We start from the raw sequence: 72,089 nt of genomic DNA, 5'->3' as shown, positions 1-72,089 counted from the left end.
GTGAGTGAAGATTCTCCACTCATCTAAATCAACCTCAATTGTGTATTGAAGGTTAAATACTCAAAATTCATATGCTTGTGCAAAAAAATATAAATCAACTCTCATCCTTCATCAAGTTGTGCATGAATCATCATTGTACAAATAAATCTAGGGTGTACATTATAGCATTCCCATCGAGAATTTGTTCATTCTGTATTTTAATTTTGTATATTTTTCATACCTTATTTTGGTAGCGTTTCATATAGGATTCATGTCAAATTGTGTTAGTCACTTGCATTTGAAGGAATTTTCACATACATCACACCTCACGGTATGATCTAGAAGGTTTCAAAACATATAAATCCATATAAAGTATGTTTTATTTTAATAAATTATAGGTAGAGGTGAAAAAAATTCCTAGCAAGATAATACAACCATTGTATAAGCATGATACAAGATGTATAGAAAATTCCATTTGTTTCTAAAAAACACTTTCATTTTTAAAAAAATAAAAAATAAAATAAAGAAAATTAAAAATAAAAATCAAGGCTTATAGGCTAAGGCAAATATGGTACTCCATATAATATTCCTAGTAGGGGTGGTTCTCATGCCAATCACTTGCTAATGGTTTTAAAACCCTAACGAAAAGATTAACAATCATTGACCCCACAAAAACTAAAATTTGCCAAAAAAATTACTATTGTTATTGGAAAAATTACCTTGCTTCCACTCCATAACCCACTCCCTCATTACCCATCCACCACCTCGTCACTTGAGTAGTGCCACCCTTTAATTAGAATCACTCAACACTTTGGAACCACCCAAATGATACCTTCCTATTGAATTCTCACCCTAGAAGGGCCTAGGGCACGTTTTAACCTTTAAAGATGATTTTTTCTTCAAATTAACATATATTTGGTAGAGAATCAAATTTTTACTTTTGTAGGCTTGAAAAACCACTCCTCATCTACTTGCGATTATATTCTCTACTTAATGGTTGTCTTGAAAAATCAAGTTTCACACACCATTGGTCTAAGGTAGACCAAGTACAACCTCTAGTAGATGACTCAACTTTGAAAAAAGTTCTAGTTTATATGATTGAATTTCCACATAGAAGTCTTTACATATCTTATACTCACTCAAAATTGCAACAAATCACTCTACTTCCTTGATGCTCAAATTTGAGGTATCCCATTCTTCATGAATCCTCCAATTTTCTTACAACTCACAACCTACAACACCATACCAAGATTAGTCACAAAATATTGAACATCAAAATGACATCCATTTTGCTTACCTTCATCTAGCATCAAACATTTTATTGTTACTATCTCCATTTGGTCTTTAGGTGCAATGAAGTGATGGATTGATGAATGCATCCATTATCTTTTAGTGTCCATATTGACCTCTCCTAGATATGTCATGTCCAAACTAGAAATATCCTTTCCATGACTATAAAATAACCTATCAACGAGCTCATTAAGATTGGACCAAAAGAGTTTGATTTTTTCTTAGCCAGCCTTCAAGTAGCTAATGTGTATCATCATGGAGCTTCCTTCCCTCATGTCAACAATTATCAAAAAGGAAAAGGGTTTGGAAATTGTGTGGCTCATTTTGGGTGACTCTCTATAATTTTACGTATCTCCATCAAGCCTCCAATCAACCTGTGAGATATCATCAAGAGGATGCATCAATATTTTAGTCCTAGAATATAACTTACTGCATAGCTCACTCTTACTCAATATCAAGTTTAACTACTATTTTTTCAATGTGTAAGGGATGAAAAATATATAATTGACAATAAGAGAGCTATATCAAAGAAATAGTCTCCTTCGTCTCACACAATTACATGTAAATGTCCTTGATCCTAAAGATTTAGGTTCCTCATGCCCCAACATAATTAGGGTTTTTATTATTAACTTGTTATTCCTCTTCACAAGGGTCAATCAAAGCCAAATAATTCTTTGCAACAACATAGAAACCACCATCACATTGTCTAATCATTTTCATAAATTAAAAATCATCACTAATTGGTATAATTATTTCCATACCTAAAAATTGGGTGGATGTTTCTTAAACATGTTGATAGTGGTGTTAGAACAAGTAATGGTACGTGAGTCAGGGATAAACCACCTCTCTTGAAAAGTAAATAAGTCACTTGAGGGTTCCTTCGTAGTTAGGTCTTGACCATTTGAACTATACCAATTAGTATATGTGGTTGTTATTTGAGGGCCATTTGTTGGTAGTAACAAGTATTTACCTAAAAAGAAAATAAATAAGTATTTACCTGAAGAAAAAGTGATGCATGAGCATTTAGGGTGTAAAAGAAATTTTACATCACCCAAATATATTGTTTAAAGGGTTATTTTTTGTAAAGTTACTATTCTTGGCAAGGTTACGATTTTTAGTAATTTTTCATTTATGCATGTATGGACCTGAAAATTGACCCCAAGAAGAAGAATGGGAAAATATAATTACTGGAGAAAGAATCATCTCAATATCGTGTATCATTTGAGAGATATTAATGTTTCAATGTTAAAAAATCATATAAAAAATATTCAACTTGGATTTTGTAGTCTTAAATGATCTAATTGGACCTTGATAAAAGTTTGATCAATTTTCAATTTGGGGAAAGCATGGTGTGGATCTTTTAAATATCTCTAGTTTTTTTTAAAAAGGGCCCCAATTGAGTTTCTGGATCAAAAGATATGGCCTCTGAAAGTTGTGCTACTTTACGAGAAAAAAATAATAATTCTCAAAACATGTCAATGAATGCCAAAATCCATTTTGGGCATATTCTTGGCATATTATAATATAAAGAAATGGGTTACAAAAGTGGTTGATCTCAAAAGGAGAAGTTACTATGTGCTGGAAATGTGGGATCAACCTGCTCTGCAAGGGAAACAACTCAAACACGCACATGGAACATTGCATTAGAGATTAGAAATAAACCAAACAAGTTAGTGAATTTAAACTCTTTAAAATTGTCCGATGCTTATCTATCTCTAAAGAGCCTCAAGATTCAAGGTGGCCCTCACTTGGAAGAGAACTTGATCTCTTAGATGACAACCTAGAGAACGGGATTTAAATGTATGATTCTAGGATCAAAATGGATGCAACTAAGATCCCACTGAATGCTTTTGATATGAAACTAGATAATGATATGGTGCAAGATATTGATATGAAACTAAACTAACATGAAAATGATATTATGATGATATTAAGTTAGCATGGAAATGAAACTAACATGATATGCAAAACATGATAAATCTAAGATATGGTGCTACTAAATGATCTAATTACTATTATCAAAGAGAGACTAAAAATGCTTGATGAAATGAGACTATAAATTAGATGCATGAAGAATTGGATGAATTGAAGAAGGAATAGGCCCTATTTATAGGGAAAATAGAGAAATGGATGGCTGAGATTGAGTACTCTCAACAAGGGCTAGGATTGAAAGCTATCAATCCATGTGAGAGATTCAATCCAATCCCAAGTTGACAAATGTCACCTTGAGAGGGATTGAGAGGAGATGTAAGAGGCATTAAATGCCTGAGGAGACATGGTGGTTACCTTAGGAGGTAAGGTTATGGTTAGGTTAGCAGATAACCAATGGATAAAGCCTTTACCCAAAGGGTAAACTCTTGTGCAGGGGTTAATAGGATAACTAGGGTCAAAGCCATGAGTGCTTGATGAGACCCTTGGGTTAGATGAGGGTTAAGTTAGAGAGAAAGTCACCAACCACTAGGGGAGGTTGAATTAACCATTAATGGTTAATAGGACTTTGGAGGACAAATTTGTAAGTCCTTCCAAATTTGGGGAACTCAACAAGTTAACTTGTTGAAGAAATGAAGCGTTTAATGCATTTAGAAGACTTTCTTCCAAACTTGAGAAGTGACCTCCTCAAATTTAGGGAAAGGACATGATCAGGATGGGATTAGGAGGTTTCTAGAAGGATAATTAGGAGGCAAGTGGGAGATGTAGGATTTTGCAAGTGGACGAAGGAAAATAGGATTTAATTAAAATAAAATTGATTTATTTCAATTGTTGGTTGCAACTTGCATTTGATAGATTTAAATAAATATTGATTTATTCAAATGCAAATTTTGAATTTTTGTAAGTGGGGGGATTTATAAATAAATTTTGATTTATTTATTTGCAAAGGGGGTTTTAATTAAATGTGGATTTAATTAAAAGGGGAAAGGGGATAAATGTAGATTTTTAATTAAATGTGAATTTAATTAAAATGGCTAAGGGGGGTATTTAATTAAATGTGAGTTTAATTAAATGGCTTAGATAGAAGAAGGGAAATATTAATCAAATCTTTAATTTGATTAATAGGCTAATTAGAAGAATAGGGATATTAATTAATTTAATTAATTGGAAGAATTAGGGATAATTAAATGAATACAATTCACTTAATTTATTGTGCAACTTTTAGGTTTCTATAGTTACACTTTCCAAAATATTCTAGGGTGGTTGAACTTACCAAAATCAAGAAGACAAACATGGGTTACAAGGGACGGTTTTAGTGGTGTGGATTTTGGCCCTAGCTTGCAAATTATTGTAATGAGAATGCCTATGTGGTTGTAGCATGTTATTTTTTGAATGTTGTAATTTCATTTCATTGAGATAATATAAATCAAGTGTTTCCTCTTTCGCATTTTATATTTATTTCTCTATTGTTGTTGTGTGTTTCTATTTGTAAGGGGAGTACCCTTCATCAAAAAGTTATTCAAACTCACACAATATCCAAATATGCAAGATTCATTGTATTGAAATTTAATTACAAGCACATATAAATATAAATCTAAAATTTAAATTCCTTCTTTTAACTCTAATTTTATTCTAACAGGAATTCAAAAAATATCTAAAGAGAATAGGGTAACAAGAAATGAAATGAGAATCTACTCTAATGGACAGTAATAACAATAAATTCACCTCGATACACTATATTATATTAGATATTTCAAACCAATCTTGTATCAACTAGAATTATCACAATTAATACAAACATTGATGCAATCATCCAAGGAAAAACTATTAATTTAAAAATATTTTAAGATTTCATCACTTGGAATGTCTTACTTGTTGGAAACTTGGAGAATCTTTGAAGAATGTTGTTTTGTCATTGACGTCAAACTTCTTGTTTCAAATGGAGTCTGGTCTGAACATGGTCTTATACTAAGGCTAGTTCTCTGTTTGATGTTAATGTTGAGTTTGATGCAGGAATTGGTGTTCAGTAGTGTTTACATTCAGATGTTTATATAGTGCTTGGTTAATATGTATGAAGTGTCTCCAAAAAGTTACAATTGTGGCAGGTTACTATACATGAAAGAGTATTTATTGTTCAAATAGAAGAATGTTTTATATTCCTTTGATTGTGAAGAGTATGGTGTGAGGATTTGGACATAATGTTAATGTTTAGTGAGTGGTCTACTATCAAGTTTACAAGTCCTCTGATTGCTCATGTGATGATATTTGTTGTTGCTACTTTCTGAAAGTAAGCGTGTTTGTCAAACTGGTCTAAAATATGCTTGATGGCTTTTGGATATGTGAATTCAAGTGTTATAATTTTGAGGACATGTCCATTTGGTTTGTACAATTACAATTTTAAAAAATCAAGAGAAAATGGCTAAAATAGACTCATATTTGTGTCTATAAATCATCACCAGTATTGCCCATTGTTCAGAGTTGGAATAGGGATGTCTACAAGCATTAACATGCATGTATTTTTCACAAAATATCCAAAACAAATCAACTATGATCAAGGCAAGTATTCTAGTAGGGATCTATCAATTTGTCAAGGCAATCTCTATGAAATATATGACTATAATTGCACAACTTTTAAATTTCATCTTCTTCTCATTAAATTTGAAAAAATAGGTCTTATACTATGGTGCACTTATAAAAAATAGACCCATTTTCCAAATGATAATCATGTAGTTTGATTGCCAACTATATACAAATTATAATGATGCAATGACTGAAAATTTGGATTATTAAGAAGTACTAACAACTCAGTGTCAAATAATACCCAACCTTAAATGGCTAGTTGAATGAGTTAACACTTGCACAAATAGTAACATGAATATCATTGAACATATTTTTAAGGAGTTGCCTTTCCATGAGATGCATGTTGCACAATATAAAAGATGAGAGAATTTTGGGTATTTTTTTATTGTTAAAACCAATACAAAATATGATACAAGAAGTTGCATGTAGTGTGCAGTAATGGCTACAAAAAACCTTCTTTCCTGCAGACTTATTAAGCCAACCAAAATGGCAACAAATTCTATAGATTGAGACTTTACACACATAATTTTCAAATTGGAAACATATCTTATTAGATCACTAATAAGAAGTGAAAATAGCAACTTTAAGTATATATGAGGATCAAAATTGATTGCAAATAGAGAAAAGCATTTGAAATGCACTCTACAACAAAAATTTGCAATCAACCCATTGCTGTCATGAAGAGGACATTATGATATTAGCTTGTCAAAAGGAGAAATTGACTTCACAGTCCAGTATGCTATCATATCTATCCATTGCCTTCAACCACCTTAGTTTCTACAACATAAAATAGAACACAAACAATGTAATCACTTAGATGTGTAATGTAAAGATGTTGATTCAATAAAAGAAAAACCTAGAAAAAAATTAGGGGCAAGCCCACTGTAGGTACTGCTGGTTGGTCAAACATTGACAAGTTTATTCAACATTTTTTTTTTCTTTGTTTGGAATGCTAAAGATAATATCGATGATGCTAATCTTAATAAGATAATGATGGGTGGGACCCTTATATTGTCATTTTTTATCTTGTTGATGACCGAGGTAAATCAAATGATTGAGATCCACCTCTTTTTCTAGTGATCTTGTACTGGGTATATAGAAGCTTTATGTAATTGTCTTTAATTCAGACTATCCCATTTGAATTTTTGAGGTGTAACTCTTTTTAGTTAAGATTGTTTTATTCATTGACAATATAGAAACTTTTCATTAAAAAAAATAAAGAAACTACCTTTTAAAGCAACAATATAGTAAGATGCCTAGAAAACTTAAGATCCAACAACTCTTGATTTTCAAATTAAATTTTTTCTCTTCCTAGAGACCTACAAATTCCATATCAAATAAAGAGTTCAAAAAGATATATGAAATTCCTAAATATTATCAAATCAAATTTCTTTTCAACATATCAACACACATGAACACATCCAAACAACACAATCACATACAATAAAATCATTTTTGAAGAGATGAATGCATGAATGCACAAATATCCTCCATGACAGGAAACTAACTACATCCAACTTGCAACGTTATATCGATGCAAAGGAGCTTATTTTGGGCATGATGCATGAATATTTTCTGAAGGAAGAATTTTCGAGAAGCTTCTCTGAGGATGCAACCCCTGAGAGAAGACGTGGGTTGGACATAGCCCCAATCCACTATGTGTGTGGGAGCAGTTATTTGTGTATTTTTCTATCAAAATTGAAAAGGACTCCCTAGCGGACTTTCATTTGCTATCAAGCATTGTAGACATTGGGTGCGATATGGGCCAGATTTTGACTAGAATGGAAAGTAACATTTAAAGTAACAAATACTTATAAAAAGACAAACTATGAGAGGTTTTTAGAAGGTGGAGATCTAAAATGTAATCTGCCCAGGTTCCATAATTTTGCACAACACCTTTAGACATTTAAGATTGAGGGTTGTTGTTGGAGCATTTGAAGGCACTCGTAGTGTTGGATGACTGCCATTGTTGTTGTGTAGAAGGGTCATGTGAGGATCTATTGCCAGTTCTAACAATATGAAACATTTTGAAAGGTGCTTTGGACAACTCTATTGTTGCATGTGCAGGGGAGTGAGGTCATCAATGCTAAGACACATAAGCTTATCTGCTTGCACTGCACTAGAAATGATCAGTTTTTGTTGTTCGATGGATCTTTTTTTCTAATCCTAATTTAAAAAATTGAAAACACATCAATGTCCTCTAACCCTACTATAAAATATGGTTTAAAATATTTTATTAGAAAACCCTAAATCCTTTTCTATATGATTTTTAGGGTGAACAAGAATGCTTTATTTTTTGAAAGTGTCGGATTTTAAATTTTATGGTTGAAATGTAGCAAAATCTATGACATAGTTTGAGATTGTGGGATCTAGGTTTGAAGCCTTTGGATCAATTGTTGTTAATGCTATGACACAGATTGAGAGTATGGGTTCTAGCCTCTAGGTTTGAAGCCTTTGGATCAATAGTTATACCCCATGTCATCTGAAAAGGACAATTAAAGAATGTTCAAGTGAATATGATAACTCAATGATGTTAAAAAGGTACACTATTAAGGAGGCTAATATGGAGATGGATTAAATTTGTGGGCGACAGCTTGATCCAACCTAAATCAACTAATTGCAGTGCCTATAAATATTGCACAGGCCATGACAGTAGGCATCAACATAGTGATGGAAAAGGCTTTGCTAATTCTATGGTTACATATGGTATGGGGAAGAATGATTGTTTTTTCAATTGCAGTCAAATGATTGTGAATATGAATAGTTCATACTATGAATTTGGTTGACCATTACTAGCTCAAATGAAATTCAATAATATGCTTGAAAAACGTGTGAAGAATATACAAGAGATATTAAATGGTTAGCTTGGTCGTGCTAAAATCTTTTACAAGCTCTTTGTTAGAATCTGCAAGGTGACATTCAAATGAATTATCAAATGTACTTTGTTGTTAATAAGTGACTACTGATCTATGTTAAATGTAAAAATTGGCTTATGTAGTAGCTTGTTTTGCTACTTACGACTCATTTAGTGTATGCGTCAGATTTGACGTAATTTATTTTAAAGGTAAAATATAAAGGTATAATTTAGGTCACTGCCAAGTGAGATATCAATTTGATTTAGGTGACCCTCCTAATGCAATCTTTTCACAAGGGGATTGTTTTACCGCTGACCTTATATATGTTCAAATGGGTGTTCAACCCTACCCTACTATGAATTTAAATTTGTCGAAAATATAGATTGGATGGGATACCATTGGGGATTTAACCCATACTAAGCAAGGGGTAAGCTGGTCAACCCCTTGGTCATTACTAAGACAACATTATTAATTTTTATTATTGAGACTATTAATTGGTTTTATTATCGAGACAACAATATTAATTGCTTTCCATTACTGATATTAACTAGTATTAAGACACATCAAAATATTATGTTATCTTGTGTGTCACCTTAATATTATTTGAAAAGAGTAATGAACATATGTGTATTGCTTATATTGTTATTTTTACTTGAAGTTTTAACTATTTATTAGTTTTCTATCATGCATTGATTATAGTTTTAAATTGATATGAAAATAAAAGTAGTTGTTGTAAAGATGTACTTATACTTTAAAAATCATTCTATATAAACATGTATTGTTTGTTAGTTAAAAAATGTGTTTAATAAGATAGATTTCTACTAAAAGAGGGGTACAAATTTATTCAACACAAAAATAATATAGAGTCATAAAAGTGCTCCGCCCAACAAAAAATCAAAAGTACTACACAATTTAAATTTATATAGAAGAAACTATTTTAACTAATTTGTTAAATTTAATGAATCGAAATGAAAAATTTAAATCGATTGTAAAATATAAAATGTAAATGTCAAGCAATTTGAAGACATCATCTTTGAAAGCATTTGCACTTACCACATATTTCCATGTCCTCATTATTAGGTTTTTAAATTAAAGGCACAATTGAACATGGAAGCATAATGACTTATTAAAAAGTCATCACAATCAAATAGAACATCTTATAATACGTTCTTCTATCTAGATTTAGAGCTTTAAAATACTAGAAGTGTAGCCTTTTAGATATGTTATCAATATTTTTAGGCTTAGAACTAATGTCAGTCTTCTTAAAAGAAGAAGATATTGACCATGTTTCTCAAAATTAATCCTACTTCACTATACTAAACATGCAATTGAATTGCATTTGATATCCCTATTTTTTTTTTTTTGATCGGTAATTGGCCGAAGCCTGAATAGCTTTTGACTAGAGCTATGAACCAGTGGGGACACAGTAGGGGGCCCCATCCCCATTACATATCTTTGAATTATTATTATTATTATGTTTGATTAGATTGACCCCAAGACCTTCCCCATCCTATGGAAGGCCAAGAGTCACAACTTATAATTCCACTTCAAATGTCCCTATTGGGAATTGAACCCGGGTCTCCATAGTGAGAACCCAGTGTTTTAACCAATTAAGCTCAACCCCTTGGACACATTTGACATCCCTGTTATTTCATGATAGAAGTATAAAATAGTGCAACATAGTTTTAACTATTTATTAAAAAAAATGAAAAGAGATAAATGCCTTCTCTCATGAGGGATCATTAGGGTTCTCAAGAAACCAAACTACATTAAGATACTAATCTTGTAAAATTGAGTTGGAGTCATTACCATAGTTAGTCTAGCTCAGTGACAGTAGGGATCTTTTTTCTTTTTTGAGCTCTAGCGAATAATAGACCTATGATGTAAAGAGCTTGTTAGCCCAACTCAATGATAGTAGGGTTCTTTTATCTTTTTTAGGCCCTAGTGAACACCAGCCTTACAAAAACCAAATTTTATTTAAACCATACCAGTTACAATTCTGAAAATTTAAGAGAAAATGGCTAAAATAGACTCATATTTGTGTTTGTAAATCATCACTAGTTACAATACTGCCCAATAATCACTGGTTACAATATTGCCCATTGTTCAGAGCTGGAATAAGGATGTCTACAAGCATTAACATGCCTGCATTTTTCACAAAATATCCTAAACAAAGCAACTATGGATAACAAATAACAATCCATGCATAAAGCCAAAAGGATTAATCTATCACTAAATTTATATTTATATATATATCAAACTGTTAGAGATGATGTCTTACAAGTTTGTCAAGGCAAGTATTTTGGTAGGGATCTGTCAATTTGTCAAGGCAGTCTCTATGAAATATATGACTGCAATTGCACAACCTTTAAATTTTATCTTCTTCTTATTAAAAGATAAAATAGGTTTTATACTATGGTGTACTTATAAAATATAAACCCACTTTCCAAATGATAATCATGAAGTTTGATTATCAACTATATACAAATTATAATGATGCAATAACTTTAAATTTGGATTACTAAGAAGTACTAACAACTTAGTGTCAAATAATACCCAACCTTAAATGGCTAGTTGAATGAGTTAACACTTGCGCAAACTGTCTAGAATGTTTTACATTGTAACATTAATATCATTGAACATATTTTTAAGGAGTTGCCTTTCCATGAGATGCCTGTTGCACAATACAAAAGATGAGAGAATTGGGTATTTTTTATTGTCAAAACCCCTACAAAACATGATACAAGAAAAACTAGCCAAAATGACAACAAATTATATAGATTGAGACTTTACACACATGATTTTCAAATTGGAAACATATCTTATTAGATCACTAATAAGAAGTGAAAATAGAAACTTTAAGTATATCTGAGGATCAAAATTGATTGCAAACACAAAGAAACTTTCCAAATGCACTCTACAACAAAAAAACTCAATCAACCCATCGCTATGATGAAGAGGCCAATATGATATTAGCTTGTTAGAAGGAGAAATTGACTTCACAATCCAATATGCTATTAGATCTTTCTATTGCCTTCAACGACCTTAGTTTTTGCAACATAAAATAGAACACAAACAATGTAATCACTTAGATGTGTAATGTAAAGATGCTGATTCAATAAAAACAAAACCTAGAAAATAATTAGGGGCAAGCCCACTGTAGGTACTGCTGGTTGGTCAGACATTGACAAGTTTATTTAGCTAGATTTTTTTCTCTGTTTGGAATTCTAAAGATAACATAGATGATGCTAATCTTAATAAGATAATGATGAGTGAGACCTTTATATTGCCATTTATTAATCTTGCTAACGATAGAGGTAAATTAGATGACCGAAATCCACCTCTTTTTCCCAGGTATGTAGAAGCTTTATGTAATTGTCTTTAATTCAAACTATCCCATTTCAAATCTTGAGGTGTAGCTCTTTTTATTTAAGATTGTTTTATAAATTGTTATTATAGAATCTTTTCATTAAAAAAAAAGAAACTACCTTTTAAAGCAACAATATAGTAAGATGCTCAGAAAACCTAAGATCCCAGGACTTGCAAATTCCATATCAAATAAAGAGTTCATAAAGCTATATGAAATTCGTAAATATTTTCAAATCAAATTTGTTTTCAACATATCAACATACATGAACACATCCAAACAACACAATCACATACAATAAAACAATAAAACCATCTTCACAAAAAGGGGAAAAAACCAAAAAGCTGAGAAATAATATTTACCATGGATAAAGGAAGCTTGAAGAGATGAAGCATGAAGGGATGTAGGCTACAAACTTGCGTTCACTGTGAGGAACAAATTAGGTAACATAAATCTTGTTTTCATTAATTATACTTCCATGAAATACTTGTATGGCCATATGAGCATCCTTTGCAAACACGAATCTAACATATCCATAGCCTTTAGAAATGCCATTGTCCAATGTAGCCACTCTAGCTAATATCAATGCTCCATAGATAGAGAACATCATGTGGAGTTGCTCACTAGTGATGGATGGACCAGATGATTTATAAATTGATTTCCCTCCAATGTGTTGATCTTTGGCCCTTTGGGCTGGATGGCGACTCAAAGAGGTTGGCCCTTCATAGTACAACCATCCCTGACTTGCAAAGCCAAGGCAACATGCTGAGCTTTTATATAATTTACATAAGCATAGCCCAAAGATTTCTGAGAAATTTTGTTTCAAATCACATGACATAAAGCTAGAGGACCATATAACTGGAATCTTTTTACCAATTCTTCTTCTGTTATAGTCTCTTCTAGATTTCCTACAATTAGAGAGGTTGCAGTTGAATCCACTGTAAGAAGTCTTTCTCGTTCCTGCTGCTCAGCTACTTTCATACCTAAATGCTTGACAATCAATGCAACTGATTAGAAATCGTACAAACAAAATCCCATAAATAATTTATTTTTGTTCAAGATGGGAAATAGAGATCTTCTTCATTGGCAACTAAGATCGCATACCAACCTTTCTGAATAAATAAGTCAATATCACTGTGTGCATGATATTATTTTTAGCAACCTCAGAATGTTTTTTATTTTAAAGAAAGCAAAAATAAAAAATCGGAACACAATAACTCTAGAATGTTGTTTAAACTTACTTGAATATAGGTTGAAGTCTCGAAACTAGATTCTGTGAATGACCCTCGTAAATGATCAAAATAACTTTAGAGACATAAAAAAGCATTCATGGAAAAAAAAGAAATTGTAGCCGATATAAATAGCTTTCTTTTTAGGATGTTGAGGTACTTATATTATATATAACAAGATATAATTACAAAAACAATATTATTAATTGATTTTATTATAAAAGAAGAATATTAATTTCTTATTAGTCTCTCCCTTTAGGCGGAGACTAATGTTTTTCACTATGCTTGTGCTAATTAATTCAGACCCCACACAACGTTTAACCTATGGTTTTAAAATTTTTTGCTATTAAAATGCATTATTCAATAATTGTTTCTAAATTATGATTGGCTACTTAGATTTTTCCCGGCATTTTTTTCTTTTTCATTAAGTAAAAATCTTTCACGATTCGAAGGCAGCTATTTTACCATTTCACTTGCGGTAGACGTGTCTCCTCCCTAGGGTTTCTTGCGGCATTTTGTAGAATAATAAACGTGTCTGCTTATCAGGCTCATTGATTTTTATTTTCCTTGTAGTCCATTAAGAATTCTTTATTTTCTCCCTTTCGAAACAAAACTATTATGCGCAGTCTCTCCACGCTGAGCAAAAGAGGGGCAATCATTTTTCGAGGCGATTTCCAAGACAGTAGAAGAGAGTGACAGAAACCCGGGTATGATTTACCTACCGTTCAAACACTATCTGCATCTGGCTCTAGCTAGATATCCCAATTTAGTTATTTTATTGTTGTTTCTGAAAAACCTATTTAGCTTTTTCGTCCCTTCTGATGAAGATGCCTCCTCCTAAGACCCTTGTTGTGACCCTTGTTGTTCTTTTGTCACTTCTCCCAGTGAAGACGTCTGTTGTTGCTTTTTTGTTCCTCTTTATACATGCTTAATAGCCCCTGCAACCAGAAAAAGAATAGCAAAGCCATTATCACTAACTGCTCTAAATCCTTGGGTATAGCCGATTAACCCATGCTTTGTAGAGGAGCGCATTCCTCCTCGCTTCCCAATTACTCAGCTGCTCTCATTGCAACTGGTATACAATTTTCTAGGAAATGTCAATTTTTTTTTCTATGCTTTTATTTTTTTTGCTATCTGCAAATAGCTTGTTTTCTAGAAAATCTTGTGATCACTTGCCTAATCTGTGAATACTTTGAGAATGTTAGGACTATTATTTGAAAGTGTCTTTGTCCATTAAGATTATCAACAGAGTTCCTGCTATCCTATGCTACACAACGAGTTACATAAAAAATCCCAAGTGCTCTTTAGCTGAGGCTCTTCTACTAAATTAGGTTGTTCTCTTTCTGATGAATGACAAAAGAAACTCTCTCCCGCCTTCAACACTTAAATACAAAACACAAAACAAACTTACAAAAACAGAGTCTTTGTTTTTAACTCAACAGAAGAACAGTGAAATATAGTTCCATTCTTTTAAATCTGCAACACATTAATTACAAATATGACCTTCAATGGCCTCTCTCACACTAAGCAATACCCTTCGGCTGATGCTTCCTCAATCGAGACCCTCTCTGCAACTTACACTTCGCAGCCTCCCCACACATGAATTTTTCCCCTTCTCTTATATTGCTCTGCATACGATTCACATTCTGGACATCCATTCGAATTCTTCTTGCTAATTAATAAAACTGTCTTATTTTCATTTATGCGCACTATCCTTACCTGTCCATGCATCTCATTAATTCCCTTATTTCATATTTGGCCAACGTCTTCTTGTCTTCCTATGCACAATTTGAAAATTCTCTTGAAATTAAAATAATTTTTTATGTCTCTACTTTGTTTCCTGTTTCTTTGCCTGCGCGACCTCTGCTTCTATGAAGTTGATCAGTCGTTTTGGTAAGGCTTGGTTGAAATTGAAGACCCTTGGTTGCATCTTGTCATTGGATATGAGACAACAGTTTAGGGGCTTTGTCTAAACTTCCACATTCTGCATATATGTAAACGAACCTTCTTTGAAGCACTATAAATCATTCTGGGAGAGCGGTAGAAAGGGTAAAGTAGTTGGCCATATGTCCTTCTCATTTTTTTAAAAAGTACTAAGGAATCACCAACGTGTTCATAAATTCTTTATGGGTTCTGATCATGACAGCCCATGAAATTTCTTGACCATTTAGTTTAGAACTTTGTGACCTTTCACCAAACTCACACTCTTGGCATGCTAAACGAACAGATTGTTCATTGAATTCCAGACTGAATGTAATGGGCATGAATTCCTTGTTCCAAAGCTCCCACTTCACAAACAAACTACCAGAGAGAGCAAAGGTTGTATTTTAACTTTCTTATCATAGACAGATGAACAGAGAGATGCCAAATGAAAACCAAAGCAAGTCAACATTGAGGAAACTAAGTGTTGCAACTCCAATGGAACTCTTTGAGTCCCTATAATCCAATCTCAATCATATAGCAGTAACATTAATTTCACCACTTTCTTCTGAATTTGGAAACTTTATAAACTCAAAACTTCTGAACATGTAAAATTAGGGTAATTGAATTTGGAGAAAATTTTGAGCTGTAGGTACTGTGCATGATTTTGACCCATTGAAACTTTTAAGCTAGCCAAATAAATCAATTTTGTATTTTGTGGATTGGAGTTGCTTTTGCTAGATATGCATGTTTTGCATGTCCTTAAGCTCTAATTTGGATTTTAAGGACAATTTCTTAGTTGATAATTCTTTCAGTATGTTTTTGTACTGGATATATATGAGAGGAGGACAGTCAACAGGCTGCCAAGGAAAGAAGAAGATACTGAAAGTTACATTGATGCACAGATGGAAAAAAGTAAAACCAGATCGTATGCCAAATTTTATCTAGTACTTGGTCTTCTTTTCATGGTTTTTTCTTTGAAAAAAATGTATATAAAGTTGGAACACTACCACCTATGCCCTTTTTCTTCGCCCCTGTGCCGCCGCATATGTTGTACTCCACCTCTTCACTGCCATCATTAATGGGCCCATTAATTGCAGTCACCTTCGGTCACATTGTTTACGAATTTTTTTGTGACATAGTCTGCATCGATTTTCATTGATTTTGGAATCGAACATCGGTTGTTCTTAATCTCTGGGTAAGCAATATTATATTATCTCTGATTATTGGTTTCTAAGGTTGTAATAGGATTTTAGTTTTGTCAAGTGTATTTTGTTCTTCCATTTTGGGTGAACAATGCTACGTAACCAGTTTTTGTTTGCCAAAAATTTGAAGCAATGGAATAATATTACTATTATCCACATGCATGACAATGACTTTTTATTGAAGTCCTCTCTGCAATCCATATTTAAATGTCTTTGGAGATTAAATTTTAAATACAAAATTATATTATGAAAAATTTGAAACAATCTATAATCATAGAAATTGTTGTACTTATAGGATAACATACTTTATAAGGGCTATTGATTTAAAAAAGATTAACGGTGTCTCTCTAACTTCTCAAGCCCTTTTTTTCTTCCTATTCCTGCGTTAACATTCCCATATTCTTTGGTGCAGTGTTTTCTCTTCTTATCTTGTGCCCTTCCAGCTTCTAATTCCCCTTCAACGCATTCAGTCATCATTTCAATTTTTTTTTAATTTGGTGCCTTCCAAAGAATTTTTGTGCAACCCTTCCTTCATTATTTTTTTGACTTGTATTAAACTCTTCATATAGTTATTATAGTTCCTGTCATTTTCTCATAAATATATTTAAAGTAATTTTATAGGTGATATACAAGTAATTTGTAACTAAAATTAATTTTGAAAACAAATTTAAATGTCAGTACCAAGTAGCTATCAATAACAACAAAACATAGTAATTATAATCACATGAAAAACTATAAACTATTAGGATTCTCTTAAATTTTTACTGCTCTAATCTTAAATGTTTAAATTTGATAGAACTTCATAGGGTAGCTTTACATGGTAATAGAGTTAATAAGTTGTAATCCAATTTTCAAATATTATTAATAGAGTTAAATAACATGAAATCTATTTTTCAAAGATTAAATTTGTTAGCAACTTTGACATTGACACAAATAAGTTAACCACAATTTTATTAAAAAAAAATAAAAAAAATGGTTGAATTAAATTAATTTTGCTCAAGATGCTATGAAAATTTGTTCCATTTCGTAGCATATATAATTCAAAACCAATGTTAGGTTTTAGCAAATGCATATCGATTAATATAGATTTTAGCAAATGCATATGGATTTATTAATCAATGCTTAGTTATTTGTTTTCAAAATGGTGTTCTCTGTTTTTGCATGACATCTTTCTTCAATAGCATGAAATAGTTACAAAAACAAAAGTGTAGGATTACTAGCATGTTCTTCCAACTTATTAGACAGTTCACTGCAAAATCCTTTTTGGCTCATCTTTTTATCTAAAATATATTGCAAACTTTCTTTTGATTAGTCCTTTAAATTTATAAATTATTGTTTTGTGCTTTTCATGTTTATGGTTGATCTCTGGTGATTGTATTTTGAAATTAATATTGAAAAAACTTCAATATTCTGTATCACCCTCCCAACAACACCTGCCATTACCAGCCGTAACTTGCAATTACAACAATTACAACTTACAAATCTCAATTTTTTTTCCAAATGGCAGGGACTCCAGCTGCATTGCAGCTCTTGTTATTAATTGGTTTAAGATGTCACAGACATTATTATGGAGACAAGTTACCAGCTGTAACTTGCAATTACAACAATTACAACTTACAAATCTCAGTTTTTTGGTAACTTCATTTTATAAGTTACTTTATTTAGACCAAACCTTATACAGTAAGATTATATTTTATAAGTGGAAAAGGGGCACGATGAAAAAGTTAGATTATTATGTTTTGTATGGGTTTTGATAAAAAACTCTTGCAACGTTATATTCACGGGAAGGAGCTTATTTTCTGAAGGAAGAATTTTCGAGAAGCTTCTGTGAGGAGAAAGGCCCTGAGAGAAGACGTGGGTTGGACGTAGCCCCAGTCCACTGTGTGCGTGTGGGAGCAGTTTGGAGCACCTTCCGTGCTTGATTGAATTGACTAGAATGGACAGTCTTCAGCTATGAATTCAGGTTTGTTAATATGCTTTTGTACAGCTAGAAATCTCTAATAAAGATATCGATTGAAACTTTTGGAATGCTAAAACGTTTTTACTTGCATTTAGCAAAGTCCTTGCCCAAAATCACAAATGAGTAGGGTTTTGAATATGTGGTTGAAAAGAGAACTCTAGTCCTCCAACTGGAAACATTTCCAGAATTGTACATATCTCTTGTACTGTACGAATTAAAATCATAATAAGATATAGAATGTTTGGGCCTGTAAATATTTGGAAAATTATATATATATATATATATATATATATTATGGTGAAAATTCTCAGCAACAATGCATATTGTTTCAGTTTAGTGTAATTATTTGTGTTTTGGCAAGAGCGAACATTTATCAAACAAATTCAGAATCTGTAATCAGAGCTCCCAACAGTAATCAGAATCTGAACAAAACACTAGCCAAGTGTTTGACGCCATGTCTTTCAATAATCAGTTGTCGGAGATCAAAATCAGTAAGATCATTAAACAGAAAATTTTGGACAGATTAGAAGGGTCCTTACAAGCTCTCATCAATTGGATGGGATTGTATACTGAGATTGAAGAATTAAAGTGTATGCATGGTATTAGTCCACATTTTGTGCTTTGGTGTATATGGAGGGAATGAAATGCCCAGATTTCAATCACAGAAGCAGCTTGTTAAAATCAATATTAGAACTATCAAAGCCCAGATCATAATAGGAGGAATCATCAAGGACGCTCAAGGAATGACATTTATTGGATGTTATAAAGGAATAGGATATCAGAATATTAAGTTTGTCAAATTTCTTACTCCACACAGATGTTAAGATAGCATGTATCAACCAACCCATCTGACTTTCCCCATTCCTTTATTCATTAACTCTCCATTTGACTTTTACTCTCACTCTTCATTATATTCACCTACCCATCCTCTTTTTTCACCAGCATTGTGCACTTTTACACTCTAGACAACTTACAGTCTTTTGTCTAAAAGTAAAGCCATGTGCTTTGAGGGCAAAATTCAGAATTAGCCTCTTTCAATGCTTAATCACTCCACCTGCTTATCACACACAACCGTAAATAGAAAAAATGATTTTACTCTGATGTACATGACTGACTGTCATAAACTGCTACCCATTTCTCCAGGATACATCGGTGGCCATCAAACATGCCATGAATCGATGTATTGTCTGCTCTAAGTAAACCTTTGCAGCAATTCAAAACACATTTAGGGAAAAGCAAGAGTAGAAGCGGCAATCCTTTTACAAAAGAAACAGGCTGTAATTTCATCAACAATTATTAACATCTTGTGATCAGCAACCAACACCATGTAGCTGGAATCTAGCAACCAGGAATCAGAACCAGCAAAAACTAATTGAGATCCATGCTACAAAGTTCATGTTCATTTTTGAGTTTAGCAAGGTGAAAATTCAGAATAAGTTCATCAACTAATAAAATTTGGGAAAAAAACATTATTGAATTTGAATAATATATATACAATTTTATAAATATAAAATATTAAAATTATTAAAAAACATTAACAGTTAAGTAAATTAATTTTTTTTTTTCTTTAATATTAAATATATTAAGAATAACATATAAAGTAATAAATACTTATAAAAAGACAAACTATGAAAGTTTTTCAGAAGGTGGAGATCTAAAATGTAACCTGGCCAGGTTTCATAATTTTGCACAGCACCTTTAGACATTTAAGATTGAGGGCTGCTGTTGGAGCATTTAGAGGCACTCGTAGTGTTGGATGGCTGCCATTGTTGTTGTGTAGAAGGGCCATGTGAGGATCTATTGCCAGTTCTAACAATGTGGAACATTTTGAAAGGTGCTTTGGACAGCTCTATTGTTGCATGTGCAGGGGAGTGAGGTCATCTGTGCTGAGACACAAAAGCTTATCTGCTTGCACTGCACTAGAAATGATCAGTTTTTGTTGTTCGATGGATTTTTTCTATTCCTAATTTGAAAAATTGAAAAACACATCAATGCCCTCTGACCCTACTATAAAATATGCTTTTAAAATAAATTATCAGAAAACCCTAAATCCTTTTCTTTATGAATTTTAGGGTGAAAAAGAATGCTTTTTTTTTTCGAAAGTTTGGCGGATTTTGAATTTTATGGTTGAAATGTAGCAAAATCTGTGACATAGATCGAGATTGTGGGATCTAGGTTTGAAGCCTTTGGATCAATTGTTTTTAATCCTATGACACAGATTGAGATTATGGGTTCTAGCCTCAGGTTTGAAGCCTTTGGATTAATAGTTATATCCCATGTCATTTGAAAAGGACAATTAGAGAATGTTCAAGTGAATATGATAACTCAATCGTGTCCAAAAGGTACACTATTAAGGAGGCTAATATGGAGATGGATTGAATTTGTGGGTGGCAGCTTGATCCACCCCAAACTAACTGATTGCATGCTTATAAATATTGTATAATCCATGACAGTAGGCATAGTGATGGAAAAGGCTTTGCTAACTCTATGGTTACTTATGGTGTGGGGAAGAATGGTTGTTTTTTAATTCCAGTCAGATGATTGTGAATATGAATAGTTCATACTATGAATTTGGCCGGCTATTAGTAGCTCAAATTAAATTTTGATAATATGCTTGAAAAATGTGTGAAGAATATGCAGCAGATATTAAATGGGTAGCCTGGTTATGCTAAAATCTTTTACAAGATCTTTGTTAGAATCTGCAAGGTGACATTCAAATGAATTATCAAATGTACATTGTTGTTAATTAGTGATTACTGATTTAGGTAAAATGTAAACTCTGGCTTATGTAGTAGCTTTTTCTGCTACTTACAATTCATTTAGTGTATGAGTCAGATTTGACGTAATTTATTCTAAAGGTAAAATACAAAGGTATAATTTAGGTCACTGCCAAGTGAGATATCAATTTGATTTATGTGACCCTCCTAATGCAAGCTTTTTTTACCATTGACCTTATATATGTTCAAATGGGTGTACAACCTTACCCTACTATGAATTTAAATTTGTCGAAAATAGATTGGATGGGATATCATTGGGGATTTAACCCATACTAAGCAGGGGGGTAAGCTGGTCAGCCACCTGAAGATAAAAGTCCCCTTCAATCACAGATTCCAAAACACACAACAGCTTCCCTAGTTGGGGTTACCCAAGCCTCAAGGTTCCAAAGCCATTGTGGGGGATAGGGTACTCCACTAAAACCACCCAATAATGGTGCTTCTTCCCTTTCCAGATTCCATCATGAAGCAGCCACCGTATCCAAGGGCTGTATGTGCAAGTGGTCCAACGCAAGATGCCTATAAGAGAAACACAATTTGCATCAAAATGCAATCCACTCATAGTTGAGGGGTTTAGTGATAGTCCACATATGTTCACCGACGAATAATTGGACTACCTTTGGTTGGGAGTCCATATTGGGATGAGAAGTTAGTTATATATAAATACCTATTGGGATATTTAGCTGAAAATAACATAATAGTTTCTTTCTTAACCTTTTTCCTTGAAAGTAGTTTACATTTGTTTGAACTTTCCTTTGTTTCTTTTCTTTACAAACATGGCTACTGGTTTGTATGCAAAGAATTGCCAGTCATGTTTTGTTGCCTTTGAATTGGCAAGTATTAGTAGAAAAGCACTATGCTAACCTTGTATAGATCATTTATTTCTTTGGGTACAGGGAGTAGAAAGGAGTAAACATGGGTGATGTTAAGTTTCCTGTCCCTTGCAAGCAAGTAACTACAGATATCAAGGTGAGGTTGATCATTGAACTTCCTCCCAGCTAAGTCAATGGATACTATTGCCTTTTATATATCTCCTTTTTCAATAGATGTGTTATTCTGAGGTTGAAGAGTTCAGAAAAAATATTCAGTTGAATCCACAAATGTCAATTTGTTGTTGCAATGGATGTCATCTGTTGGAGGCAGAAAATACTACAGCAGGATATGCAATATGTGCACCACAAGAATCTAGAAATTTAAAAAGTAGGCCTCCAATATTAAATTTCTTTCATTTTACAAAATAGGTGTCATGAAGCATGCATATCATAGATGTATTAGAAAGATAATTGATGCATGAAGACTCAAATATGAGATAATATGCAAAATGAAAGGGCTTGTCTTCATACTTGCACAGTAAAACAAAGCTCAGCTTTTAGAGGAACTTATTTGCATTACCCATTCATCCTGTAAAATGTCTATGATGTTCTAAAATCTACCCATGATCAAGTTTATCTTCATTGGAAGCTTCTTGTTTTATAGGAATGACATCTAATATATCATACATTGTTTTTTTGTTGCAATGTGCAAAAACCCTATCTAGTATCTAAAAACATTCTTTACTTGATCGTGCTTCATACAGGATTGCCTAATTACATGATGATCCTGGTTTGTTTTTCTTCACCTTTTAGTCCTTTGCCAATACTGTCAATTCAATTACCATCTGCAATCAAGTTTATACTTTGAATAATATGATAGGAGATGAACTTTGAGGTTTTAATCTCAAATGAAATTCTACATTAGCTTTCAAAGATAGTATCTAGTCCGAGGAAACTTTTTTGTCAAAGATATTAGTTGTAGTTGAGGCAGATGTGTGTTCGAGTCTTAGAAATGCTATGATAGTTGGACCAGATCAGCTGGGATTGATCCAACAAGGCATTAAGTTTTTCTGCAGTGAAAGTAGGGATAAATATTCCAGCAGTGATCTGATTTTTACAGAAAAACAGGGTTACAATAGGAGGTTGGGGAAGCTTGAAGTGGATTGAAGAATGACAAAGGGCCTTTCAGTTCTCTGCCTAGGTTAGCTGCTTCATTCCATTTCAAATTCCTCATTTGATGCATAGTTATTAATTGTTTTTATATTTAAGTCATTTGTGTATTGGAAATGGAGAACATTAGGCCATTCTTGGGGTAGATGGAGTTGTCTAAACCTTTTCAGTCCTTCTTTATATGTCAATTAGATTTCTTTAGGTCCTCATCTAGTTTGGATTCTTGCTATTGCACTTCCAAATCGAAGTTTAAATGTTAAATTTATGAATCAATTGCACATTTTTGTCCTTTAACAAATATACAATGGGGTTGGAAGCCAAAGAAAACAATGCATGTAAATGCTAACTTTGAAATTCATTCTGTTGGCTTTCTACAGTTCAGAATTTAAAGTGAAATCATACCAGCAAAATTTGCCTATTACTGTTCTCTTTGTATCCTTATAATACAAAATTTAGAAGTTCCTTAAGGAACACATTGAAAATTTGAGATTGAAGTTATGAAATATTTTTCTCTAGTGACCAATATCATTCAGACGGAAGTGGACTGACATGCAAAGGTGCCTGGTATGGCTGGTGGCAGAGTATATCTAAATTATCTTATTGAGTTGGACAACTAAATTTTAGTTTAGAAAAAATATATTTATGCTTTGTAAATAGAACTAAAAAATCTGCTGGCCTTATTTTGTGCTGTACTTAACAGAGAAAGTATAAGTTTGTACGTTCTCTACTTGCATTACAGATGGTAACTGAATGTGAACAATTACTATCTTTAGTGGAGCAATATACAACTATTTGCATGTAGTCCTTGAGAAAAAATTTCAGTTTGAAAAATTGTCTGATTCTTCTCCTTGAAAGTATAATGGTAGAAGAAGATTTAATATACATTCAATGATTCTTAGGGTTTAAATGATCTTTGTTCAAGATTTAAAGCAAAAAAAATGAGATTTTCTCTTAGTTGGTTCACATTTTTCAGAGAAGCCAGAAACTCCCGTGTCCCTCCTTGGGCACGCGTATCCCCGTATCTGAAACGAATACGTATCTGATACAACCTAGATACACTTCGGATACTGTACCCACACATGCCCAAAAAACCTTGATTTCCAACCATGCCAAATGTTAAAGTTATGCTGCGATAGAGATTCAAGATGCATATCTATTCTCCTCTCCATCGTCTCTTATTTATTTCGTGGCTTCAGTTACCTTTATGTATCTTGCATCGTTTCGTTGGCTTCCATTTTCCTTTCGATATTCTTCTTTGTTTATATGATTGCTTTGGTGGCTGTCGGTGACTCTTCTGTTGAACACAAGATGCCACTAAGAGGGGTGGGTGAATTAGTGGTTTCCAAACTTTACCCTTTTAAACCTCAGGTGAATGTACCGGTTAGCAAATCTAACATAAAGCAAACATACCGGTGATATAAGAGGATAACACACATGCATCCGCACACAAAAGGAGCATCACATAACATCGGATGTACAAGGAAAACCCAACATGGGGAAAACCTCGGTGAGAAATGCTGTTGGAGTCTACTGCTCCAATCCAGCCTCACAATGAAACATTCGGTTACAACATTTAGGGCACCAACCCAAGGAGCACCACCCCTGCTTTAGGGCACCAACCCAAGGAGAACCAACCCCTGATTTTAGGGCACTGACCCAAGGAGCACCAACCCCTGCACTGAGCTCCAACTCAGTGATTACAATATCATATATGAAAACAAAAGTAATATCCTTGTTACAAAACAACTTTGTAACTCTCACATATATCTCTCCACCGGTTCACCTCTATCCAATTCTCTACCGGTTCTCTGCTCACCTTCTCTCTGCTGCAACCTTACCGGTCCAACCTCTGCTGCTTCTTTGTCGGTACTTTGCTCTCTGATCACTACCGGTTCTCCACAGATTCTCACTTTGCTCTTCTCTTCTGTGTTGGTTCAATCACCACCGGTGCACTCCTCTGTCAGGCTCAATTATAGTCTACCGATTACCTTACCCTTGCCGGTTGAACTCTTCTAACCGGTTATCACTCAAGCACACAGTCTCCTCTGTGATTTGTCTATAGACTCTTTGACTGGTTAACACTTGGATTCTTCTCACTTTATTGATGTCACTCTCTCATGCAGCAACAACAGATCTGGTCTTTGATCTGCATATTTATACTATGTCTTCCCGCCAAAACGACATTCAAACTTCTGGCACGCTAGGGTTCCTTCATTGACCTTGAGGCAAACCAAATCCAATAAGAGCTCCTTCTAGAGATCGACCACCTGCAATGGATCAATCAAACTCCGCGAATCTCGCTGTGTCTAGAACACATTTGCCATATTTGGCAAACACAACACCTTTTTCGGTTTGCTCTTGTCAATCACCATGAAGCGATCACGCAGATAGCTTCACCTATCCCGATCAACACCTGGACAGTTTGCCTCGATCATGAAGCTATTAGAATATTAAAATAATGTTAATTTTAGTATTAATGCTCAATAGTGTATATTCTTTTTTAGTAAGATCTTCTACGATCTTTTCAGCAGTTTCTTATTAGAAACTTGCTATTCTTGTACTCTTGTATTATTTATGAGCGTCTTGCTCATTCTGTTATCAATCAATTCTTTGAAATCCATTGCGTGTCTTGCACTGTTTTATGGTATCAGAGCCTGGTTCCTTAAAAATTCGAAATTTTTTCAAAGCAAAAAAATTCACAGCTGAATTTTTTTTGTTCTATTGTTTTGAAAAACAAAATCGAATGTTCGAATTTTTTTGGGAATTTTCTTCCACAAAATCGCAGATTTGTTTCAGCCTGTTCGGATTTTTTTTTGAAACCACAGATTTTCGGTTCGCGCGTTTTCCAGGCACAAGCATTTGCTGTGTAAAAAGAAAAAATCGCGATTTTCATCCTTGGCTGCGCAAATTCATTTCTTGTGCCTGTGCGTGCGGGTTTATTTGTGATCGCGTTTTTTCCCGCTGCAGATTTTTTTCTGCCATTTTTGGACGGAAATCTGCATTTTCGGCTAGGGTTTTGACCCTCCAGATTCAGTCGAATTTTTTTTCTGATTGCAGATTCTTGGTGGGTTTTTCGAGATCTCATCTGGGTCGTTGTTAGAATTTTCTGGGTGCCTCGATTTTCGTGACTCGATTTTCGAGCCAGCGGATCCAGATTCTGACAGCAGATTCCTTCTGGGTTTTTTGCAAGGATTTCTGGGTTGTCTTCGGATTTTTTTGGGTTAGCCGAATTTTTTTTCTTGAAATTCGTGCCAGCCGTACTTCATTTTTTGAAGTCCGTCCCTGCATCTGCCTCTGTTTTTGCAGTGGGATTCAAAATTTTTGAATTCTGTGCCAGCGCCTCTTCTCAGTTTTTTTTTTGTTTCCAGTGCATTGGGAAACGTGCAAATAGCTTCTCTAACCAACCTGATGTTAGAAGGCAGTCAATGCTTTAATGACAACAATTACAACATCTGGAAACAGCGTATGTTGACCATTTTTGAATATAGGCGTCTTGACCAGCTTGTTTTGGGAAAAGAGCTCAGTCCTGGTACACCTGGTGCAGATCAAGATAAGTTTGATGAACGCAATCGGGAGGCAGTTATGCTTCTCAAACTCTTCGTGACTGATGATCAGTTACCACAGATTCCTTCCGGCAAGACAGCTTTCGACATCTGGAAGCATCTGAAGGAATGGCATGAGACATCCGACGAGAGCTGAGCATTCTTTCTGAAGAATCAACTGTTCTCTATTATGATGGACGAACGCATGTCCTTATAGGAACACCTCACGAGGATTAAGGACATTCAAGATCAGCTTGAAGCTATTGGTCGGACTATGGAGGAAGAAGACATGGTAGTAATCACTCTGAAAAGTTTTCCGAAATCGTATGAACACTTCATTGAGACCCTCAATATTACTTCAACTAATGTTGACTTGAAGTTTTCAGAATTGTGCACCAAACTTCTACAGCAGGATCGTTGGAAACAACAGTTTGGTAGTGGTACTACGTCAGCCTCCTCGGAAAATGCCTTCACAGCCCAATCCTTTCACAAGGATAAAGGCAAATTTTAGTCCTCTCAGTCTTTTCAGCAGAAAGGCTCTTCTCAGACACAGGATGGTGCTAAGAAGAAGAATGTGCAGTGCAATTACTGTCACAAATACGGCCATATGAAGAAAGATTGCCATCAGAGGCTCGCTTCTGAACAAAAGAAGCAGGGAGGGTCACACCAAAAGGCGCATGTTGCTGAACATTCCGAGCAGAAGGAGTCTGCCTTTTATGCCTTTATGGCTAAGAGGTCTTCAGATCTTGCCAGGTCTTCTGCTTGGTACATCGACTCTAGTGCGTCACGTCACTTTTCTCATCGGCGTGACTGGTTTATAGACTTCTCATCTTTCAGTGATTCCGTTGTATTTGGCGGAGGTGAGGAGTATACAGTTGTTGGCAGAGGCACTGTTCAGATACAGTCTGGTGGCAGGACTCTCATCTTTCTGAATGTGTACTATGTTCCTGGTATGGAACTTAATCTGCTCTCTGTTAGTCAGATTATGAGGAATTCTCCTCAGCTAGATGTGGTGTTTAGTTCTCACAAGTGTTCCATCATTGATCGAGAGACTCGTCTTACTGTTGCTGTTGGTCTAGAGGATCATGGCCTATACAGGCTTCTTGACACTGGTGATTCTCCTGAAGTGGCTCTGGCAGCTTGTGTTTCTCCTCTCAGCACTTTGTGGCATCAGAGATATGGACATCTCAACATTCAGTATCTCTCTCAGCTATCTCGGGAGGGACTTGTTTCAGGGTTACCTGATATTCAGACTCAGCATCTTGGAGTATGTGGCGCCTGTCAAGCTAGCAAACAGCATTGGACTTCATTCACACATGGAAAGTCTTGGCGCGCATCTAAGGTACTTCAATTATTTCATGTTGATATTTGTGGTCCTATGAATACATCTTCTGTTACTGGTTGCAAATACTTTTTGCTTACTGTAGATGATTTTAGTAGAAAGATGTGGGTGTACTTTCTTAAACACAAATCAGATGTATTTAGTATCTTTCAGAAGTTTAAGTCCTTCGTTGAAAAAGAGTCTGGATGTAGCATCATTACTCTTAGGACAGATAACGGGGGGGAATTTTGTTCTTCTGTATTCTCCAACTTTTGTGATACCCATGGCATCAAACGCCAGTTGACTACACCCTACACTCCTCAGCAAAACAGTGTTGTTGAGCGTCGCAATTGTATGGTTGTTGAGATGGCTCGTTCAATGTTACAACACAAGAGTGTTCCGACTAAGTATTGGGCTGAAGCAGTGTTTACTGTTGTCTACCTCCTTAACCGTTCACCTACTCAGGCCGTTAAGGGGAAGACTCTAGAAGAGGTTTGGTTTGGTCGGAAGCCTAAGATCAGCCACCTGAAGGTTTTTGGCTCTGTTGCCTATGTTTGGATTCCAGATGCTCAGCGTTCCAAGTTGGATTCCAAAAGTCAGAAACTCATGATGACAGGATACAATGATCACCATAAGGCCTACAGACTGATAGATATAGACACTGAACGTCTTATCTTCAGTCGTGATGTTGTATTTGATGAAGACAGAGGTTTCTTTCAGTCCCCTTCTTCTGAGCAGTGTTCTGAGGATCAGCCTCACAGTGTTCTTCTTCCATTAGGCTCGCCTGATGGGCGAGATGATGCAGAATCCATTTTCGATGATGCACTACCTGAGTTCCCTCCGGAGAATAATCCTCCTCCTGCTGCTCTTGTCCTTGATCCTGAGCCTCTTCTAGCTCCTCCAGATGTTAGCACTTCTACTCTTCGGCCTAAATGGTGGGCCAAGACCATTGGTGATCTCAGGGATACTGAGCTCATTGAGGGTAGAACCTCCGGTAATAAGAGCAAACAGCAACATACAGTCAATTTTGCTCTCATGGCTAACATACACAATGTTTTTGAGCCTCAGACATATACAAAGGCTAAAGGTATACCTGAGTGGGAACAGGCTATGGAAGCTGAGTTCCAGAGTCTTCAGAAGAATCACACTTGGGCCCTTTCTGATCTTCCTTCAGGGAAGAAGCCCATTAGCTGCAAATGGGTGTACAAAGTAAAATACAAAGCTGATGGAACCCTAGACAAGTATAAGGCTCGTCTTGTTGCTCGTGGATTCTCACAGAAAGAAGGCATTGACTACGAGGAGACTTTTGCTCCTACAGCCAAAATGAGTACCATACGGCTCGTTCTTGCCTTGACAACCCAGTTCAGTTGGAAAGTCCATCAGATGGACGTCAAGAGTGCCCTTTTGAATGGTGACTTACAGGAAGAAGTCTACATGATGCAACCCCCAGGATTCAAGGTTGCTGGTCAAGAACAGAAGGTCTGTAGACTAGTCAAATCACTCTATGGTCTGAAACAAGCTCCTCGGGCTTGGTACATGAAAATTGATAAGTACCTGACAGATCATGGTTTTCAACAGAGTCCATCTGATGCAAACCTGTATATCAAGCATACTATTAATGATGTTCTGTTTGTGGTTGTCTATGTGGATGACTTAATCATTACTGGTAGTTCAACACATTTGATCACTGGGATCAAACAGGATTTGTGCCACACCTTTGATATGACAGATTTGGGACTTCTACATTACTGCTTAGGAGTTGAAGTTTGGCAGACTGAGAACAGTATCTTTCTCTCTCAGTCCAAGTATGCCAGAAGTCTTGTGGACAGGTTCAGAATGCAGGATTGCAAACCCGCCTCTACTCCTATGGAACCCGGGCTCAAACTTTTAGCTCAGTCATCTTCACCAGTTGTGGATGAATCTTTGTTCAGGCAACTAGTGGGCAGCCTCATCTATCTTACTGCAACTAGACCTGACATCAGTTTTGCAGTGAGCTACATTTCACGCTTCATGACAGCTCCCAAGGCTGATCATTGGATAGCAGCGAAGCGTGTGTTGCGTTATGTGAGTGGCACTCCTGATTATGGACTTCTGTACACTCGGAGTTCTAATCCTACACTCAGTGGTTACACAGATTCTGACTGGGCAGGTTCGGTTGATGACCGTAAATCTACAGTAGGGTATGTGTTTAGTTTGGGATCTGGTGCTGTCACATGGACTAGTAAGAAGCAACAGGCAGTGGCTCTCTCCTTGACAGAAGCAGAGTATCGGGGAGCAGTTAAGGCATCTTGTGAGGCGGTTTGGCTTCGATGAATGCTTGCGGATATGCATGTCTCCCAGGCAGGTCCAACTCCCTTGTTTTGTGATAATCAGGGAGTGCTCAAACTCGCCAAGAATCCAGTCTTCCATGAAAGAACCAAGCATGTGGAAACTCATTGTCACTATATTCGACAGCTGGTTGAAGACGGATCTATCCAGTTGCTGTATGTTCCTACCTTGGAGCAGCTAGCAGACATCTTCACCAAGCCCCTTGGTCCTGATAAATTTGTAAAATTCAGGGGGTCTATAGGTGTAGTTAATAGATTGAGCATTAAGGGAGGGTATTAGAATATTAAAATAATGTTAATTTTAGTATTAATGCTCAATAGTGTATATTCTTTTTTAGTAAGATCTTCTACGATCTTCTCAGCAGTTTCTTATTAGAAACTTGCTATTCTTGTAAATACTCTTGTATTATTTATGAGCGTCTTGCTCATTCTGTTATCAATCAATTCTTTGAAATCCATTGCGTGTCTCGCACTGTTTTAGAAGCCACCAAATCAAATCTTTGTCCTCTGATCAGTCTCGAGCCACACCCTTCTGCTCAGCACCTGGACAGTTTGCCTTTGATTAATGTCGACCGGTCACTACCTACCTCACCGACAATGCACGGTCCATTGGTTTGACACTTGGACTCCACATGGCGTCTCTGTTGGCATCCGTTTCTGCTAAGCCATCTAAGTCGGTTCAGACAAGATCACCGACCAACCACACAACTGGGTTCATCTACCGGTTCACTAACCCTATCGGTTATACCCTAACCGGTCTGCTTTCATACTTGCACTTTGCTGCTCTTCCAGTGGAACACCTAAACTGGTCACTTCACATGCCAAACCACAACATACTCAACTTCATCAGACAAGAGCTCTTCACTTGTCACTTTGGCAGCTTTACCGGTGGAAATCTATTCCGGTAGAATCTTCTGCATCTATACTGGTAACATACCATGCACACCAGTGGCACCAAAACCCATCTTCATTCCGACAACATCCTCTGTCTGCAGCTATTCACCATTTCCTTTATCTTCATCAGCCTGGACATCATCTCAACCGGTTTGTCAAAGTGACAAACCTATCCTTCCTTCTCTATGCCGGCAACTCATCATGTCTACCCGGCTGATCCGGTGCATATCTTCGATTTCATACACTTGAGGCAACTTAGTGTTTCACTGGTTCATTTGGTGTGAGCCTTCAATCACCTGCCTTGTACTCTTCTGTCTTATCTCAGAGGACTATGATGCATTCCATGCATAATGTGAGATAAGCTCCACTTACCGATGGAAGTGGATCCTTGTCATCTGCATCCGGCATTGCACCAATAGGACTTCCTTGTTTGAGCAGGCATATCTTCAAACATGCACATATGATCCGGTTGGGCACACTCACTGAGAGTCTTCTCATCAACTGGTGACTGCATCTTTATCCGGTGGGAGTCCTGCTGTTTCACATCCAAACATCCAACAACATACCGGTTGGCAATTATGCATTAGGTCACCCTGCTTGCTCACTTGCCGGTTGGCAACAATGCACTGCCAACATATCACTTACCGGTTGTTATCCAATACCGGTCTCCAATACATGTCTTCAACACAAGTCAACACTAACCCATGTACCAGTGACTCCAATGATCATTATGCTAGATGACATTCTCTTCCTTACTGGTGACCTGCTATGCTAGTTGACATCAATGACACCATTTCCGGTATGCATCAATGACAACACTGCTCTTAATCTCCCATACCGGTTGCCATCCTATACCGGTTGACATCAATGACAACACAATGCCAACATCTTCCTCTCCCATCGTGGAGTCTCTTCACTTGCTATTCGATTCTTTATATACATCGCTCTTCTATTTTCGCGAGTCTTCTTCTTTAGCAGATGGATAGTCATATTGCTGGCTTCTCATTTTGTCTTGTAGCAAGTTGAGACTATTGTGTATGAAGTCTGTCAGATTAGTAATATTATATGCTTTCTGTGTTCAGAGTTTTCAGACATGAAGTTTTACAGAATGTATATCCTCTACAATGCCAACATCTTCCTCTACCATCGTGGAGTCTCTTCACTTGCTATTCGATTCTTTATATACATTGCTCTTCTATTTTCGCGAGTCGTCTTCTTTAGCAGATGGATAGTCATATTGCTGGCTTCTCATTTTGTCTTGTAGCAAGTTGAGACTATTGTGTATGAAGTCTGTCAGATCAGTAATATTATATGTTTTCTGTGTTCAGAGTTTTCAGATATGAAGTTTTACAGAATGTGAGATGTGTCATTTGGCTTCATTGTCGTGATTGAGTTGTAGAGAATCAAACTTATCTTAGTGTGATTGATAGTAACCTGAAACTATCAATAGTTGTATTCATTTTCAGAGATATAATAAAATTCATTTTTGAGTGGGCTGGGTTTTTCACCCTCAGGTGGAGGGTTTTCCCAAGATAAAGTTCTTGTGTTTGTGTTGTTCGTAAGTTTAGTTTTCTGCTATCTATTTATTCTGGTTCAAATTTAACACCAAATACTATGTGATTTGAATTTTCTAAAATTTGACTTAATCCTCTTAAATTTAATTTATAATAACTTCATTTATGCAATTTGTTTTAAAAAATTGGTATAAACAAAACCTACATTAAATGAGAAAGACAAATGAAATGTTTTTCTATTTCAGCAACCCATTTTTTTTGGTTACTTTCCAATGCAACTCTACTATTTTTGCAGATTATAAATTGTTAAATCAACTTATAGTTATCTATGTAGCAATTATGTGTCTATATTGCTTTTGAAGTATTCAAAATCTCCTCTAATAACTTAGAAAATCGTGTTCAATATATGTGTATGTGTTTTTTATGAATGTCATATTTAGCCGTATCCATATTGAGGGTCTTAAAAATGGCCGTATCCGTGTCTTAAAAATGGCCGTATCTGTATCCATGCAACTTTGCATTTCTTTTAGTGCTGCCTTGTCTAAAAGAGTTATATTTGTTGAGCCTATCCAGGAAGAAGGTGAGACTTCCCACTTTCAACAGCCACCCTTGGCTACCCAGGAGTTACCCATGGTTGTTTCTACCGACTCACATGTTTAGGAACAAGATTCTAGCCATTCAAAGGGTATCATCATTGAGATTTCTAAACCTGACAAAGAGGATCACTTGGGCACGATTCAAAAGTACATCCAGGACTTGGAGCCTGTGGCAGCTGTGATACAAGAGGTAGCAGACATTTCCCGACGGTTGGACAAAGCTCATTCTCCTCGGGTGAGGCAAGAGGTCCAACACATCTTAGCATTCATACAAGGGGAATGTGAGGTAGAGTTTACCTGTAACAACTACTCAATAATCACTCATTAATTATAGAAATAAATGAGTGAAATAACAAAATCCAGTTAAATGAGTCAAATAATAGGGTAATTTTGTTATATTTCTTATCATATATAAAATGATTCTATAATCATTATAATTAGTACAAGTCCTTTTTACTAAACTTTTGCGTAACTAAAAAGAAAATAAAATTACATTACAGGTTAGGTGCACACATCATGAAGCCATGCTCGGTTTGAACTAAAGGCAGCGATATATAAGAGCCATTTAATTTTTCAATTAGATGGACACTAATAGGTAATTACATTATCACTTGCATTACAAGTTACAACCCTCCTTTGTTTCCTTCCTTCATAACCTAGAGAAAAAGAGAGAGAGCATCTTTGAGGTGATATCCACTCTACCACGAAGCATTAGCTTCCCCATGCTACTCCCCTGAAGAAGCCCGACCCATCACAAAGATCTAGCAGTATGAGGCAACTTGCATGATGGAATCTAGTTCACTATGCCAATCACTGCCAAGCTGGCATACCGATATGCTCATGCAACCCATATCTAATGCATTCTCCATTAAACACATTTATATGGAGTAGAAAGTAAATAAATATAAATAATGTACTCATGGGTGTGAGTAAATGATAATCAATGCTTATAACATAAAATGACCCAATCACCTCACTATGATAATTTGTCATTTAATGGGATAGATAAACAATACCAAAGACGAGTTGTAATTGGCATTCAGTTCTTATGATATTTACTTAGATGATGTGTTTTCAAGTCATAATATTTATCAATTAGTCCATTAGAGAGGAATAGTTAGTAGGTGATTAGTCATAAAGGGAGCTAATCCACAACACCACACACTTCCATAACTCTGTTCATAAACCAGTGATACTAAGGATCTTACATTTTATTCATGACTTGATTGGTTGAGGGTTATCACCAAATAATGTAGAAAGAAACTCATTAGAGTATTGTAACCTATTTATAGTTTATTTCTCATGTATAACCATTAACAATAACTATTATTTGAACTCATACTATTGCAATCCTTAAATCATCCAACAATTTTCAAATTACAGAATTGTAGCAGGGCAGTGTTCTACCAGTCATAACTTTATGCCCCTTTGCCAAATTTGAAAACTTCAATATGTTCTGGAAAGGGGAAAGAATGAAGATAATAACGCAGAAAAGGTTTTGCAAGAATCCCAAACACACGGGAGTATATTTTTCTGCAACTCAGCTCACTAATATTTACCAAAACAACGATTGACAGTAGGACAGTCTTAATTCTAGATGATGCATGTATTTAAATTTTGTTGGGCTCCCTTTTAATAAATTGAATCTCCCAACAATACAAAGATAAATAAGTTCCTTTTATTTGGAATTAAGTGTTCTCAATTTGCCTCAAGGCACAAAGATCACAATATGTTATGGCAGCTTACTTAATAGCCCATGCAGCGAGGTTTGAACCTGTATTCAAGATAACATGATGATTTGCCCAAATAAACTACCCATGGTTACTTGGATTAAAAGGTGGATTAATTCAAAGGATAGGAAGAAGTCCATTATAAAGGATCATATGGTGCTCTGTGCATCTAGGAATATAAGTCCAATTTTACTACTAAGCTTGGTCATGTCAAAAAAACTATTCTAAAGAACTTAGTCAAATTCAATAATATAGCTGGGTATACATTTTAAAGGAAGTATTGCAATTATATTGTTAACGAAGATAGATCATTTATCACAGTCCAAAACTTGATGCCTTCTTGAAGCTAGTTTCATAGAAGGTTATGATCTAAGGGATTTCTTTTATCCCTCTATACAGTTGGACCAATATACTAAGCAGTTGCTCTTTGGGCTAATACCCAACTAAGGTATTAATTAACATGATCACTCTTTTATTACGGTTTCAGCTTCATCAATGTATCTACATGCTTATTATTTCCTACTACTTTTTTGGTGTGTATCACTTCATTTTGTCACATAACAGTTCTATGCAGCCATGGCTTATTGGACAAATATGAGCAACGCATGGGACTCCTTTCAGCTCATGGCCACAAACATCTAATCTACCTTGGGTGGATTGTATTTTTTTTCATGCAATCAAAACATTCATGGGTTAATACTTGGGATTTGCTGTTCATCAGATAAAGGTTCACAATATTGGAAAGGATTGTGCTCACTAACGCAGAGGAAGAAATCAGCTCTTGAGGGCAAAGACACAACACTCTTACAGTAAATAAATGTCATTGTTGAGAGTAGAGAAGACAATAAGCATCAACATATTTGGCACCATTGTCCATATACATCCAGGAAGGGTTGACAGGGAATGCTCAATTTATGAAGAGCTTATCAAATCGACTGTTTGTCAGCATTATGAATTTTTCAAAATCTCCAACTTCAAACCAATGCATAGTTAATATTTATCAAACGTTTGGATGATACTACTCCTTTTAATTAATATTTTATTTCTATAATAGATCATTAAAAAAAAACCCTTGGACTTTGCTGTATCCAAAATTTTGTAAATAAGTAAATATCTGACTGAATACTTGTACCCACTATCACTTACCTTGTTGTTTGTGTTGAGAATGCAATTCCATAGAGTAACTGATGAGGCTTGACTTTCCAGTTGGGGCCATTATGAGGCAATAGAGCCAAAAGATTATATACAAAAGAAATGACGCTAGACTGCTGCAAAATACCTTTCTGAATCGACAGCAACTAAACCCCAACACCTTGCCTTTGAACACATCTGCTCATAAATTAGCACATAATTCCTTCATTTTGGTGACATAGCATTTTGAAGGAAAAGAACTTTCAAAGAATATACATTGCGGAAAGATTTAAAACTTCAAATTTTCATCAAAGCCAACTATTATTGCAGTGGTAGCCATTAGAAGTGTACTGGGCATGGTCTGTACCAAAGAAGGATTACTTCAGAAGTTCCTTCCAGAGCTGGTGGAAAAGTCGTGGATAAAGCCCACCCCATTTTCCCCAGAAATTCCCTAATAATCCTTTTATTTTTTTTTCTTTTTTCCCAAGGAAAGAGAAGCTTTTGATAGGTGTAAGGCCAAGGTTTGCATCCCTTCCCATCAGGCTGCCATGATTTGAATGCATGCAAAATGTGATGACATTGGCCTGATAAGTGGGGAACTATTATCTATTTTTTTTTAGGATACTTTCATTTATTTTTATTTGATTTTCTATCTTCTGAAATTTTTTTAATGCTTGTTTTCCCTTGAAGAAGATAGAGTATCGTATTATCATACTAATGTTAAAATATAATTTATTTAGATATAGTATAAAATTTTATTATTATTAGTATTAAAATACAATTTTATTTAGATATAGTATAAAATTTTATTATTATTAGTATTAAAATACAATTTTATTTAGATATAGTATAAAATTTTATTATTATTAGTATTAAAATACAATTTTATTTATTTAATATTAAATTTGTTTCCTTGAAATTAATTCCCATTTAATTTGGATCTGTTTTAGTAGAATTCTTAATTATAATTAAATATCACAAGCAAGACACTCTTTTGTTAAGTTTGGCTTCTAACCCAATGTCTGCATCAACTCTCTATATTATTTAATTATCCTAGATTTATATAAGATATTTCATTATCATATGCAGGCAACCTAACTACGCAAGTCTAAGTGCATGGGTGCCTAGATTCCATCATGACAATTTAGCTTCATCGGCTAGAACCTTATCCTCTATGATTCTCTCTCTCCAACCTAAGAGAGTGTCAACGGTTCTTGCACTTATGGAACAAGCATATAATCAACATCATAATAATCATTATTATTTACCTTCAAATTGATACTTATCATAATCAAATTGCTGTTAAACAGTTGAAAAAAATAATTATTCATTAATCAAACTAGGCTAATTAAATGGGATGTGACATTACGAGCCTGTTCACATCTAGAGGATGGCCTGGGATTGAGACCCTTGAGATGTTGGCAGCTTGGCACCCTGCTAGGCCTACTATTGGAGGGAGAGATTGTTAGGTGATAGCAGCTTTAATTGGCATGGAGGCTACTTTTCAAGACTTGTTCTATAAGCTGAAGCACCCAATAATCTCCAATGATCAGCTTACATGCCAACGAGATGAAGCTGTACATATGATGTTGAAAGTGTGTGCTGAGACATATGAGCTTACACACAAATCCTAGGAGCAAGTTGCCCAACAATCATAACTTATGGAAGCCGAATGGACCAAAGTGACATCTATAGAGCAAGAGCACCGCCTAGCATTTGAGGCCACCTTGGCCGAGAGGGAGGCTCTGTTGGTTGAGTGTGAGAGTAGATTGGCACAACAGACGACAAACTTGGCAGAGAGGGATACCAGATGGTTAGCATTGGAGGAGCAATGAAAGACTACAACTCAAGAGTTGGAACTGGAGGCTGTTCACATGGTGAAGGTGTCTCGAGAACGTGATCTTGTGGCAATACGGGACCTAAAGCTCTGCATGGAGCAGGTGCAGCACCTTCGTCAACAACTCTCCACTTCTGGGGCAACATCCATTCCGACATCCTCTTCTTGCCTAGGGATGTCCTCTCACTCTCCTCCTCAATTGTTCTTGTACATAGCTCCGTTTTTGGTTTACGTTGTCTAGAAGACTTCTTTTTGGGGGGACTGATGTAGTTGGCAGTTTATCCAATTGTTAATAAATAAATGTTTTGTTAGCCGAAGTGTTAGTTGAGTAAGTATTAGTCGGCTAGTTATGTAATGTTGTCATTTGTTCTCAACAGGTCATTGGGTTTGGTAGTTCTTGGTGGTTGGAAGTCTTAACCAACCATCAAATAGTATTTATGGGACCCATTTTGTTTGTGTTGAGAACCAGTTGATCATTGTACACATTGCATACAGTAATTAAGGATACATCTTTCTGAAACTCTATCGTTCTGGCATTGTCATATAGTGTTACTCATTGTTTTGCAAATGATATCTATGTTTACTTTGCATATTAAATAGTAAGTTCTCTATGGGAGTAAATAATGGAGAAAAGTAAACGACAGATAGTTGAGGCTGCACAAATGGTCAAGGCGTTGAGGGAACGAGAATTGTTAGTAGCTCATTGTCTCAAGTTGTGCATGAAGGAGGTTTACAGGTTACAACAACTCGGCTCTCCGATGTCCACTACCTCATCTTCGGTGTATACAGCTCTAGGGACATCTCGGCATCCATCTTCTCAGTAATTTAGTAGTGGTTTTGTTGTGCTGTTTTAGCTCCATATTTTGTTAGTTGTGTAGAAGACAACTTAATTTTTAGCTGCCCCAAAAAGGAAGAAGTCTCTTTGATGTCCACTCCCTCATCTTTGTAGTACGCAAATTATAATATTAGTTGTATTGTAATTGGAAAGTTGTTCTTGACAATTGTTGATAGTTTATAGTTGCCGACGGTTGGAGTTCTCAACAATTGTCAACTTTTTTATCTATTTCTCATTGTACACAGTCGGGACCACATGTGTGAATTTGTGTATCTATCGCAAATCTTATGAATGAATGAATGGAACGACAAGTCTTTGTGAAATCACTGTTGTGAATTTGTGTACCTTTTGCAAATCTTATGAATGAATGAATGGAATAAGTCTTTGTGAAATCATTGTTGTGAATTATTATTATTGTCTTACAAGTCTTTGTGAAATCATTGTTGCAAATTATTAGTATTGTCTCTATTCTGTAATTTTGTTTACTTCCGTGATACTCATTCCAATAGAGTTAGCGAGTAAACGGTATGCTATCACTTATATACTTTCATAAACTTGATTAGTAGTCTCTCTACTGAAAATTTTCTTTGATATAGAATATTTGCCTCATCTGAAATGCAAAGTTCAAGACTATGGCATATGTTTATGTTTTTTTCTTATCTAATTAAACTTCTAATTCCACTTCTGGCTGCATGATACATTCAGACTACATACAAAACACAATCTGCTATTCTATTTTTTTTTTGAGACTGTAGGAATCGGGTATAGCACCCCCTATAAACTTCTGTGCGCTAGGTAAACTTTTTAACGTGATCGGTGACGCTGGCATGACACATCCTCCGGTATCACGTGGGCTGGGGGGAGACTAGACCTCGTGACCTTGTGCTTCACCATTGGAAGCTCTCGCCAATTGAGCTAGGCCCCCAGCCCACAATCTGCTATTCTTAACTTTGTGAAACACATTATCATTTTTTTTTGTTCTTCAGCCTTTTTGCTTGATGTGTCATTATATGATACTCCAAATGTGCCACAGAAGTTTCAATGTCTTAAAGAATTTCCTTCTCATTTTTCAGTTGGAGGTGGTAAGATGTCTATGAAGTTTTCCATCATGGGAGATATCAGATAGAAATTAGAAACGATGACTCCATTGAGAGTCAATTTCATAGATTTGAAGGTAGTGATCTCGCAAAGTTTAATACACCTGAAATCATTTGGGGAAGTTCATGACTCAAAAATATTTGGAGGGTTCTGTCAACAATGATAGAGAAGATTCAGGCACGACTTTAATTCAAATGAACTACAACCTTATTAGCTGGTCCTGGAAATGAGGGTTTTTTTTTGGTTTGATGATTTGCTTGTGAAGTTTCTCAGTAAGAATACTAATTGCATTGCATCAATTCAAAGAATCTATTGGAGCTATTATAGAATGATGTTCACTTTAGTTTAACCTTTTTGTGCAGGGAATAAAAACTGATTTAGTTCTTTGCAGTTACGATGATCATATATTGGTAAAGTTTTGATCACCTTTCTAAATTTACTCTGTTTTGTTATACAAGAAATGTTTTTCTGTTTGCATTATGTCACAACTTTGGTTTCTTGCATAGGTGATGGCAACCCAAATAGGAGCAGCTGGGACAATGCTTCATGCCAGGTTTGTATTTACTGTTCATAGTTATTTTTGTAAGTTATCCTATCTATGAAATTATATATATCTCAGCCTTAATGCAATTTGTTTTCATGTCATGAATTGGCCATACACTTTTTGAAAGATAACTTAGAGGATGTTATATTTTAAAATGGAATTTGAATTTGAATTCCAATTTTATATTTGATAGTGACTCTCAAATTTCAAATCCATCATTGAATGTTCATGTGCATTCTTTGTTTAAACTTAGAGTAGCTTCTATCTTTTGTGTTGATTTTAGGTTTCAACCTAATCGTTTGGTATTACTCGTTTAATTTCGAAAGTGCACATTTGATAGTGGGGGCTGCTTGTATAAAAATAATATACAAGCCTATGTTACCCCAGTTTTTGGGATGGTGATGGTAGGGGATGGGGGGATGAATTTTGAGGATGACTTTTTTGGGCCATTTTTGGGGATGACAAAGGGGACGACTATATAAAAGACAAGGAAAAATATATAGGGAAATTTCTAATATTCATATGATAACATTGATAAAGCATTCATAATATACATTGTAGATCCTTAATACATAACATTTGTTTTGAATTGAGAGTTCAGATGAGAGTCAAACAAATTAGCAAATGTCAAAACTTAATGGCTTTCATAATTCATTGTCAATATCCATGTGATATTAAAAAATGGTATACAAGTTACAACAAAATACCCAAAGGCTGCAAGTTTCACTTTCAACTACAATATGAAATTACAAAAACAAAGAAAATTTCATTTTATTTTCTCCTCATTTAGGGTGAGTTGGGTGTGAGGCTGTTGGCATTGGAAATTAGTTTTCTTCAACCAACATCATTTAAACAATTTATGACAAGTACCATGAAATTGCTTTTTAGGACTTATTATTTTTGTAAAGACTCTACTTTTTTATGGGAACAGCCAGTCGTCCCCGGGATGGCTGTGGGACGTCACAAACATCCCCGTCCATACTGGGGACAGCAGATTGTCCCTGGGATTGTCGGCGGACATCACAAATGTCGACACCCATCCTGGTGATGACAAGCTGCCCTCTTTTGTTTTCTGGGACATCCTCAAGTTTCTGGAATGTCCTGTGTCTTTTAAAAAATTGGGGCTAGCCAGACATACATCTCCAAACAGCAGCTCTACCAGTCACCAACCTCTATTTACTGTTAACAGACATTGCATGGTCTGATCTAAATCTAACTTGCATCTTTTCAGCTGGGTACAGCATTTTGTGAGTGCAAAAATATCTTATAAATTCTGATTTGTACTTTCCAACATCTTCATTCATTGTTTTTAGTAGCTATATTATTCAAATAAATCATTTAGAAGACTGTTTGGCTGCACTAATTTGGAATTGGCTTCATCTAACATTCTAGGGTTTTTGTGACATAAATCAGCAAGTTTGATGTTGTTTATTGCAATTGTGGATTGATACCAGTAATTTAAGGGTCTTGAATAGTGTGATCAGAATTTATACTTGTTTGGATTCATTTCCTTCCAAAAAAATCAGAAAATGCATTACGTTGGGCTAATGTGACAATGAATTTGAGCTTTAAGAGGATAGAGTATAGTTGCATGACTGTAGATCAGTTGGCCAACATGATCATTGAGGATGTAACTGAGGACCTATCAGATCCAGAATATTAAAATCTATCTCCTAGATTTGCAGCAACGCACATGGACATGCAGCCCTTGCCTTCAATAAACTAGTCTATCAAGGAAAGTATTTTGATCCAAGACAAGACCAAACTAGTGATGGATCAAAGCACTTGCAGTAAAAATCTCTAAGAGATCTTTAGGGACAATGAAGAATAAGAATCAAAGTCTTCCAGCACATTACAGTATAGTCAGGGGAAGGTGGTACATTTCTCTCTACATACGTTGATAGGTACAAGAGCAACTAGAGGATGTGGAGGTAATGAAGAAGAAAAAAGGAAAAAGATTAAGGTTCTGTGACACAAATTCAACTTCAAAAACCAGGAAATTCCAATTGGTTACAAGGAAGAATGTAAAATTTCCTTCTTGTCTACAACTCTACCAAGATTAGAAAGGAGTAAGCTTGGGGACGCTAAGTAAAATATTTCTAGTAGACGGCATAATTGCCGCACCTAAATAAATTATATTTGTTATGTTTTGTGATATGATAATGTAATGAACCGTTGGTTCCCTGGGGATAGGTAGTTGTCCAATGGTTGGCATCCTTAACCAACTGTTGAGGGTATATGTATTGAAGATGGTGCCGGGAATGGGAAATTGATGTTACTGTATTATGCAATAAAAGCTTAACTAACTGTCGAGGGTATATGTATTGAAGATGGTGCCGGGAACGGGAAATTGATGTTACTGTATTATGCAATAAAAGCTATATCTTTCTACCTTAAATGTTCTACAAATTATTCTGTAAATGATATGCGTTGTTAGTGTTCATGTACTTGCTACATTCTGTTTACTTTTGGTAATTTGAGAATTCACATCATAGGGAGTAAACATTTTGGCGTCGTTGACTTAAAAGAAGTCCAGTCGGTCTTGAGTAATTCATGCTTGTAGACCCCAATAAAGGTGAGAAGAGGCCACAGGGTGGCCAAGACCAAGCGATAAGGTGATCCGTAGACTATCGGTCGGAGGGAGCACAGGGACGAGTTAGAGCCTAGAAGTACCTGGAGTGTTGGAACGCTGGAGGTGGATGTCTACGCGGTGCACGTGTGGCCGAGAGGGCAAGGAAAGCACTGGAACGTAGCCGTTGGAACAGTCCACCAAGGTTCAACACACCTGGAAGTACCTAGAGTGTTGGGGATGCTAGAGGTAGACATGTAGAGGGCGCGCGCGTTGTAATGTCCCCTTATACGATCCTTTAGAGTTTGGGACTGATTTCTTTAAAATCAATTGCAAAAGTTTTCTTTTTATTAAACTAGTGTTTCAAATGGATCGGGAGAGTGGCAAATGTAATGCCAATTATCTTGATGATTAGATTGTTCAACAGTACTTGTATGGAAATGGTGATTTCACAGTCTTATCAGAATATTGGATCTGATATATATATATATATATATATTGGAAGGTGCTTGCAACTTATACTAAGATATAATAGGTATTCCAAATATATTGATATATATGTTGAATTGTATGATGTAAATAGGTTAATGATTGTATGATTATCTCTGTGTCTGCAAGATCAAAGCATATCGATAACTTGCTGTCTCTGATATCTCTGGAAATATTTATGCAGATCTCCTTTTGCTAATCTGCCAATTTCCTTCCTGACTTATAACCTGATGACTTGCTCTTATACCCCTTTAAACTCGAAAGATTGCCTCTCTTGAGGAGTGACGAGACACACCTCTTACCATCGGGTCCCTTCATAACAAATCGACAATGTTGGTTTGATTTCTTCAACAAATCGTAGGTTGAAGGATGCTTAATGATTATCGGATATACCCCTGAATTCTGTCGACTGCCAGACTCCTTTGCGATGCTCTGTGACTACTTTGTAGAGCCACCCAAAGGAGTGAATGATGACTTCCCGGATGCTCATTTATTTCAGATAATTGCACTACCGTCATGGTACAACATCAAGGACTACTTGTCAACTTCACAGTTTCCAGCCAACATGCTACCAGGAGTTGGTCCTGAGGAGTCAGACATTCCAGTTGATTAACGGGTTGCTCTACAAGATGGGACCCAATCAAGTATTGAGAAGATGCATCATAGAAGAAGAGATCCCAGGGGTGATGAGAGAGGCATGCGAAGGACCCATAGGTGGTCATGTGGGACCAGACAACATAGCTCGGAAGGTGTTGCTGGCAGGGTTATGGTGGCCCACGTTGTACAATGATGCTCGTGAATGGGCAGTGGGATGTGATACTTGCCAGAGAGCAAGCAAACCACCCAAGAGGGACTTCATGCCCCTAAACCCCTCCCATGTGCGGGAGTTGTTTAAGCGATGGGGATTGGATTTTATAGGCCCATTGAAGGCAATCCATGCACAGAGGTGTCCGTGGCCGAAGCACAAGCACTACCGAACAACTTAGCCTTGAGTATGACAAGGTTCATATATGAGCAAATCATCACCCGATATGGCATCCCCATCCAACTAACAAGTGATAAAGGAGGGCATTTTGTGAATCATGTGATTAAACTTTTCACGACAAAATTCAAGATTTTTCACTCCTTGTCAAGCCCTTACTACCCGAGACCCAACTGGCAAGCAAAGGCTACGAACAAAATATTGGTCTTCGTCATATACAAGTCCTATGGCGTCGAACAAGAGGATTGGGAGGAAAAGCTTTTGTCCAACCCGTGGGCTTACCAAACCATGTATAAGGTAACAACAAGCCAGACACCCTTCCAACCGATGTGTGGCTAGGAGGCAATTGTACCCATTGAGTTCATGGTACCTAGTTTGCATATAGCTATTGAGAACCGGCTTGGTGATATGGAAAGCTTGCGGGAAAGGTTGTACGCGTTGGGCAAGTTGGATGAGCGGCGAATGATGGCTCAATGGGCTACCGAGGCAGCGAAACGTTGGAAATTGTGGCATAATAAACACATCCGACGTATGCAATTCATCCAAGCCAATGGGTATTGATATATAATGGCCGGAATGAGATAAAACCAGGTAAGTTCAAAGTGAGAGGGGTTCACTAAGTGTGACTACCAGTTGGTAGTCTCAGTTCAGCTCTAGGGTTACCGGTTTGGCTTGTGCGGTGCAAACGATGATGTTTTGTGACCAGTTAGTTAAGGAATAAGGATAAGGATCGAGATACCACGTCAGTTGTGTGCACGTGAAGGATTTCTTTGTGGTTCTTGCGTGTGAAGATTGAATGCATTGAATGCCTACTTCGGGAATGAGCATTTTTCTTAGCGGTGTGAAGAGCGCATGATGGGTTATTGATTTTCAAATACGGTGAAGATTGGATCACTTGTAAGTGTAAACTTGAAATATTTAGGGTTTAGGGTTTATGCTACCGACCTAGTTGTTGTCTATAAGGTCGATGAGTTTTGTTATTGCAGGGGTTGGCAAAAGTTGTATTTGTGTCCACGTGTTGGAGATTTGATACTTGCCGAACCAGAGTGAGGAATCTGCAGAGTGTGATTGCAAAAGAGAGGAACTGAAAAGGATCTGCCTTAGCAAGAAGTGCTATTATCAGATCAATGTTTTACCTGTTGTCTTCTAACCATTTCAACAGAAGGTAAATCCCTTGACCGGGTAGCTTTAACAGGCATTGTTGTAAATCCTCTAACCAGGTGGCTCAAGGTTATTGAGTTATTTAAATCCTCTAGCGAGGTAACTCCTAACAGGGTTTCAACCTTTAACAGGGTATATAGCCATCCCTTAACCGGGTGATCCCTAACAGGATTTGTTCCTAACAGGACCTTTATTGTAAAGTCTTTAACCAGACTAGGCTCCTAACAGAGCGGACTTCAAAAGAGTTCACAAACAGCTTGTGGGTAATCATTCGCACCGTGGTTTTTCCCATTTGGGTTTCCACGTGAAAAATCTGTGTTATGGGTTGTGAGATTTTCATGTGATGATTGTGTGGTTTTGATTAAGTTAGATATGCATGCATTGTTAAATGGTTGTGGTATTATTGGTACAACTCATGCATGATTATATCAGTGAAGTAGTTATCAAGCTTTGAGATCTATCGAATGTTGTCTGAAGTATTTTTGTTTAACCAGTATAGCTATGCTTAAGTTCAGTGGTGAAGACAACCAATCAGTTGTGTTTTGATATGACAAAGTGTTGAAGCAGTTTTTTTTGTGTATTGATGTACAAGATAAGGACAATCCGAAAGAAGTATGGGACAAATTGGAATCCATTTATGGCGGTGATGAACATGTCAAGCAGGCTAAGGAAGAAAGCCTTAGAGGAAAGTTTGAAGATATGAGGATGGTTGAAGGAGAGACCATTCAATAGTATAGCATAAGAATCAAGATAGTGGTTGGAGAGATCAAGAGCACTGGTGGAACAATTGATGATGCCACTGTTGTCAGTAAAGTTCTGAGATCACTTTTACCGATCTATGCAATCAGGGTTCCCGTTATTCAGAAGCTAAGGTCTATCGACAAAACCAAGGTATCTTTAGACTCTATTATTGCAAAGTTGACTGCATATGAATTGAATGGCTATGATGGTAGTGTTCAGAAGACCGAGTCAGCCTTTAGAGCGTCTGCTTCCTCCGCACCAACCAGGAAAGGAAAAGAGGTCAGTACCAGTTATGAATCCAGGCCAAGCAGAGATATGGACGATGAGGAGATTCTGATGGAGTTTGAAGCTTTTCTTGCCAAGAGACTTCCAAAAGGCACCGGAAAATGCAGAGGTAAGCTTCCTCTGAAGTGTTTTTTCTGCAATAAGATAGGACATATAGCTGTTAATTGTCCTAACAATGACAATAAGGATAAACTGGAGAGGTTTAGGAAGTATAAAGGAGTAGGTAGGAGAAATTGTCTTGTTGCAGTGGATGGAGGTGTTACCGATGAGGAATCTGAGGATGAAGAGAATGAGGACATAGTGTTTGTGGCTGTCAAGGAAGAGTTGTCTGACCAGAAAGCCCTTGTCTCACATATTGACAACTCTAACGAGTAGATCATTGATAGCGGGTGTTCTCACCACATGACCGGTGACCGGAGAAAGTTTATGTCTCTTGAAGAATATGATGGTGGTGTTGTCCGGTTTGGCAACGATGCACCTTGCATGGTGAAAGGAAAAGAATCCATCTCACTAAATGGAAAGAGTAGTGCAAATGCTGTCTACTGGGTGGAAGGCCTTAAGCATAATCTTTTGAGTGTTGCTCAACTAAACAACAAAGGACTCATATTGGAATTCAAAGGTGGAGTCTGTAGAATAATTGGAAAGAGTGGTGAACTTATTGCCACCGATAAGCAGTCTTGCCTTGTTCCTTACCATTGTGCCTTCTTCATTCAGCTTATTCCTAAAGACCCATTTGGTACCTATGACATTCTTGTGTCCAGTCTGGGTACCAAGGGCCATGTTGCATTCTTCTCTATCTGCCATGTTGCATTCTTCTCTATCTGGTCCAACTCCTCTTCCATTGCCTTTATCCAATCTTCATCGGTAAGTGCCTCTCTAGCGGTCTTAGGCTCAAATTCTGAAATCACGCAAGAATTTTCTTTCACCTTTCTCCTTGTAAGTATTCATGCATCTTTGTCTCCTATGATCTGATTCGGATCATGATGCAATCTTACATACCTAGGAATGACTGTAGCTGGTTTCGCTTGCTTTTCCTCTTCTTTTTCCACTTCATCTTCTTCTTCACCCATTGAAGCTTCTACTGGTACAAAAACACTGAGTTCTTTCCAGTGTTTGTCACTTGTTTTTTTCTTAACAGGTTCCCAGAAGGCTAAACCCGGTTCATCTTCCGTTTGCTTGCTGCCGGTTTCCTCAGGCTTCTCAGGGGATTCATCAACCCTGACATTGATACTCTCAACAATCTTCAGAGTCCTGTTGTTGTAGCACTTGAGAGCTTTGCTTTTAGTGGAATATCCCAAGAATATTCCTTCATCACACTTAGCATCAAACTTACTCAGGTGCTCACCTCTCCTGATATAGCATTTACTCCCAAACACTTTGCAATAACTCACATTGGGAGTTCTCCCATTCCACTAATCATAGGGGGTTTTGTCTTTACCTTTCTTAATGAGTACCCGGTTCATGGTATAGACTGCAGTACTCACCGCTTCTCTCCAAAATGTGTGAGCGACATTTCCTTGGATCAACATAGTTCTGGCCGCTTCAACCACAGTCTTGTTCTTTCTTTCTGCTATGTCGTTCTGTTGTGGTGTCCTTGGTGTTCTGTTGTGGAGGCACTACTTTCATCTTCTTGTGCAACGAGGGTATCAATCCCTTAGCGAACCACCTCTTCTTCAACCTGCCAACTTGCTAGTTCTCCATCTTGTTCAACAATTCTTTGAGCCTATGGTAGTAAGTGCGTACACTCATTTTTCCCTTGCTTGGTATTATAGATTTTGGCGACGATCTCATTGTCATCCCTCAAGATTTTGAACTCCTCTTCAAATGCCTTCTTTAGTTCACTCCACCCGGCCTTGTCCTTACCATCTAGGTCTGTGTACCAGTCAATAGCGATTCCCCGAAGGGTGGCGAGAAATGCTTTTAGCCAATAATCGTGGTCATCTTGGCCACTCGCCTCCCATATTGTTATACGTCTTACAATGTCGTAAGGGATCCTCCAATCCATCCCCTGTAATTTTAGGGAGTTTCGGCTTCTCCTGAGTTTTCATCATTGTTTTCACTTGGAAGGTACTGGAGGAGTCTTCAACCCCCCTTATTCTCGGTTCATCAACGAGCGACAAGTTCCCGCAAATTGGTTTCTCGCCTACTTGCTCCCTTGTGTGCCAGACTTGGGGGACAGTTCCAACTACTACGTTCCAGTACTTTGCCTACACTCTCGACCACACGTGTGATGTCTTCGCTTTGAAATATAATTTAATAATAAATAATGATAATAAAAATCAAAATACAAAAGAATAAACATAAAAATTAAATTAAATTAAATATCAATACACTTATTTGGTACTGAATAATCATCCATTTATTTCTATAGCAATCTATTATTGAATAATGAATAACCATTTACCTTTATAATAATAAATTATTAAATAAAATATTGATTTGCAGTCAATATTAATTAACACCTAGTGGCAGACTTGTCAGATTTGTCTGCCTTTGCATACATGTATAAAGGAAACAAGGAAAGCTACGTAGCCAAGATAGGAAAATGAAATCTATAATTATCTTTGACCACAAAACTTCAGAGATAGCGATTATAGAAGTATCAATAAATAATAATTAAGATATACAGACTTTTACTACTAATCAACATAAACTGCTCTCTTTAATATTGGTGGATTAATATTATTGAGTTAAGAGTCCTTGTTGTCGGGCCTGAGAAATATAAAAGACCGGTGTTCATATCGGAGGTTCCGTAGCTTTTCCACCAGTGTGGAAGATACGTTTGCCTTTGTTAATTGTGGAGTCACAAAGCATCGCAAAGGAGTCTGGCAGTCGACAGAATTCAGGGGTATATCCGATAATCATTACGCATCCTTCAACCTACGATTTGTTGAAGAAATCAAACCAACATTGTCGATTTGTTATGAAGGGACCCGATGGTAAGAGGTGTGTCTCGTCACTCCTCAAGAGAGGCAATCTTTCGAGTTTAAAGGGGTATAAGAGCAAGTCATCAGGTTATAAGTCAGGAAGGAAATTGGCAGATTAGCAAAAGGAGATCTGCATAAATATTTCCAGAGATATCAGAGACAGCAAGTTATCGATATGCTTTGATCTTGCAGACACAGAGATAATCATACAATCATTAACCTATTTACATCATACAATTCAACATATATATCAATATATTTGGAATACCTATTATATCTTAGTATAAGTTGCAAGCACCTTCCAATATATATATATATATATCAGATCCAATATTCTGATAAGACTGTGAAATCACCATTTCCATACAAGTACTGTTGAACAATCTAATCATCAAGATAATTGGCATTACATTTGCCACTCTCCCGATCCATTTGAAACACTAGTTTAATAAAAAGAAAACTTTTGCAATTGATTTTAAAGAAATCAGTCCCAAACTCTAAAGGATCGTATAAGGGGACATTACAACGCGCGCGCCCTCTACATGTCTACCTCTAGCATCCCCAACACTCTAGGTACTTCCAGGTGTGTTGAACCTTGGTGGACTGTTCCAACGGCTACGTTCCAGTGCTTTCCTTGCCCTCTCGGCCACACGTGCACCGCGTAGACCATCCCAGGAGCTTCCCTCTTTGTGGTGCTATAATTTTTTTCTGGCTTTGACAGTAGTCGATTGGCAAAATAATTGGGGTGATCTAACCCATGTCCTCCCACCTGTGCTAGTGTGGCACCGATAGCATAAATAGAGGCATCCACATGTACGTGGAATTCTCCATCCCAGTTTGGGTAGGCTAGGATGGGTGCAACCACCAACTTCGTCTTGAGTTCTTCGAAGGCTTCTCCCTGTGCCATCTCCCAGACATATGACTCTCCTTTCCCTGTTAGTTTATCGAGAGGGTACAAAATTTGAGTGAAGTTTTTGATGAACTTCCAATAGTACCCTATGTGCCCCAGAAAGGACTTGATGCCTAACACATCCATTGGGGGTTCCATCTCAATGATTACCCTCACCTTATCTGGGTTTGTTTTCAATCCGGCCTTGCACACAATGTGGCCGAGTAGCTTCCCCTTAGTCACCATAAACTGACATTTCTTTGGATTTAATGCTAGCCGGGCTCTCCGACATTGTTCCATGCATTTCCTTAAGGTTACCAAGTGCTTGTCCTATCCACTGTAGATGGACCAATCATCTAAAAATGCCTTGAATTTCCCCACAAACATTTTGTCAAAGATACGCAAGACTATCCTTTGGAAGGTGGCCGGAGCATTGCACAACTCGAACGACATTCTGTTGTAGGCATATACACCGTCCTCGACCACATATGTGGTCTTCGGCTTGTCCTCTACAATTGAAATTTGGTTGTACCCCAAAAAACCGTCCAAGGAGTACATTTCGTGTCTGGCTACTTTCTCGAGAATGCTATCCCTGAAGGGTATCAGGAATGGGTCCTTGATGGTGATGGTGTTCAAACACCAAAAATCCACACAAATGCGAATTTGATTCACCTCCTTTAATGATATCACTATTGGTGAGACCCACTCGCTCGTCTCCACTTGGAATATGATGCTTGCTTCCAGCATTCGTTCTATCTCATCATTCACCCTTGTTGCACAATTCTTATTCATATGGTGTAGTCTCTTCCGCACCGGTTCGGCTCCTGGTACGAGTGGAATTCGGTGAACACAGCTCCGGGGGACCTGTTGTGACGTTTTCACACATCGCCCCATTGCAAATGGAGACCCCCTTCTTTTTAGGCCCTTCCGGTCTTTTGGTGTTGTTTTGTGGGTCTTTTCGCAGTAGTCTTGTCAGTCTCTCTACTTTGCAAGTGTTTGGGGGTCATATTGATTAAATCTGCTTTTTTGTTTGAGCGAATTTGGTGAAGTCTGGGCCCGTTTCATCAATTTTAGGGTTTCTGCCTCAGTCCTAGATTTTAGGGGGTTTCTTTTAGGGTTTTGGAAAAACTGAATTTAGAACTGGAATCGGGACCCTTCAAGGAACCTCCCAGTAAAATTTGAGCGATTTCTAAGCACTTACTATTTTTAGTAAGTTTCACTGCCTCCCGGATTGGTCTAATTTTGCCAAAAATAAACTTACCATTTTTAGTCAGTTCTATTTTTAGCAAGTTTCTATTCTTAGTAAGTGCTTTTCTGATCCATTTTTCCCAAACCTTGACATTCTGAAACACTTACTATTTGGGAAAATCTATTTTTGGCAGGATCTTCACAGGAAAACATTGAACGCTGAATATCTTTGAAGACTCTGAAGACCGAACGTTCCTGAAGACCACTTCTAAATCCGGAAGAGTCAGAAGGCAGACAAGTTGGATCAAAAAATGGTTAAGTTTGGAACTCCTATTCCAGAAGGGAAAGCAGTCTGGAAATTGACATCAATCCACCAATGTCATCCTGATTTGAAAATGGCCTGAAATTTGACGAAGTCTGAAAATTTGAAAAATCTTCCTAAATCCAGAATTTGCATTATGATTCCTAGGAACCTTAAACCACTCTCAAACATCCTGACAGTATATATAAAATATAACGTAAAGTATAAGTCTTTTTCCTTTCTTATACTTAAATGTTATATTTCATATATATCTTGATGAAGAGAATGAGGAAAAATCATGAAAATCCTTCCCCAAGTCAATTCAGCGCCCAAGTTTGGCCAAGGGCGCCAAACAAAGGAGTCCATGGAGAACATGGAGAATGTGAAAATCCTTGCCTAGGTGGTTTTAGCGCCCATACTTCACCAAGGGCGCCAAAATGGCATGCTCAAGGAAAATGGACAAAACAATGAATTCCTTCCTCAGGTGAAAATTCCGCCCTAAGGCATGGAAGGGCGCCAAAGTGGAGTGGTCAGGGAAGAATTGAAAAGGGTATGAATTCCTCCACCTATGCAAAAATCCGCCCACAAGTGAGTTAAGGCGCCAAAATGAAATATGCAAAGAGAACTTTAAAATTTGTGAATTCCATGACCTCAGCAAAAATCCGCCCAAGAAGGTCATAAGGCGCCAAAACAAGGGAGTCAAGGAAGAACTCCAAAATGTGAAATTCCTCCTTCAGTACAAAATTCCGCCCTAGGAGTTGGAAGGGCACCAAAGTCAGGTGGTCATGGAGAACATGGAAAATCAAGATTTCCTTGCCTTAGTAAAAATAGTGCCCAAGGAGTACACAGGGTGCCAAATAGAAGGAGCCATGGAATTCATGGAAAATGGTGAATTCCTCCCTCAAAGAAATTGCGCCCATTCCAGGTTAATGGTGCCAAACAAGGGTGTCTATGGAAAGTAGATGAAGTGGCGAAGTCAAAGAAAATCAAAGGAACGAAGAAATTCCATGGTAGAGTGAATTCCACACCTTGAGAAGAATTGCACCCTACTCCTTAGGAGGGCACCAAATTGGCCTAGGCATGGAAAATCCAAGAAGGTTCAAAATTCCATCACCAAAACTTGATGGTCATGGAAAGCTTCAAAATCACAAAATTCCTTACCAATGCAGAATCATTGCCCAAGTCCATAGCCAGGTGCCCAAGTCAAGGTATCAAGGAAGAGCATGGAAATGATGAATTTCCTCTATCAAAGTCAAAATTCCAGGCCCAGTCAAGAAGTTGAGAATTTTCTAAGGCATGGAAATAATGAAATTCTTTACACCAAGCTGAATTCCACGGCTAAGTTTGAAAGTCTAGGATGGAAATTTCCAAGGCAAGGGAAAATTTTGAGGGTCAAGGAAGAATGGAAGAATGGAAATGTAGAAATCCTCTCAATAGAAATTTTGAAAAATTTGTTTTTTAGAAACGAGATCTTGTCGGAATCTGGAATTTTTTGCAGATTTGGAATTGTGAGAGATTACTCTCTCTCCTGGATCTGGGTCCTAAATTTTAGGAAAATTCCTTAAAAATAGGAGATGGTGTAAAATCATTAAAAATCTCCTCCAAAGCAAGGAAAGTTCGAGAAACTTCAAGAAAATTCTTCATGGATCAAATTCTTCTCTCCTGAAGTTTTCTCTCTCCAAGGTTTTCTCACCAAGTGGCAGCGGAGTCAATGCATGCTGAATTGATGAAGCATCTCTTTGCATGCAGCCGCCACATTAATGGCATTATGGCAGATTCCTTCTACATGCAACCGTCACATTCAGGAGATGATGGTGCATTTATGGCATCATGGGCGATTTTTGCATGAGGGTACATTCATTGCATGGTGGGCACCTTTTGAATGTAATGGTTAATTAATGCTTTATGGGTGCCATTTTTGGAAGGATTGTAATTAATTGTATATGGGCTTTATAGGGTATTTATTGCTGATTCCCACATTGTTGCATCTTGAGTGGGGACTCTTCTAGGGTGAAACCATAATTAGGGTTTTGCATGTAATCATGGCCTGAGGCCTATATAAAGGGGTGACCCCCCTCATTTGTAAAAGGGGGAGCCTTGTATGAAATTGTTGCGATAAGTTTTGAGATAATAACAGTGAAACATTGTTCTCTGATGGTGTCCACTTAAGTTATTTTTTCAAAGCTTGCATGGTTTCACCTTCCTCACTTAGAGTAGAAGTAGTATAGTGCTTTGATTCCAATGGAGAATGTAATGGTGTTTGATGAATTTCCGTGGTTCATACTTTTTGCATCTTGCTGATTGTAAGTTGCAGTGTAAAGTTAGTCTGAACCCCCTAAATTTGTGCTAAGTTCGATTGTGGATGGTTGATTGGATTGTGCCGTTTTTGGGTATTCAAATGTACTTTCTCGATTTGAAAATCCTCTAGCATCCCCAGAAGATTGCACCGGTTCTTGTGGAGTTGTAGTTGATCTTTGCGAAGCAGAGCTTGGTTTATTTGGAATTTGTCCACTAGAGCACTATTCATTGTTATCACTGCCCTTAGGAGTAGATTTAGATCCTTCTAAACCCTTTCCCTTTTACTTTTAGTTCATTTTAGTCCATTCGAAGCAGCAACATCACAAAATTGCCATATTCGATGATGGAGTTCCAGCCACAACAAAGAAGTGAAAGAATGATGCAAACGTAAGGCCCCTTGGATTACCAGCAATCACATCAGCCAATTGAGTCACGTCCGTAGCATAAAGGAACCTTGGAGTTGATTGTTTGAACTTCTTGCAATCTTAGCATGCAATCGCACTTTGATCAAGAGAGAGTGAAGTGACCGTTAGACAACTTTATTCTGTGTTCGACATAGTCATAAAAAACACGTCAACAGGACCCCTTTCAAATCCTTATAGGTCCAAGCGAATACATTCTTAATACTCCATAAAAATCTTGAAGGCTGCTGCCTTCAGCACGGGATTCCAATCATAACCAACCAGAATAGTCTTTGGGCTTGCTTCGTCACAAATCTATCCCAAGCTATCCCTTCAACCCTCCCTCTTAGCTAGGGAGGAATCATTTTTATTCCATTGTGATGATTGACCACAATAGCTGCACCTATATGTGGAATAGAAAATATCACCTCACTCCTTAACCAGCTGCTTCTCTTCTTGCTGCTCTTTTCCTATTTTTCAAATGTCAAAATGAGTGTCTTTTTCTTCCTTTTGTTTATTTTATGCATTAGATTAGGGTTTGTTATATTTTAATGTTTATTTGGGGTCTTGGTGGGGCCAGCCAAACCTCTATTGTAAATTAAAAATGTGTTTTTTTAATTTATTTTGGACACTATAAATTTCTGGGTTGCAGGGGATGGCCAGCTGTCTTTGGGACGGTCGGGGGATGCCTAGGCGTCCCCTGGCTGTCCCGGGGACACCTGACATTCCCCTATGGTGCACAAACTGTCCCGAAAATGTCTCCTAAAATTTTGCAAAAAAGGGATGCTTAGGAAATGGCAAATTCCCGTCCTCATGTCCTTGTTTCGTCCCTGGTACGGGTACGAGGGAAAAAGGGCAGGGTAAGCATCCCTGTGAAGCATAATTTCAACAAAAAATCATGGAGGGAGGGTTTTCTAATTTTTTCCACAAAAAATTATGTTGTTGCTGTTTTTAGGTTTTTTACCATTTTTCCACAAAAATGAAGGTGTGTGATCTTAGCATTGCATCAAGGGTTTGCCGATTTTTCTACAAAATAATGGTTTCTTGCAACTTGTTTTGGGTCACACCTAGGGTTTCTAGGGCAAACGGTGTTCCTCCGCTAATGTTTTTGACGATTTTTTTACAAAATCGTGGGTGTTGCTGCTTTTGACGATTTTTGGCAAAATTGTGTTTTTTTCAGAACTGTGAAGTTTTTTGAGAAGCTGATCACGTTTTGTGTCTCTGGAGAGCAGGAGGGATGGCTTTGTCACCCAACATCATTTCTTGGTCATATGAAGAAGTTCTACAGATAGTGGTCGGCTGATAAAAAATCCAACCAGGGAGGTTCTTAGCAGTAGGCTCATGTCGTAGAGTATTCTAAGGAGAACAAGGCAACCTTGTATGCATTCATGGCCAAATGACTTGCAGATTATGTCAAGTCTTTTGTAGGGTAGTTAGTAGAATGACCATTAAGGGAGGGTATTAAAATAATATTGTAATATTTCTATAATGGCCATCTTAGTTATTTATTTAGTATTTAGAAACTTCCTTTTATGTCTTTCGTCTTTAGTTAGTTTTAGGAAGTTTCCTTTCTGTTTTTCATGTTTCTATTCTTGATTGCTTCCGTTATTGGAAAGATTGTCTTTTAATTTTCTATATAAGGAGTATTCCTCTCCTTAATCAATTACAACAACGAATTTCATTTCATCATGTAGGTATCATTTGTTACATTTTTTAATGGATTTGAGCATTTTTCAGGCTTGAGTTGCCTTCTCAATGGTAGAGAACTCTCATTGTAAGATGTCGAAACATTTCCATGTTCATGTTTTTTATAAATATATGTGTCTGATCTTGGATTAATCTGATACCAAATTTCTACAGCTCCTCTCATGCAGCTATGAATTGTTGCTTTTTTTTAATGGATTTGAGCATCTGTGGGCTCAGAATTGCCTTCTTGATGGCAGACAATTCTTGTAGGATCTCAAAACTTATCCAAGGTTTTTAATGTCATTCATAAATCTATTCATGTTTGACCTTGGAATAAGCTGATTCCAAATTACAATAACAAATTTCAACAACTTGCCTCACAGCTATCATGTGCCAACTTTTTTAGAAACTTTGAGCATCGCTGGCCTCAGAGTTCCCTTCTTGATGGCAGACAACTCTTGTTGTAGGATCTCAAAACTTTTATGCGGTCCTTCACATCTTCCAGGAGTCCATTCATGTTAGACTTTGGACTAAGCTGATACCAAATTTTAGCAAAGTTGCATGGACACGGATACGGTATCGGATACGGATGCGGCTATTTTTTAAGACCCCCAATATGGATACGGCTGGACACGTCATTCATAAAAAACACATACACATATATTTAACACAATTTTTTCTAAGTTATTTGAGGAGATTTTCATTACTTCAAAAGCAATATAGACACATAATTGCTACATAAATAATGATAAGTAGATTTAACATTTCATTTTATAATATGCAAAAATAGAAGAGTTGCATTGGAAGATAACCCAAAAAATGGGTCACTGAAATAGAAAAACATTTCATTTGTCTTTCTCATTTGGTGTAGGTTTTGTTAATACCATTTTTTAAAAAAAAGCGTTAATGAAGTTTTTTAAAATTAAATTTAGGAAGATTTACGTCAATTTTGTTTAAAAATCAAATCACATTAGTATTTAGCATGGTTAGAAATTAGGTATTGTTGGGCATGCGTGGGTACGATATTCGACGTGTATCTTGGGCTGTATCGGATACGTATCCGTTTCAGAAACGGGAATGGATACGGGGAAATGCGTTCCTGGGGAGGGATAAAGGAGTTTCCAGCAACTCTGAATTTTAGCGGTCAGGTACCAGGTATACCATATAACAATGCTGTCATCCAATTTTTTTGTGTCACCTCTTCTTTAGAAAAGACACTACTGTTGGAGATTAACTTAACTTTCATTTTTCTCTATGTGAAATCTAGAGGGTTTTGCTTCATCATTTTTAACTATGTATGGGTCTGCATCGTCATTTCAATTTCTTATCATAACTGACACGTCATTCCATGTACAAATTTTTGATATGCCTTAAAGAATATTGAAAGCTTACTGGAGAATCCAGCGTTAATTTCATTGTGGTGTCAAAGTCAATGGGGATGCTTTACTGTTTAAGTTTCATTTACTTCAACACTGTAGACACTTGCCATTCCGTATACCTGTTATAGCTGCTTATTGTCTCTCATGGAGGCTTTGGAGTGCAGCACGCCATATTACCATTTGAAATGTAGGGGTATGCACTTTTTTAAGCCGAGACTTCTTCACGTTGGACTTAAATAGATCAGTTACGTTAATAACTAAATGAATACATATCAAGTTCCATTCTGTAATTGATGTTTTTTTGACATTTTGCACATGGACACCAGATTTCATGGCAATTCAGGTTTAGAACCCTCGATGAACCAACAATAGTTGCTAGTAGTGAACTGGTTGTTTCCTAGCCATTCACCATTAATTTTTTCCATCCCTTGCACAAAACTAAGTAGAATTAAGTCCTGAAAAAATGTAAGAACATTTGGGATCCATTATGAATATCAAGTTTTGATCACTCTATGGTATTGTAGTACATGAGATGAAGTGGAAAAGAATTCAGAGTGTAAAAGTTAATCTCCACTTTTGTTATGTTAATGGAGAGAGTGACATGAATTTATCTTTGGTTGCAGTCCCGTGTCACATCATGGGTTGCACTATTAATTTTACCAAAGGGGTCTGGTTCCCATCTCATATGAAGGGTGTTTAGCGTTTACCCTTGTAATTTGAAGAGAAAGGGTAGTGGGCTTTTTGACACCTGGTTGAGACATTGTCGCTCTTCATCAAGCTCATAACATTAAGAGTAACTGCATTTCATCCATTTTATATATGGAAGGAAAAAATAAATAATGCATGGATGATAGTAGGTTTCCAGTTAAAGCATCATACAAGGACTATCATCAAGTGGTAAAACTGATCTATAGGCTCTTATTTGTTTTACTTGTCTAGTTATTTCTGTGCAACTACAGAATTCTGGCTGTTCTATTTTGGAATTATTTTTTGTCAGATGCTAAAATGTTACCCTTTCAACTATGCACATGCATGACATAAAATCATCTTCGGAAAACTTACTAACTCTGTATATAGTTTCACAGGAAGGAAGAGGGTTTTGCATCAAATGCAACTTTCAATGTGTCTGTGCTTTTTGGAAAGCGTGATGAGGTAGAGATGCCCTCATTAATATAGATGAAGCACAATTATATAAAGAAAGATACTACCTGATGCTCATGCAAGATCTATATAAATAACACGCTTAAGGAAATTCAAGTTCATTTTCTGTTACATTTGGTGTGCCAAATTAATTTTTCCAGCAGCTTAGGTTTTGAATGAATTTTATTATTTGTAATGCTTGCAGCCAATGCTGGTAGCATGTGCGAGGCAACTTATTGAACACATGAGGTTAAATTTCATTTTTTTTTCTTTTGTTGATGCTTTGTAAATGCTATCTTAGGATCATCATTTGTTCTAATGAATCTGCAAACCAAATGGAGCACTTCAGTTTCTTATCAATGTGCTATAGTGTTGCTTTACAATCAATGAAGAAAAATGTGAGACGACTACATATTGGGTTGCATTTCATTTATCTGATCAAACATTACTGGCATTGCAGTGGCACGGGGTCTTCAAGGCCTTTGTTGATTTCTCTAGGTCTCAAGGATCATTCAGTGGTATGTAATGATGAATCTTTAGAGTTTCTCCAAGTGATAATGAAGGACTGTTTAGTTTGTATTTTTGAAGCTGGTAAGCAGTAATGGCGCTCTTTTTCCTTACAGGAAACCTTAAAAGGGATAATTGAAGTGATTAAAGTAAACAAAGTTTGGTGAATTGCCACACAACTAGTTTCTTGAGACAATTTACCATCGGCACTATTTGCAACTGACATTTGTAATGGGGTTCTTCTTGTTCCATCATCCATTGTGCTATATACATATTTATTAGGCCAGAACCAGTCCTGGAACTGATCTTACTTTAATGTCAACTGCTTTTGAAATCACATTGGTAAGGATATTTCTTGTGCAGTTTTTATCTTTACTCTGCAATGACTGTCATCATTTGCTTTGAACGCTTTGCTGGAAATTCGACAGAGGTCTGAGCTGTTGGGGTTGTATGTAAGATAAACTCAGATTAACCACTCAAAAGTCATCCTTGTATGGACTAGTTTGTAGAATCTTTATTCTGAAGAGGTGAGCAACTTCAATATTTCTTATTTATTATCATTAAGTTGATGATCACTCTGAGATTTGATTTGTTCTCAGAATCATTCCTTGGACAAGGACTTACATAATGAAAAATAATCAATGTGAATTTCTTAAAGAATTTTATTTTAGCTTTGAAATATTTCGACATCTAGCATTTAAAACCTTATTTAAGCATCATTGTTTGTGTTTTCAAAATGAATTACGTGTAGAGAACGTGAGATACACAAAATGGATGGAATTTTGTTATTACCTAGTTGTGGAAATTTGTGTCATGACTGTATTTCCTTGGTAAGGTATGGATATATATTTTTGATAGCTATATATGACAAAGTTGTAAACTGAGCATACGTGTTTGTCTGCTTTTGGGATTCTGTACAATCCAGTTGAATAGAAAGATGATGAAAATGAAAACCAACTACCCAACTATATGAAATCTTATTAATTTTCAAAGCAATGAAATTGTTTGAACTTTAACTATATTGATGTTGTAGCAGATCTGAAAACTAGCACACACTTGAATTTTTATAAAAATAGAAAACATGCAGAGGAAAAATGGATAACATGATCTCTCTGTCTCTGTCTCTGTCTCTGTCTCCCTCTCTCTCTCTCCCCCTCTCCCTCTGTGAAGTAGCATTGTTAGTAAGAGAAGTGGTAGATGACAAACTGGAGTTTTCGTGCTCCAAGTATTCTCTAGAAGTTGTATTTATAACTGAGACGTAGTAGAAAGGGATTAAAAATTAATGTATAATTCAGGATCAAACAATATGGCAGAAATACTCTCAAACAAAATACAAAATATAAAAGATATTCATGGCACATTGCACAAACATTGGTTAACTTTCACATATTGATATAACATATCATATTTCCATTGCTTCAGTATATGATTTATTTTTCATACATCTATTTGACCATGCATCTCTCATTCTCTACGTACGTCTATTTTTTTCGCTATTTCCAAAATATATCCCTTATGCTCTGTTTCATTATATTCTATTCTTACATATAGTTTGTTAATGGGACGTGCCCCTTATAAGGAAGTGTCGAGTAGGAGCTCCACATCCCTCTTGAGGTGGTTTGCGGTAGATTTTCCCACTTTGTCCAATGTTCTACTATTTTTCCAGCTAACATCATCCCTCCTTTCAAAAATGTCTTTTCCTCGAGACATCTTGTGTTAAAAGTTTAATGCTAATGCTTCAATTTATGCTCCATTAACGTAGTATTGGAGTGCTGGTGCATCAAGTGTGCGGAGTTGTATTGCTCCAGATTGCAAGATATTGTGGATATAGTATGGGTCGAGCCATCAAACTTTGAGTTTACTTGGTTTTTTGAATTTATTATTGTATAGTAACACCAAGCTATTCAGAAGTCTCTTTTTCATATTTTTATGAAAATCTCGTTGTCTATCTAGAACTTATCAGAGGTAGAATTCAGTCTCTTAAGGGGGCTCTTTTTTGTTTTAAAAGCATAAATGAAGACTGAGTACTTGCTATGTATCTGGACAAATTTTAATATAATTATCTGGTTATACCGTTTATCGACCCAAAAAAAAGCACCAAGCTATCTTTTTTCTTCTATCATGCCAAGCTTTCTGTCATTTGTGCTTGGAGTCTAGGGGGTATACTACCAAAAATCTATTCTTATCTAATTTCTCCAAGTTTGTAACTCTCGGTTTTAAAGATTTACTAGCTGTCAGAGAGAGAGAGTATTATGAAGTTCAAGGGTAGAGTAATTTTCCCTATTGTTATAGCACATTTTAGTTAGTGCGGTGTCTATGATTTGTTAAGGGCCTCATTTGTCCCATTGGCTTGAGGATGGTATGGTGCAGTCTTATTGTGATTTATCATAAAATTATTGAGTAATTCCAAGATCACTTTGTCGACAAATTGTTTTCCTTGATCGATAGTTATGTTTAGTGGGCACCCAAAGGGAGTGAAGTGATTGTATTTTCAAAGATGAATTTGATGACAATTTTTGCTATACAATCCTTTGTAGGCTCCACTCTAGCTCATTTGGGTGATGATAAATCTAGCTTTGGACTGTTTGGCCAATGGATCGACTAGTCCTATGAAATTTATAAATGCCCATTTTCGAAGGGTTTTTGAGTTGAGACTGAATAAGGGTGTTGTCTCTTGCAGTCGGTTTGTCAACTCTCTAAAAAAATATCACATTGTGTAACATATTGCTTGGCATCCTTGTATAAGGTAGGTAAACATAACTCGATTGGTTTCACCTTTTTTAGTTGTGCATCTTCAAAATTATGACCACTAGATATGCTTTCATGTGCCTCCCTCAGAGTATCTTCGCATTCATGTTCATAAACAACCTAATGGATAATATCATCCCTTCTTATTTTAATAAATTCTCCTTCTTACAGTGTCAAGGAGAGATTTTGCAATGGGCGTTGTTTGTCTTGCAATGTCATATTGGGGTGATATTGTCTTGCTGAGAGTGGTGTGGCTGCATTGTGAAGCTCTTGGGGTGTCAGTTATTTTGAATAATTTTAAGTCGGGTAAATCTTCAGCATGCTCATCGAGTCTTTTCTTTGTATCAATTTGGGAGAGGTGTACTGGATTTTGATTGTTTGTTAAATTTGAACTTTTGAAAAAAATAATACCATCTATATATTCTTCTTTCTTGTTGGGAAATAAATAGGTTCAATACCAAAGATTGTGAAGATTAATCTCTATCCAATAAACTAATCAAATGATGAGATTCAATGTTTGGATGACAACATGAATTGTTGGGAAATAAATAGGTTCAATACCAAAGATTGTGAAGATTAATCTCTATCCAATAAACTAATGTTTGGATGACAACATGAATTGTTGGGAAATAAATAGGTTCAATACCAAAGATTGTGAAGATTAATCTCTATCCAATAAACTAATCAAAGGATGAGATTCAAGGTTTGGATGACAACATGCAATCTGAAACTCATGCAAATCTGAAAATTAAGTTGCCTTAATTGTGAAAAACACATGATTAGATCTTTCTTTACAATTCCAAAAGTTAGCCTGTTAATCATGTTTAATAAACCTATCTTATGTGAACTTATAATAGCAATATATAATTATTAACATCAATAATAAGCCATAAATCAGCAACATAACATTCACACATAACACAAATTTTTTGAAAAACAAAAGAAAATACTGAGAGAGAAGGGGGTGGGGGGGTTGTATTTTAATACTCTTAGGTACATATTAAAGCAAATTAACATAGCAAAGCCAAAACTTAAAGAAAACACAAATTTTATCTCGTTGAAAACCCTTTCAAGTAAAAAACCATAACAATAAATTCTTCATTAAATTTAAATGGGCAACAACCCATGCATAACAGTGAGATGCAACTCACATATAAAGCACCAACTCAAACTATAGAGGCTCCAACCCCAAAGTAGAGCACCAACTCAACAAAAGCAACTTCAGAATATTTTAAAAGGTACAAGAACTAACTCATAGTCTTATACTGAAGTGTATAAGACACCTAAGACTTAGTAACTCTCATCAATCCTTTTACTTAAATAATCAATGCAACGCTGTTGTAGGTCACAACTTCTACACCTCCGTCAAGTATACACTTTTTTTTGAAAACAGGCTCATCACTTTTTGGTTTTCCGCTGTGGCTGGTAACTATCTTTTTGCACTTGAACCTCTGATTAGAAACAATTTCAATCTTAATACAAATAGCTCTTGATCACCTCTTAACTTCTACAAATCACCTTTGGCGCTGGCTTAAAGAGCACACACTAAGGTTTGACTTCCTAGGTGTCTCGTGGGCTCAGTTGTTACTTTGTTCTGTCAGGCTTTTTATTCCGTTTCGCTTCCGTCCATTGTTTTATTTTCCGTTGCAGTCCTCTTTAACTCTACCCAGTCACGCTCACTGTAGTGGTTAATTTTGAATTTACAATCCTGCCCAATCTATTAAAAAGAGAACGTGCTTAATCATATTACAATGGATTGCATGAAGACTGCGAGAGCATTGCCTTTCTTATGATCGTCTCTCTCATTGGCTTGGTGGGTGCCTGCTACAGAGTCACATGGTTGCTCTGGCTTTACTTTCTTCTCATTCTGCTCTTGTTCTGCTTCATTGTCTTTGCCTTCGTTGTCACCAATAAGGACGTTGCACAAGTCGTTTCTAGTAGAGGCTACAAAGAATATACGCTTGGGGACTTCTCAAACTGGCTGCAGAAGAGAGTGGAGAAGAGCAACATTTGGAACAAAATTAAGAGCTGCCTTCAGGATGCCAAAGCATGCAAAAGCCTTGCCAATTATTTAGTCAACCAAGTTGTAGAGTAGTTCTACAAAAAGAATTTATCCCCAATTCAGGTAATAGGCCTCAAATCTCATTTTTATCATAGATTGTAACTATGGATAATTTGATTTCTGCCTCTTTCATATATTACGATTAGTTGGGGTGATATGTTTCTGTACTAATAACATGCCAAATATGAACTGAATATTGCAGTTTGGTTGCTGCAAGCCTCCAACGTCGTGCGGCTTTGTGTATGTGAACACCACTTATTGGACTTCCACAACAAGCAACTTAATAGACGTGGAGTGTAGCAGGTGGAGTAATGATGAGGATAACTATGCTATAGTTGTAACTCATGCAAGGCGGGTGTGTTGGCAAACTTGAAGCATGATTGGCGTAAGATTTCTATTATGAAAATTGTGATGCTCATTGCTCTAGTTGTGATTTATTCTGTGGGGTGCTGTGCGTCCAGGAATAATAGGCGTGACGAGAGAAATGGGTATGGATATAAGGGGGATATTCTTGACCTTAAGCTTCGACCAAGGAGCACATCGTTGTACCATGAATTGTTTTTATTTTAGTTTTCCTTTCTTCAGTTTCTTTGTTGTTTCTGCAAAGAGAGGGACTGACATTCATTGCATTGGGATCCATGCTCCATATTCATGTTCATTGTGGAGCTTTCTAGTGGCACATATGGCTTTGTGTTAATAGTTTCCAGAGGCTTATTCTCTTCTACCTAAACTTTGCTTATGTTTCCTCTTTCCTATAAGAAATATTTTATTAAAAAAAAAACTATTTGGATTATTCAAGATTAAAAAAGAGTTTTGGGTCCAGTAATTTTGAAACAACCACAGTTATTTGAGCTAGCATATTTTCAAGAACTCACCAACAATTAGATTAACCATCACAATTATTTGAGCTAACAAAAAAATTGAGAGCAAAATATATCAATTTCACATCATTTTTATAAAAGAAAAAAATATAAAATAACTATTCAAAATTTATCTCAAGAATGATATTACAATACACTTGGAGAGTCTCCATGTAAATTATTTGAAGCATGGACAACATCTCAGCTTCATGTAAACAAGCAAATTAGAACCATGTAGCCACACATCAAAATCCATACTTCTTATACTCATGCAACTTGCAAGAGACGTGTAATCCAACCAACCCCAACAATTGCTCATGTGCTTGCTCTTTACAATAAAATACTATACAAAACTACTAAATGGTATTACATAAATCATGTCTCTCTAAACCATGAACCCCCAAAATTAAATATTTTATCTTGAGTGACCACCACATAAATGATTTAACTAATATTCGTTACAACATACAAGTGTCTGTAAGAATGCTTATCCCATGTGATATCCATATCTCTCAATGCACCATAATTAGATATTTATTTTACATTATTAACATTATTATGTACGATGTAAAACATAGCCTTCCCAACATTTTCTTAGTTGAAGCATAAATTGCATAAACACTCAAAAGTAAACTCAAACACCAAGGGGACAATCCTTGTAGCAAACATTCAACATCTAAACATCCATATCCTCCACCAGGATACATGCAACAATAACCAAGCTGACTACCATCATAATCAAGAGCCCTCTCATCCTTCATCATACCTATGCACGAAAGATAAGATCCTATTCAAAGGTGATGATAGATTAATCATCACAAAATCTTTCCTCTACTTAATATCCAAACATAAATACCAAATCTAATTTAGTAATGAATAGGCTTGAGTAGCTAGAAAGAACTCACTAACAACTAGAATAACTACAATTATTTGAGCTAACACATCTAACTAACCACACCTCAAAAATAATGTATACTTATTATCACAAGTAGATCACTTGCCAACAATATATCCAACTGAATCACTATAACAAGTCCATACATATGCACTATATTGCGCATATAAGTCCTCTCATATATAACAAATACACAAACATGTGACAAAAAAAAATTAAAGAGCTTCAATACTATAGTATAATGATAACATCCAACAAAGGATATATGTACATCTTGGAACTCCTAATACATGGGTAAGTTCAAATGTAAAACCAAATAAAGCATCTAAAATTCCACCAATAACACTCACCTAGAGGATGTGGCGAAATCATCTATCACAAGTTGTCAAAGAACATACATAAAATTGTAATAAAATAAAATAAAATAATAACACTACTGATCTCAAATGAAACATAACACCTTTCAAAACTCTAGTACACAATATTTCAACCTATAGAGCAACAAAGTTTTAGGGAGGAAGGAAGCAATTACCCACTAAAAACACAAAATTGTAACCATTTTTCTCTTCAGACCTCTAAACTAATTGATTCCAAAAACCCATATATTTGGATGGGCTCAAGTGGTTCAAGCATCAACACTCTTGCATGTAAGACATGGTTGGAAATTGGTAGGACAAATGATATGGCGTTAGGATTAACAAAAGAATGCAACAACTAACTTCATGAATATGGCATATGATAGAGTTAAGAAGAGTGGCAGCCCTTGAATCCATTGGATAAGATACCCTTGGTTGTGGTGAGTTTGACAAAATAAATACTCCTAGATTGAGATGAATTCAAGTAAAGAGATTCATTTACCCCTAGATCGTACTATCTCTCAATTGTGGTGTCGGATTGAATAGTTACCCATGGTGAGTCTGATCAAAAGAGAAATCACAAACAAGGAGGTCCTTACTAAATCAAAATAATTTAATTTATTTTTACCTAAGGATCAAGAAAGTGTCCAAAATATTGATTATTCATAATTTTTTAACCTCCACCCAACTCTCCAAAAGATAGAGCCAATGTTGTAGAACCAAGGGTAAAGTAATTGAGTTCAAAGAAAGAAAGGCATTATAGGGGATAATATCAAGAATGACACTCCTAAAGAGGGAATAATTAAAAAGGGAAAAGATCCATCATAGAAACCATTAAACAAGAGGACGATTATCATTAAAAAAAAATGGATGCATCACTTGCAAATTTGAAGGACAATTCAAAAGAGAATAATCAAGTCGTCAAGTAGAAACACAATCTTTCTCAATTATTTGGAGTCGTGGACAATAAGTGGCTTTCTTGTAACTTCATGCTAACCTCTAGTACTTCAAGTCACATAATGCCTCTCACAACTATGAATCATTTAGGGTCCAAGATACTAAGTTCTATGATAAATGCATCACCATTAATGCTCACAAACTCAACACATTGTTTAAATTGTTAATAATATGGAAGTTCAATTAGCCACATATCCCAATAAATGTTTCTTAATGGACATAATTATTTTTTATTAACCATCTAATTTGAGCACGCTTTTATCTAGAAAATGGATTGCTTCAATCGATGGAAATATACAAATGGACCTATACTATGTTAGGATTATGTTGTAAGATGAAATTTTTAAAGTACACAAGGAGAAGAAGGTGCTAAGTATTATTTAATATTAGTATACGGTATCCTATAAATTGCACTAAATAAACACATAACCTAATCACTTTATTGTTTTTTTTTTTTTATGAAAAGATTCACGATCTCATAGAAAATCTTCATTTCTAACTAGATATTTTTTGTGTATTTTTTAAAGAAAACATACCTTTGGATGTCTAAGGTAAATAAAGTCATAAAGGTTGGTGGCTTTCATAGAAATTTAAAATGTTAGTGCATTATAATGGGCTCACATTAAAAAAAAAAAATTCCTTTTTCTTTTATGAATGACAAAATGCGAGCACGATATAAAACACTTGTGTTGATGGTAAATTTGACCAATTTTTCGTCCCCCGTTTTGGCGTATATACCCAACAAAATAAAGGGAAAATTATTAAACCAATTAGACACTCAAAATAGATTTTAAACCTTGTTCTAGTTGGGAAGAGGAATGAAGAAATAAGGTTGTATGTCAATATTAGAATTTTGAATGTTAAATTCCTTAAAGAAAAATATCATCTTCCTAGCATGTACCACTTATTGAGGTGACTATATCTAAGTTGACGTCTATGATGGCCACACAACTAAGGTATTTCAATTTTACAACCAACATTCCCTAACCCTGTCGCTAAAAATAGACACCTTAGTGACTATCAGGCTTCCATCGTCCACTCTTATAGGAATTTAAATACTAGAGGTTTTAGGAAATTCAATTCTATGTTGGTTACTGCGAATTCTTTAAAATTTAAATCCTCCTTATAATTTTCTTTCATGAACCCATGGCATTGCTACAATCCATCATTCATAATAATTTTTATAAGTGGTATAATATCATATTAATGTTTTGCTTTCTTGTATTTTGTCTTCTAAGATTGCATGATCCTAGATCAACCATTATTGTTGAATCAATACATGTTGACAAAGAGAGTTTTATTATGGAGAAAAGTTCTCTTCATTATTTAGGGAAGACATATTTTCTCGAATTCCTTGAGCTAGTGATATTAAAATTGTATTCATTTTGAATCTCTCCCCTCTCTTCCATCTCCTTTCTTTCTCATTTCTAAGTTTACTTAGATTATCATCTCAAAATCTTGTATTTTAATCATTATATATTATTTTTCAATTTCATAAACCCATTATTAAAACTCTTAAATTCTCTGCTTCCCACATTTTCTCTCCATGATCCTAGGAAACTTAATGTATGTTTGTAGGTTTGAGTTGTTAAATTTCCATTTTGTAAGAATTTTCATCATTCCCTCATTTGATATGCACTTAGAATTAGAAACAACTAACATTATCCAACCCTAATTAATATTTCTATTAGGGAACTTATGGAGGTTGAAAGTCTAATTATAGGATTAAAAAGATACAAAATGTTTATTCCATTATTTTTAATCAATATATAGGTTAGTAAACCATATGCTAAGGAGTAAAGAAAGATTATATGTAATGATCTCTAACTCTATGGTAGTTCAAAAATACTTGCTCATTATATTACTTAGGAATAAAGTAGTTATGTAAAAATAATGAAAAGAATAAAGTAGTTATATAAATAATAAAGAAAGATGATTTACAAATCATATACACTATACATATGCAAAGTATAAATTCTTTTGAGTCTTCATGCTTCTTATCAAACATTTATTAGAGGCTTAGATGCAATTGAGAGCACAATTGATGGAATCCACCTCTTTAATGATAACACCATCATAGGTGCTCTCAAACCACCATCAAATTTGTATCTTGTTTTATATCAATTACCACATGGTTCTTTCACCCTTTTCATTAATTAGGCATGTACTTGCTTTGGTTTTAGAATACTTTTATATTTGTATGGAGGGATTTGAGAAAACTTTAGAGAAAATCATACATCATGATCTTTCTTCCTTCATGGGAATACATCGTGCATTTCTACTTGATTTTATTTCTTTCCAAGGGAAGAATATTGTTCAAAATTCTTGGACAATCATCACCCACCACCATTGTAGGAGATTATACTTTATAGGAGGTATACATAATCTCTCTTTCTATCCTTTAAGGGAACATTGATTGCAAATTAGTGATAGAACTATTACTTGTGGGTTGTGTTGAGTTCTTCCTTCTATCACTTGTACATGTTTATTTACGTCTTTTCTCTCTTTTGGATGAGATTTTTTCCTATGATTTTCCTTCTTTACTTTGTTTATCAGACCTTTTAATACATGAATATCTAACACGACCTTATAAGAAAGATCCATCCTTACGTCTATGCATATTTTATCACTCTCCCTAAGTTACAACTATGGGAGTGTTAGTGCAAAAAGGTATTTTACCAAAATATTTTTGTCTTAAGTCCTATTCACACTTGCATACTTTAAAGGTTTACTTCATTTACTTTTTATATCTCATATCATGAGGTTACAACACTTGTCATGAACTTAGTTTATCTCATTTGTAAATTAATAATATACTACACCATTGTATATGCATCTAATCTATTTTATGGATTCAAAATATTTCTATTGCTTCTATCTTGTGTAAAATAATTCGTATGTTGAAGGTGATCCTTGGATCATATGCATTTCTCATTAACTCTTACATGGCATCATAGTTTTAGAAATTTTATAAAAATTAGGATTATCATATTTGAAAATCCTAAACAAAAATTAGGATTATATCATATTTGAAAATCCTAAACAAAGTAAAGTTAAATGTGAATGAATATAATATTTTCCAATAATAAAGTGTTAATTTGGAAAATTAAATGCAAAGGAAATATATGTACTTATCTATATGATAACTATAATGATGAAGACTCATTATCTAATGTTGATCTCATTCACTTAAATACACACAAAAATAGATACCTTCACTACTCTATTGCTTAGATTATGTGTACAACTAGAATTCTATTTAGTTTTGATATTTTACATCTATAGATTGATTATTCATTGTGCAAATTTGATCCCTAATACATGGTATATATCTAGTATAATGTGTAGTTTTACTAATTTGTACATATTTTTCTATTTTTTGACTAATAAAGATTGACAATATTTGAAAATATCAAGGAGAAAATGTCAAACCATAAGGGCCAAGTTCTCTTAGGTTGACTGCTTTGATTAGGGTATTTTTTATGGTCATGAAAATGAATGGAGACATTATTTTTTAATCATGTAAATGTCCTAGAGAATAGATGCAAAATTAAGTTCTTCTCAATGCTCCAAAGCAAAAGTGCTCTTCAAATTATTCTTTTTATAATGTATAGGATTTTCAAATAAAATTCACATTGATTGATAAATGAATATTGAATGCCTTTAAATAGTAGTACATAACTATTAATTACACAAATGTACACTAAATCAACTCTTAACTGCTAGAGGAATCCACGAGAACCAATATATATTTTATTTTTAATTTTTGAACTAATAAATATTTATTTTTTGAACTAATATCAATGTGGGGAATGAGTGTCTAGAAATGTGGGCAATAATAGGTATATTAAATGTTAAGCATATACGAAAGTGTTATATAGATAATTTTTTTTTTCAAATATATCAAAATGAATGTAAATAGAGAGAAATGAAAGATAAGAAAATGAATCCAATTCAATGTAAGTTTCTCATTATGAAATTGCATTTTATCATTTCTTTAAAATAGATCTAAAATTAAATGAGAATGATATGAATATACAAATTTACAATTACAATTATAAATGAATAAAACAAAGTAAAATATACATTTTTTCATTTTTATCGTCTAATTATTTTTCTTCTTGACAAAATAACACCTTTGTTTAAAATTTATTTTTAAAGCATAACAAAACTATTTCCGTGTAGAGACTTGTCACATTTGCTACAAACAATTAAATTTCTATTTAAATGCATGATATAACAAAGAAAAATTTAGAAAGGCAAAATGCTTTTTGTCTTAGGTTATTTGCCATTTTGAGAAGAAATTCAACCTGCCTTAGTAATGTCGTACTCTCATCTTGTTGCAGTTGATCTTCTAAAAGAGCGTGAGCATTTAGCCCAGCCAACTTTCCACGAACAGGAAACAGAAGATAGTTTTAATTGCAGAAGAAAAACGTTTGGAAGAAATTTCGCTGTTCAACAAACAAGTGTTACATTGCCATAGACACTCTACGATCTAAAATATATTGCCAACTGGATTTCTACCAACAATATTTAACTGCCCTGGCAGAAAAGAGTGTAACTGTCCTGAACTTGCACAATAAACACAGATGTTGCAGAAGATACTTGACATTACTGAACTTCTTATCGAACAAAGGATATGCTGAAAAATGACAGATACGCTACCAGAAAACTGAGACAAATAGCCAAATAAGGATGCCACATGTAATCACACTAACTCAAAAGATGATCAGAACAAACAACTCAAATCAAAAGTTGATTAGACACAATCAGTTGGCATAATGTCGACATAAAACAACACTTTCATCAATCACAAAATATGTTTTATA

General features: G+C 35.8%; 1 protein-coding gene and 1 pseudogene across 10 annotated transcripts; both read left to right on the top strand.

Annotated features, from left to right (window-relative positions):
* The first annotated feature begins 13,722 nt into the window (after nucleotides 1–13,722).
* Nucleotides 13,723–60,052, top strand: LOC131033765 (uncharacterized). Of its 10 annotated transcripts, none has more exons than XM_057965048.2 (10): nucleotides 13,731–13,936; nucleotides 17,862–17,988; nucleotides 18,160–18,317; nucleotides 21,985–22,057; nucleotides 40,258–40,305; nucleotides 40,402–40,448; nucleotides 58,821–58,887; nucleotides 59,081–59,124; nucleotides 59,336–59,393; nucleotides 59,499–60,052. In XM_057965048.2, exons 4-10 carry the CDS (start codon nucleotides 22,004–22,006, stop codon nucleotides 59,547–59,549), a joined length of 369 nt encoding a protein of 122 aa, XP_057821031.1. In that variant the 5' UTR covers nucleotides 13,731–13,936; nucleotides 17,862–17,988; nucleotides 18,160–18,317; nucleotides 21,985–22,003; the 3' UTR covers nucleotides 59,550–60,052. The 10 variants fall into 10 exon arrangements, with proteins under 10 accessions (XP_059074483.1, XP_059074482.1, XP_057821031.1 ...); XM_057965047.2 differs by having other exon boundaries at nucleotides 18,143–18,317; XM_057965046.2 differs by lacking the exon at nucleotides 17,862–17,988.
* A 120-nt stretch (nucleotides 60,053–60,172) lies between these two features.
* Nucleotides 60,173–64,994, top strand: LOC131033764 (tetraspanin-8-like; annotated as a pseudogene).
* Nucleotides 64,995–72,089: the final 7,095 nt, after the last annotated feature.

This window comes from Cryptomeria japonica, chromosome 3, assembly GCF_030272615.1.
Source record: "Cryptomeria japonica chromosome 3, Sugi_1.0, whole genome shotgun sequence".
NCBI classification, from domain to species: Eukaryota; Viridiplantae; Streptophyta; class Pinopsida; order Cupressales; family Cupressaceae; genus Cryptomeria; species Cryptomeria japonica.
The sequence above is the reverse complement of the archived record's forward strand: the minus strand, read 5'-3'. Positions and strand labels throughout refer to the sequence as shown.

Excerpts from the sequence above, each read along its gene's own strand:
- LOC131033765 (XM_057965046.2), top strand. The coding sequence starts at position 22,004 with ATGGGTGATGTTAAGTTTCCTGTCCCTTGCAAGCAAGTAACTACAGAT. Across the intron at positions 40,306-40,401 it reads GTTACGATGATCATATATTG|GTGATGGCAACCCAAATAGG; the intron begins GTAAAGTTTTGA and ends TTTCTTGCATAG. Across the intron at positions 40,449-58,820 it reads GGGACAATGCTTCATGCCAG|GAAGGAAGAGGGTTTTGCAT; the intron begins GTTTGTATTTAC and ends ATAGTTTCACAG.